Consider the following 72,089-nt stretch of genomic DNA (forward strand, 5'->3'; position numbering starts at 1 on the left):
AGATTATCTAAGGTAGTTATAGTCAACTGATTATGGACTTTAGACATATCTACATAATATCTTGAAACACCTAGATTGGTGTTTGATTGAATAACTGGGGCCTAGCCAAGTTGACATATAAAACATATATCACAGAGAATTAGCATTTTTTAGCCAGACTGTAGGCTTGTCGTGGTGCTGGTTGCTTTACTTACTTTTCCTCACCCAATCGTTACAGTATAACCCCAAGGTTAGCCTCGCCAGGGTGGATTTAAACTTAGGTCCCTGGGGCCGGCCCGGAGGCAAAAGTGGTTAAGTGCACGTGCTTCACTGCTGGGGCCCAGGGTTCGCCGGTTCGGATTCCGGGTGCGCACCACTGTACCGCTTGGCAAGCCATGCTGTGGCTGCGTCCCATATAAAGTGGAGGAAGATGGGCATGGATGTTAGCCCAGGGCCAGTCTTCCTCAGCAAAAAGAGGAGGATTGGCAGATGTTAGCTCAGGTCCGATCTTCCTCACAAAAAATAAAATAAAATAAACTTAGGTCCCTGTGACTCAGAATTCTGTACTTATCTTAGTGTAGCTCATCTAGTTGCAGGTAACAGAAACCAACTCAATTTACTCATAAAAAGGGGACTTATTTTATTAGCCACATGTAGACATTAACTGGAAAAGTGTCCAAAACAGATAGTTCTAGTGACTGGCTACTTTTTCCTGTGTCTTTTTCAGGGACCACGTGGCCTCTGCCTCTTAGCGTCTCCTTTTCTCCCTAAGAGTTCACCTCCCTTATTGTCTGACTCCCTCTACTTACTCAAAGTTTCTGCTCCATAATACCTTAACTTGCATACAACCCATCATGGATGCCTCTATCTTCTCTATTTTTTATGCTTAACCCTTATGGCTAATTCGCAAATTTTGTCAAATTTCTCAAAAAGGGACAATTTAAGTGCCCCAACTAACATGGGACATTCAAAATGTGTTACTACTTAGGTAGTACAAGTGGGAATTAGGAATGAGAGGCATGAAACAGTATGTAGAGGCTTAATTTGAATAGGTGGATGACTAGATAATGAAGGTTGCAAAGAGAAAGTGAATTAAAAGCAAATCGCTGGTTTCTCCACTGACTAGAGCTTTGCTCCTTGATGATAGTTGTGTTTGAGAGGAAGATACTGCGTCTGAGCCCCTGGTCTCACTCAGCCCCTTGTCTAGCTGACTGCATCTCCTATCCCTGGTCCCATAAACCAGTGTGACCCACACATGTACCTCACAGCACTTAAACTCTAAACTCAAAGCCCAAACACCAGCTTGCGCTTCTCACCATCACCCAGGACCCCTTTGGCTTATCTCTGTCCTGTCTGTGCTCTAAACTCTAGTCTCATTGAATTAACTACCTCAATTCCAGTCTTAGTGGTTCTAGGCTTTGAATCTATATGTCTATTCCTGGGGCCGGCCCCGTGGCTTAGCGGTTAAGGGCGTGCTCTCCGCTACTGGCGGCCCGGGTTGGGATCCTGGGCGCGCACAGACACACCGCTTCTCCGGCCATGCTGAGGCCGTGTCCCACATACAGCAACTAGAAGGATGTGCAGTGCAGCTATGACATACAACTATCTACTGGGCTTTGGGGGGGGAAAGAAATAAATCTTTAAAAAATATTTATATATATGTCTATTCCTGAAATTTGCTTCTTGGTTCTCCTCTATTCAGGCTTAGCTCAGCCCTTCAGTTTCTGATAAAAGTTGTTGATTTTGGTAGGAATAGAACCCCATGTCAAAACTCTGTGGAATCGAATTCCATTTTCTGGTGACTATGACTGGCCTGGCTGGCCATATTCCCCTCAAGCAGAGGGAGAGGAGTTATTTGTTTCTCTATCACATATCTTTTGAGCATCTACTGTTTTGTCAAACACTATAGTAGGTGCCGGTGCCACAAAGTCAATGAGAAACAGCATTTTTCCTTAAAAAGCTCCTAGAGGAGTCAGAGACTAACAATCCACAATTACACACAATTTGACACAAATACGCAGACATGTGCATGGAGGAGGTCATTTTAATGAGCCTGAAGGTTCAAAGAAGGCTTCCCAGGGCAGGATACCTATGAGCTTAATTTTTTTTAAGTTTTAAATAATTTCTTAATTAAAGTATAATGTACATAGAGAAAAGTGTATGAATCATAAGTGACAGTGAGAATTTTCATAAATGTATGACAAACACAAAGATCAAGAACTAGAACATTACTAGCATTCCAGAAGCTCCCTCCCCACCCCTCTGCCTCCTCCCAGTTCTGTTGCTTAAATTAAAAGAAGTTAGTAGTGAAAAGTGGTAAGGATGCGCTTGGCAGAGGGAACAGCATGTTTGTAGATGGAGAGGATAAAGTAACACAGAAGATTTACGGAGGTGTAACTAACTGTGGTGGGAGGAGAAGGGCGTGGGAGATAAAGCTGATCTCCATCAGCAAGGGCCTGATCACAAAAACCCCTGTAGGAAGTTGAGGAGTTTAATTTTTAAACTGAAGGCTATGGAGAATATCTGAAAGGATTTTTTGTGTGTGTGTGTGTGAGAAGATCCGCCCTGAGCTAACATCCGTGCCAATCCTCCTCTTTTTGCTGAGGAAGAACGGCCCTGAGCTAACATCCGTGCCCATCTTCCTCCACTTTATTTGGGACTCCGTCACAGCATGGCCTGACAAGCAGTGTATCTGTTCGAGCCCTGGATCCGTGCCCGGGATCCGAACCCGGGCCGCCAGCAGCGGAGCGAGCGCACTTAACCGCTACGGCTACGCTGCGGGGCCAGCCTCTGAAAGGATTTGTTTTTAAAGGGGGAATAACTTGATCCAATTTGCCATTTAGAAACATTCTGGCAGCAGCTGGAGGATGAATTAGAGAGGCTCAACCAGAGACTGGAAGATTTCTTAAAATAGTATTGCAGTTAGGATGTGAAAGGATAGAAGGAATGAAGGCTTTAAGGCAGGAATGAAGTCATGGAGAAGGGAAGGACTAGTGAACACTAGGGAGTAGCATGTACCTTTGGCTAATTAGTTGTGGAAAAGGTGGTAGGATAACTCCTAGGTTTCCACTTTGAAGAATGACTTGATGGTGATCCCATCACCAAGAGAGAAAATAGAGTGAAAAAAGGAATAGGATGATAAAGACAATGAGTTTATGTTGGGACATGTTAAAGCAGGTAAATGGTTGTATATAGAGGTCTGGGTTGGAAAAAATAGATTTGATACTCATCAGCCTTATATTTTATTAAATGAATCCATGCATGTATATGAGATACCCAAGAGGGAAAGTGCTTAGAATGAGAATGATGGAGAGCTGTGGAGCATAGGCATGGAATGTGCAGGAAGGGGAAGAAGAATCTACAATGAGTCTCAGAAGAGACATCCAGAGAAACAAGGGAAACCAAGGGAGTGGCATAAATGGAGACAAAGAAGTTGGGAGTTTTCAGAAAGAGGGAGTGGTCAGAGGGAGATAAGATAGTAAGTACTGACTGGATTTAACAATGAGATAAGTGATAAGGGCTTCTGTGGAATGGTGAATGCATTGCGTTGAAGAATGAACGGGCAGTAAAGAATTGAGGATCGATAGCAATGAAACCCAGCAAGAAGAGGTTATAAAATCTTCCCTGGACTAGAAGAAGAGAGCAAAAACTTTGAGATAAGCTTTGCTAACTGTAGCTGTGCATATTCAGCATAATCAACTGTTGTTTAAAATTAACCAGGTCTGTCCCTCCTTAGTATATGAGTGAGCTGTCTTTCCCAGGAAGTCAAGGTCCAGACATCAAGATTCAGCCTCACAAGGCCAAATGCAGGCTGAAGATGAAAACTTTCCCAGAAAAGTCCAGACAGTCAAGGGAAAGAAATTCAGTCTTCAAGGCCAAACGCAGGCTGGTGGGAAGGTGCCAGCTAGCATGTCCACATGCCCCGCCTCCCTTACCTAAAACCCCAGCACATGCTCCCCCTCGCAACCTTTAAAACCCCTTGCCTCTCATCGTTCGAGGAGACGGGACAAATTTGAGAGCTCTCGTCTCCCGGCTGACGTCACCCGAAAAAAAACTCTTTCCTTGCCATAAGCCTGGTGTTCTGGTTTTGTTTGGTTCCTCTTGTCTGGCGGGTAAAGGACCTGGGTGTGTATCTGGTAACAGCAACAAGCAGAAATTCTTCTTTCATGAAGTTTTACTGTGTATGGGAGAAAATTATAGGATTTGTACTGCTTTGTTTTGTCTATTATTGTCTTTCAGATTATCTGAAACATAATAGGCACTTCATATGTATGTTGTTCTGATTGATTGATTGAACATCAGAACATCTTAAACTGGGCTACAGGGCCGGCCCCGTGGCTTAGCGGTCAAGTGCGGGAGCTCCGCTACTGGCGGCCCGGGGTTCAGATCCCGGGCGTGCACCGACGCACCGCTTCTCCGGCCATGCTGAGGCCGGTCCCACATACAGCAACTAGAAAGATGTGTAACTATGACATACAGCTATCTACTGGGGCTTTGGGGAGAAAAAGGAGGAGGATTGGCAATAGATGTTAGCTCAGAGCCGGTCTTCCTCAGCAAAAAGAGGAGGATTAGCATGGATGTTAGCTCAGGGCTGATCTTCCTCACAAAAAAAACCTGGGCTACAGGTCAAGCTCATCAACAAATCATTGATTCTACTGAGATTGCTTGCAACCAGGCCATAATTTCTCTTGCCCAGGAGACCACAGATAGTAAATATCTGCTAGTTCCATGGAGGGCAGGGCAGCTTTATCTGTTCTGGGTGGATCAGATCAGTTGATGCCTGATATGAGAGAAGGTCAGGGGATGACATAGTCAAGGGAGAATTCGTCTGGTCTTACTGAGTGGAGAGGTGATAAGTGTCAACCTTCAAAAATGGAAATCAGTTTGATAGGCAAAACGTTAATTTGGGATCAAAGAATTTCGATTCAGGGAGCACAGATTTATGTAGAAATTCAAATAGTATCCCTATTACAGGAGCAGGGTCCAGGGTATTTATGGGAAAAAGGAGGAAGGTGAGACAAGATGTTTTTAAGAGAGTTCATTGGTGCTGACAGGCTAAATTACTCTTGGCTCTCTCCCTGACTGGTTACTGATTCTATCCTCAGATAGAGTCCATAATCATCAGTCATGGTGATCAGGATGTCCATTCTCCTGCTGACTTGTCAAACGATACTTTGTAAAACAATTGTGATTTGGCCCAGTGGAAAAGTTTTGCCCCTTGCAAAGGTTTGGAACAAGATGAGCAAGGCAGTTCCTCTGGAATGGCTACTCCAGCTCTATTTTAAAATGGCTCCACAGGGGCCAGACTGGTGGCATAGTGGCTAAGTTCACACGCTCCACTTCGGCGGCCTGGGGTTTGCGGGTTGAGATCCTGGGAGTGGACCCACACACTGCTCATCAAGCCAGGCTGTGGTGGCATCCACATATGAAAAAAAAAAAAATAGGGCTGGCCCCGTGGCTTGGTGGTTAAGTGCGCGAGCTCCGCTGCTGGGGGCCCGGGTTCGGATCCCAGGTGCGCACCAAGGCACTGCTTCTCCGGCCATGCTGAGGCCGCGTCCCACATACAGCAACTAGAAGGATGTGCAGCTATGACATACAACTATCTACTGGGGCTTTGGGGGAAAAAATAAATAAAATTAAAATAAATAAATAAAAAATAAATAAAGGACCTGGCTTTAAAAACAGGTTCCTAAAAAAAAAAAAAAAATAGAGGAAGATTGGCACAGATGTTACCTCAGGGACAATCTTCCTCAAGCAAAAAGAAGAAGATTGGCAACAGATGTCAGCTCAGGGTCAATCCTCCTCACAAAAAATAAAATAAAAATAAAACAAAATGGCTCCACATATGTCAATTTTCACATAAGATACTCATTGAAAGTTGAGGTTTGCCGCAACCCATCACTCCCGAAAAATGTGGCATCAGGCAATTTGACAGACTAGGCAATGGTCTGGAGTCTGAGCTACCCTCAGGCATATGAGTTTTTCAAGGGTCTAAAAACTTTTTAAGACCTAAAAGCAAACAAACACCCCTAAAATACCCAGGTTACCATTGCCAAATTCCTGCAAAATCAAAGTAAATAAATGATTAATTAAATGTCAACAAAACATAACATGTCAATTAGCCAATTGTAACTCAACTCTTATATGAATTTAATGTTACACATAAAAAGGCAATTGACATGTAGTAGCATCCCCTTTATTGTATATATTTTAAAAATTTTTTTGTATATTATGTTTTTTTTTTTTTTTTGGTGAGGAAGATTGGCCCTGAGCTAACGTCTGTGCCAACCTTCCTCTATTTTGCATGTGGGATGCTGCCACAGCATGGCTTGATGAGCAGTGTGTAGGTCCGTGCCCGGGATCCAAACCTGTGAACCCTAGGCCACCAAAGCAGAGCACGTGAACTTAACCACTATGCTACCAGGCCAGACCCCATCTTATGATATTTTGACATCTTTTTTTTTTTTTAACAATATTTATTTTATTTTTTGTGTGTGTGAGGAAGATTGGCCCTGAGCTAACATCTGCCAATCCTCCTCCTTTTGCTGAGGAAGACTGGCCCTCGGCTAACATCCATGCCCATCTTCCTCCACTTTATATGGGACGCCACCACAGCATGGCTTACTAAGCGGTGCGTCAGTGCACGCTCGGGATCTGAACCGGCGAACCCCAGGCAGTGCGGAGTGGAGCGTGTGCACTTGGCGGCTTTCACCACCGGGCCAGCCCCTGTTTTGACATCTTAAAAAACCTTTCTGGCTGGACAGAGGCTGACCCTTCTGGGGCTAGCCAATTCTTAGAGATAGCAAGGCCTCAGCATACCCTTGATATGCAAACTAATCATTCCAGAGCCCCGGCTCCGCTATGTGGCCCAGACACCCCCAGGAGGCAATATTCCTCTTCCTTAATGATCCCAGGGCCAGGTACCAGCCAATTAGAGACCACCCCTATAGGTTAGAGCCCAATGAAATTATTCAAACTAGCCAATCCTAAACAGTTTACCCTACCCTGCTCGGCCTTTCCCCCTGGAAATCCCAATAAAGGCTCTGGCTTAAACCTTCTGCACCCACCTGTCTTTTGCCTTATGACCACTCTGGTGTCCTTCCATGTGGCCCTGTGTGGTGTGCTGTGCCTCCCGTCTCTAGAACTTGTGAGTATAATAACTTCCTGAGTCTCTGTCTCCTCTTGTGGCTGCATTTACTGATCATCTCATAAAAGAGTATAAAACATCCCCCCAGGAAGGACTACCTCAAGCCTATAGGTCTTAAAATAGTCCCTAGCCATCTCCTTGATCCATCTCTTATGATTTTATCTTATACCTGCCTCTTTCCAAAGGCTATGAGTGCATCTAGTTAGTGAAGAATGCCTTCACCTATCACCCAGGTCATACAGTGCATTGGGTATTCTCTTAAACCCCTGACAGTGTCTCTCATTTTATCAAAGATAGATAATAGGGCCGGCCCTAGGCATAGCAGTTAAGTGTGTACGCTCTGCTGCTGGTGGCCCGGGTTCAGAGGGTAGAAGGCCTGGGTTCTAGGAGGGTAGAAGGCATCCTTATCACCAGAGATAGGGATTTAGTGCTGAGAAGGCTGTGTAAACCAACTTTGTTACTTCTTCACCAATTTACTACCCAAAGCCCAAATCCCTTTGTCTTGTCAATTCTTCACACACTTGTTTCTTTGTCTAAAAAGTATAAAAGCTTCCTATTTTGGTCACTTCTTTGAGTCATATATTTTTATGAGGCTCCCATATGTACGAAATTAAATTTGTTTTGGGGCCGGCCCCATGGCTTGGTGGTTGAGTGGGCGCGCTCTGCTGCTGGCGGCCCGGGTTCGGATTCTGGGCACGCACAGTCGCACCGCTTGTCCAGCCATGCTGAGGCGGCGTCCCACATACAGCAACTAGAAGGATGTGCAACTATGACATACAACTATCTGCTGGGGCCTTGGGGAGAAAAAGGGAAAAAAAGGAGGGGGATTGGCAATGGATGTTAGCTCAGGGCTGGTCTTCCTCAGCAAAAGGAGGAGGATTGGCATGGATGTTAGCTCATGGTTGATCATCCTTACAAAAAACAAAAACAAAAACAAAACAAAGAAAATAAATTTGTTTTTTTCCTGTTAATCTGTCATATGCCAATTTAATTATTAGACCAGCCAAAGAAACTAGAAGGGAAGAAGAAAAAATTATTTTACCCCCACATGGTTTTAGTCTTTACTTAAAAGATTAAATTTTTACGATATGCAATACTTTTTTTTTTAAATAATTTTATTTATTTATTTTTCCCCCAAAGCCCCAGTAGATAGTTGTATGTCATAGTTGCACATCCTTCTAGTTGCTGTATGTGGGACGCGGCCTCAGCATGGCTGGAGAAGCAGTGCGTCAGTGCAGGATCCGAACCCGAGCCACCAGCAGCGGAGCGCGTGCGCTTAACCACTAAGCCACGGGGCCGGCCCACGATATGCAATACTTTTTAATTTTGTTTGTGCATGAACTTTTAGGCTGGTGTAAAGGAAGCTGATAGCCTAGAATCTGTATTTCGGCATGGCCTTATTGTTCTTTATTCATCATACAGGGGGTAACTTCTGTATCTTTGTGGAAAAAAAAAGTTTTGAAGTGACATAAAACTTTATTGAAGGTTGAAGAGTTTATTACGCTGTGGGATAAGGATATTCATAGGAAGCATGTGACTCTCCATGGAAATGCGATTTGGGATACTGCTAGGAAATTGTACAAACATTTTCACATTCAGGGATTTGGGATTTAGGAAGATGTATGGTAATTTTCCTTACAATTTTGAGAATCTAGATTATCTCACCTCCACTGCTTACCTGGCTGTATAATCTCTCCTATAGCTCTCATTTTATAGCATCATTCTAGAAAGCACTGTTCAAGTTCTCTACTTGATGACCAGTCAGAACCTGGGAGAATCTTTCTGCCATTTATCTGTCAGAGAATTTGACTGGCACACCAACCTTGCTTTCATAGAAATTCCATAGAATAATTCACTCCTCTACCAAGGGTATACTGCATTCCAGAAGCTATGGCTTTATCCTAGCAACTTGCTCATACTACTGTGTGCTATCACAGGCCCAGGAAGAGCTGTAGGTCATCCTCCAGCTTTTCTAAGACACTTGACAAGTTGTAGCATAAAGTGAAAGCATCAAGTACCAAGAGACAATCCAGGCTAGACATACTGACTGGTTTGCTTCTTTTTTTTTTTAATAATTTTATTTATTTATTTTTTTGCCCCAAAGCCCCAGTAGATAGTTATATGTCATAGCTGCACATCCTTCTAGTTGCTGTATGTGGGATGCGGCCTCAGGATGGCCAGAGAAGCGGTGCGTTGGTGCGCGCCCGGGATCCGAACCCGGGCCACCAGCAGCAGAGCGCACGCACTTAACCGCTAAGCCACGGGGCCGGCCCTGGTGTGCTTCTTGATGTGTCTCTCCTACCTGCCGCCCAAACTGAAATACTGTCCCTTTTCTTTTTTCTTTTTTTCTTTTTTTAGTGAAGAAGATTGGCCCTGAGCTAACATCTGTGCCAATCTTCCCCTATTCTTTTCCCCCAAAGCCCCAGTAGATAGTCGTATGTCATAGTTGCACATCCTTCCAGTTGCTGCATGTGGGACGCGGCCTCAGCATGGGCAGAGAAGCAGTGCGTCAGTGCGCGCCCAGGATCCGAACCCGAGTCGCCAGTAGCAGAGTGCACGCACCCAACCGCTAAGCCACGGGGCCGGCCCTTTCTTCCTCTATTTTGTATGTGGGACACCACCACAGCATGGCTTGATGAGCTGTGTGTAGGTCACCCCAGGCGGCTGAAGTGGAGTGCACAAACTTAACCACTATGCCACCGGGACGGCCCTCCCTTTTTTTAAAGCTACTTGAGGTGATAGAATTAACAAACCCTTTAGATTCTTATCTCCAACAATCCCTCTCCTCAGATACTCCCTCCCTGGATCTTCTAGCTCACAAACAAGCATCCAGCCCCAGTAAAAATGAAAAAAAAGTAGATGCTAGGGGAAGTACTGGCCTTCCTCTGACTCCTTGACCATCTCTAATACTTGATGCAGTGGCCATGTGACCCAAAGACAGGTTCTGGGTACTTGCACTCCATGGTTGGGTATACAAGAGTTCTCCCAAGGTTCCAGACCATACGGGTGTCTAAGTTGAGGGGTGATGTCTGCTTTATTTCAGGATCTGTAAGCCATAACAATTCACTAATACACGCATCCATGTGCTGCTCCAAAAAAGACAATCACTAAATATTGGCAATGCCTACAAAATCTAGGAAAAGCAAGAATATATTTTCTATTGATTTCATAAAACAGAATGGTGACAGGAGCAGATGGCACACTTTGACTGTTTACAAGGTGAGGATAGGGTTTGAGGAAGCCAAAAAGAGACAGTGAAGTGTCCTGGGACTAGTAACAGCTCAGGAGCTATCCCATCTCTTGGCCGAGAGGCTGGGGGAAGGTGCCATCACCAAGATCTGGAGGGGTTAGCCGTAGTGAGGGCCACCTCCGGACAGGACAGAATGTGTCTGAAGTCACACGCCCTCGGGAAGATGGGCACAAAGGCTAGCTAGCTTGATGCATAACAAGCTGTTCTGATCTTTGGACCATGAAATCTGCACAGCACAAATAACCACCACTGAGTGTTAATCAAATAAAATCTGCCTCTAGGGTTTTAAAACTGTCATGGCCCATGAAATTTGGTTTCCTTTTCCTTCTAATTTAAATCCCACAGGGGCCTCATGTACTCTTTGTCATAGATGAGATCTGAATTCAAAATTAAGCTAAGAGGGATAAAGTATATTGAAATCAGTGAACTACGGAAGTTTGTGAAGTCCTTCATAATGATTGGTGAAGTTGTGTCTTAAAAAGATGAAATCAGTCAATGAGAGAATGATGAAATTAGAAGGAACCTGTGGTGATGATCCACTTGGAGTAAAAACTCCCACACTTCTTTTTCCTGACTAAAACGTTTTCATTGACTATTTATTCCTAATGAAATGTTTTCGCATTTGTTCATACAATGCGAAAGAGAAGATTTTTCATAAGTATGTACTAAAAAATAGATATGGCAATAACTTACATAGCAATGGAAACTTGAGCTTGGAATTCCGTTGTGTGTTCCAGGGTAGCTCAGCTGTCCCATAATTTTAATTTCAATTTCAAGTTACTGTGACTCTTTCTTTGGCACAGTGCCTGATGCTCTCATTCAGTCTTCTCTTGACATGGACAATTCTCAGTTATAAAACAGTTATTCTAGATGATCCAGGGTATTCTTATTGAAAGGTTGCCATTTATCTCTGATAATTAAAGAACCTCCGTTTGAGAAACACTGTGTGGCCAGTTGCAGAGGAGGCCAGTGCTCAGCAAGTATAGGATCTCAGTGAACCTAAGTGACTATCATTAACACTAGAAACACGAATAGTATCCTTCTTATCATATTGTGTAAAAATTACGTACTTGTCTGTGGGCAGGTCAAAATTCATCATCCAGGTCTGTACACAGGTGCGCACATCTGTGTGTTGACTTGCTCTGAGTCCTGGGACAAGGAGGTAGGTATTCAGGAAATGACTCGAGTTTATCAGTTTCTCCGTCTCCAGCTTTGTCTCTGGCTCCTATGGTGTTTGTCTTTTCTTTAGGAATTAGGCAATGAAGCAGGGCTGTCCAGGCACACAGAAACTGCCCTGTCTCAGAAAACTCTTTTTATACTTTAAAGTGAAGAATATATCTTTCATGATGAAGGATCAGATGTTTAAAAGTATTAGATCAGAAAACAAGTCACATTAGAGTGCTGATTCCAAGTATAATGGAAGGACATGTTGTTATAGTAACTAGGAGGACAAGGGGCCATAGGGTGTTTCCTCCAGGGGATGTTTTTGAATTGTAAAATCTGGAGGGAAATAGATATGGTATGTGAAAAAAGTTGTAAGAAATGCTCTTTTGTCACAAATGACTGCTTCCTCTTTAGTGAGGCAGTATCGTGGCATGCCAGGGAGCGTCAACTCTGGAGGCAGAGTGGTTTAAAACTTAGTAGCTATATGACTTTAGTCAAATCATTTGAACTTTCTGTGCCTCAGTTTTCTCATTTGTAAAGTGGAGATAATAATAGTACTTCCTGGGTGGGGAGGGGCATTTGTTAAGATCAGATGAGTTCATGTGTATGAGTCGCTTAGCACAGTACTGGGGACGTGGTAAGTACCATATATATTTTTGCTATTTTTATTATTTCTCCCCATTCAACCTACTAATATAATCATGTACATATAAAACATGATTGCCCCTATTTGTTTACAACACTACCTCTACTCATTACTCTGAACCGTGTAGATTTCCCAAGCACCCTTGGTATCGTTGGAGGAAAAGCCACTTAATCTATAACTTTAGAGTTCAGGGAAAAAACGTCAGGATTAGAGGCATAGTTCTGGAATCATGAATAATAATAGATCTCATTTATTGAGTGCTTATTATATTCCAAGCTGTTCTAGATGCTTTACATGTATTATCTCATTTGATTCTCATAACAGCCCTATGATATAGGTACTTTATTATCCCCATTTTATACAGGAGGGAACTGAAGCACAGACAGGTGAAGGAACTTGTCCCAGGTCACACAGCAGGAAGTAACAGAGCTAGAATTTGAGCAGTCTGGAGATTCCAGTCTGTTCTTCTAACTACCAGACATCATATTACCATGTAATATTTATATATTATTGGTTGGGCTGAATTTCAGCCAGTACAACAGAGTGTGGCCAGACTGGTTGTCTGATTGGTTGATGCCCTGTTTTGATTTAATTGATACTTAGATGACATCAGTTGTTAATATTTTATGACTATCACTCCTGATTATAGGTGGTAGTGGAAGCCATGGAAATGGATGAAATCTCTTGGGAAGTGTGTTTATACAGTTTGAGAAAATTAGTATTTGAGCACCATGAAAGCAAAGATGGGGTCTGTTTTATTCATTGCTATATTCCCAGATTGGTTTAGTCAATCTATTGAGTTAATGAATGACTGAGAGGTGATAATCTTGTAAAATACTGATATTTCAGGGGTAGACAGAGTAGAAAAAAGCCTAAGAAGAAAACTGAGAAGGGATCCAGGAGATAATATGTCATAGATGTCAAAGGGTTCCAAGAATAATCAGGTCAAACACATGAACACTGCAAATAGGTAAAGGAAGACGGAGATTGAAGAGAGTCCTTCAGCGTCCTTAGCAAAGCTTTTCCAAAGGGGTTGAGGAGCAGAAGACAAGGAAATAGAGCAATGAGTCTACACTATCATTTCCAGAAACTTGGCTGGGGAGAAACGGACACGGGGAGAGTAACACATAATTGGAGAGTAGAGGGAGGGTTACCTTTTTTATCTGGCACTTAGAGTTTCATTAATGACATTTTGAAAATTCTGATAGATCTTTAAGAACTCAACAAAATTATCCTAAAGTTCATATAGTAGAAGAAACATGTGAGAACACCAAGAAAATTCTGAGAAAGAAGACCAATGATGGGGCTTACCTCTTAGTTATTGACCTTCTCCTTCCTACTTTTCTGCTCTAACTCAGCCACAGACTTCCCTGGTCGCTCCCTGGGCAATGTTATCAATTATAGCTACTTTGCTTTTAAAATAACTAATCCATCCTGCTTCTGACTGTAACACTATTCTTCAAGCTTGATTGTTTAAATACACCCACTACACCTATTTAATGATGGTACAAGATTTCCAGTTCGTTGACCTTTCTAAGCTTTCCCAACCCATCAGCACTCTCCTTTCTTTATTTTCTTTCTTATCCAGCTCAGAGACTCAGACTCATCTGGAGCTTTTTCGCCCCTCAGTCTTTTTATTCCTCTCATCTGCCAAAACCCTCAACCTGGCTAACTCTAACCATCCAGACTTCTCCATGCCTGCACCTCGGCAGCTCAGTGTAGCTAAAGAATGCCACACAATGGTGCAGATTAAAGACTAGAAACTGATGACCGCCATCCCAAATGGGCCTGTATAACTGTACAACACAATGAGTCTACTCAACTCCTCTTGTCAACTCACTCTGGGGTGTGAGGAGCTGGAGATGAGTGAATGAATATATTTATACTCTGGTAGAGGGAAAAGTCTTTCTAAGCATTGTCAAATGACAATTTGACTAAAAAACAATTTAGTAACAAGTTTGATGCCCTTTACTCAAGGGAAAACAATCCATGGATCAGGGAGTACAGTGCCTCACAGTCAGTGGGGCTTTTCCCAAGGGATGTTTGGGCAAGAGCGAGTTTTATAGAGTGTTACAAGCCACAACTCGGAAACATGGCCTGATTAGCTGGGTCAAAGATTTCCTTACAATGCTAGCAGGTCCTGTTTTCTAGGGTAAGATGAGCTAAAGCTTTGTGGAAGGATCTTGACTGATGTATGTTAAGTTCTTTGGCAGTGAGACATTTCCCCTATGTGTGGGTTGACAGGTTTTGCCTTGTTTTGTGATGTAAGCCAGCCTCCATTTTGTGGGTCCCTAAATTAGTTTCTGGACCCAATTCCACTGTGGGGAGGAGGTTTCCCCTGTCAGCCCCATCCTGACTCATCGTGTCCTATGTCATTGTTGTCCGTGTCTCCCACCTACCCCCCACCCCCACGCCAATTGCAAGCCCAGGTTATTACCTGTGCTTCTGACTGGCTGGCTATGAACCAGAGGTTCCAATGACCCCCTCCAACTTAGGATGCCAATTCCAAGTCCGGATTGTCACCTATACATCTGACGACTGGCTATAAATAAGAGGTTCCCATGACCCCCTCTTTGGGTTCAATTAATTTGCTAGAGTGGCTCATAGAACTCAGAATCATTTTACTTACTAGGTTGCCAGTTTATTATAAAAGGGTATAGCTCAGGAACAGCCAGATGGAAGACATGCATAGGGCAAGGTGTGGGGAAAGGGCGAGGAGCTTCCATGACCTCTCCGAGCGATGATCTTGTAACCACAGGCCCTCCAGGACCAGTTCAACTGACCCCATCTCTTATCAAAGAGTGATTAAGAATTGCCTTTCAGAAAATCTGCAAAGTCATGTAGCCAGGCCATGTGCAAACGAAGAAATCGTGACCTGAAACAACCTCGGAACCAAAGATCCTCCTTCCCACAGAACCCAAGGACTGGGACACAACTGGAACTTAAAAATCAGACTCTTATCAGAAGTGAGGGTCCCTCATTCAGGGAGACCCAGTGTTCAAATTCCTTCCCCACTTCATCAAAAATATTTAGAACCCCATCATAAATATTTAGAACCCTGTCATAATGTTTAAAACCTTACCAAAAATGCTGTAGCCCACCAATCAAAACCTGTCCCACCAGTGTTTCCTCATGCCAGCCTGTTCTATCTAACCTCTTAAATTTTGTGCCAAATCCTGAATCAGGGAAACAGATCTGAGGGCAAACGCCCCCTGTTCTCCCTGCAGATTGATCTCGCAGAATAAAGCTGATCTCTTTTCCCAAAGGCTGATGCTGTAATTAATGGGTTTATTTATGTGCATCTGGCAAGTGAGCCCCAATTTTGTGTGGTAACACTCTCCCCAAATCTCCACATGTTCACCAACCCAGAAGCTCTCAGAACCCTGCCCTTTTGGACATTTACGGAGGCTTCATTACATAGGAACGATGGATTAAAAATCATTGGCCATTGGCAGTCAATTCGACCTCCAGCCCCTCTCCCTTCCTTGGAGGTGGAGGGGTGGGAATGAAAGTTCCAACCCTCCAATCACAGGGTTGGTTCCCCTGGCAACCAGCCCCCCTCTCCTTAGGTGAGCTAGCAGCATTCCAAAAGTTACCTCATTAACATAACAAAAGACACCTTTATCTCTCTCACCACTTAGGAAGTTCCAAGTGTTTTAGAAGCTCTGTGCTAGAAACAAGGAGGAAGACCAAATATATATTTCTTGTTATAATTCACAATATCAAAATCCCAATATATGAATTACTGATACAGAAACTAGAAATCATATATTAGACTACATTAAAATTTTAAATTTCTCTTTAAAAAAATCATAGAGTCAGGAGACTGGGAAAATACATATGACAGAAATGGGTATTTTCTCTAACATACAAAACTTTCTTACAAATTAGTAGAGGAGAGATAACAAACCAATAGAAAAATGGAAAAAGGATAATAATAGACAATTCTGAGCCGGCCCCCTGGCTTAGCGGTTAAGTGCGAGAGCTCCGCTGCTGGCGGCCCCGGTTCGGATCCCGGGCACGCACCGACACACCGCTTGTCCGGCCAGGCTGAGGCCACGTCCCACATACAGCAACTAGAATCTACTGGGGCTTTGGGGGAAAAATAAATAAATAAATAAAAATTTAAAAAAATAATAATAATAATAGAATATATTATTATTATATAATAATAATCCCAGAAGAGCTGTAGTCAATGAGTACACACACAAAATGCTGAATACCACAAATTAAAAAATTTGAAATTAAAATAAAGTACCACTGTTTATCCATCAGATTGTCAAAGATTTAAGAAATTGATCACACCCATTGTGATACTGTGACTTTGATTAAAAAACATGTATTGGATCTTCATCCCTGTTCCTGGCACAGAACTTCTAAAACCCTTGGAATTTCCTAAGTGAAAAGAGCTATAAAGGTGCCTTTGTCATGTTCGTGAGGTGACTTTTGGAATGTCAGTAGAAAAAGATGAAGGCTGGTTGCCATGGAACTCAACGTATTCAGAAGGTTGGAACTTTCAGTCCTAGCCCCCTGACCTGTGTAGGGATGAGCTGGAGAAGACTGAGTTCCATCACCACTCGCCAACGATTTAATCAACCATGCCTATGTAATGAAGCCTCCATAAAAACTCAAAAAAAGGGAGTTAGGAGAGCTTCCATGTTGGTGAACCAGAACGCATCCATGTCCTAGGAGGGTAACACACCCCAAACTCCACAAGGAAGGAAGCTCCTGTGTTTGCAACACTGGCTGTTCAACTGTGTCCTTTAATATCCCTTCTAATAAGCTGATAAGATAGTAAGTAAATTGGTTTCCTGAATTCTGTGAGCTGCTCTAGCAAATTAATCAAACTGTTACCAAGCCCTGTGGGACCAGTGACCCCCAAGTGGGTCCTTTTGCCCAATGCTGCTCATGCCAGTAGAAGGAGACCAGGTTCAAAACAGCAGAGCAGAACCTTTATTCATTGATCAATGAATGGAGAAGGCAGAGCTCATGCTCTAAAACACCTTCTCCCAAAGGGAAGGTAAGCAGGGTGCTTATGGGATATGAAGAGGGAGGGGTCTCCAAGTCATCAGTCGGGGTGGGGGCATTTGGGGCATGCGAAGATGTTCCCTTGCACACGGCACCTTTTGCACATATCACCTTTTACACACATTTCCCTTTGTGCATGGCACTTTATCGTCATCTTGGACATCTTTGGTTTGGATGAGTTCTGTGGTTTAGCCACCTAGCAATGTTCTGCCTTAGTTCCTATAGGCAAGTGTAATTGAGCAATGGGCTTACTCTGCTCACTGCAATCAGAGCAAATTAACAACGAGTTAGAGATCGAGAAACGAAGTTTTAATTCAATTAGCCGGCATAACCAGAAAGATGGTAGACTAATGTCTCAAAAAACCATCTTCAAAGATTACAGAATCTTGAGGTAGCTATATAGGGAAAATGGGCAGTAAGAAGGAGGTCCAGGGATGTTGGCCTCCAGGCATGACGGCCTCCAGGCACCACATTGTTCCATTCTTCTGTCAGCTGTGATGAATACCTTGTAGGTGTGTTTCCCACCTGTGGTCAGCCTGTTCCTGGAGAGAAACTCATAGAACAAAGTTTTAATTTATCAAGCTATCGGGGAGTACATATGTAAGTGGAGGCCATAAATCAGGAGAGCATGTGAATTTTTTAGAGTACACACAGAGCAGCGAGTAATCACACAGAGGAGGGGCTGGGGCCATTTAGTGTACCAAGATCGCCTCACTTACGTTCACTTACACAAGCACAACTTAAAAACAAAGCATTAGAGGTGGAAAATGTTTTAGGGACTTCTCTGGGTGACAAAATCCCAAGAGTGGGTCATGAGAACCTCCAATTTATAGCCAGTCGGTCAGAAACACAGGTAACAACCTGGACTTTCTATTGACATCTGAAGTGGGGGCAATCTTGTGGGACTCAGCCCTTAACCTGTGGAATCTGACAAAAGATACTGCCAGAATTGAGGTATGTTTGTGAGATGCCTGGTCAGTGTGCCCTGAGAATTGCAGAATTGCTTAATGTGTGGAAAATCCACACATCTGGTGTCTGAAGTGAAGAAGCATGGTAGAGCAGTGTGAGAGTAAAAGAGAGTCACATAGGAGTGTGTTTTTGCACCATCCAGTGGTGGTAAGGATGTGAGGAAACGAAGTTTACTTTTTTTCTTAGATGCATACTTTCTGATTCTCTTTACCTTCTCACCCTGAACTAGATAATTACCTACTGGGTCTACTATTATCCTGGGATCTCCATTTGTTGTCATCCTGGGGGTTCTCTTCTCTCCTCTTCTCTTCTGTGTTGAATTACTTGTGTCCTGAATTCCAAGCATTTCTCCTTTGTTGGTTTAGTCCCTCATTTGGGTGTAGCAAACCCTCCAGTGGCTTCCAGAGAAAGCATGAGAAATACTTTTATTTTGATATTTTGCATGTTGAAGATGTCTCTTCCCCACTCACACTAGATAGTTTGGCTGAGTATAGAAGTCGGCTGAGAAACATTGTACCTTCAGAATTTTAAAGGCGTGGGTCAAATGTCTTCTTTTTTTATGTATATGTAATTTTTTTTCCTCTTTTTTCTTTTCCCCTTTGTGAGGAAGATTAGCCCTGAGCCAACGTCCAATGCCAATCTTCCTCTTCCTACTGAGGAAGACCAGCCCTGGGCCAACATCTGTGCCCATCTTCCTCTGCTTTACATGGGATGCCGCCACAGCATGGCCCGACAAGTGGCACATCGGTGTACGCCCAGGATCTGAACCTGTGAACCCCGGCCGCCAAAGTGGAGTGCAAGCACCCAACTGCTTCACCACCCAACCGCCCCTCACATGTCTTCTATATTTCAACGGTGATCTTGAGAAGTCTGACAGTGATCTTTTGATCTTTGGTATGTAACCTTTTTTTTCCTCTCAGGAAGCTTTTAGGATTCTATTTTAAACCTGTGTTTGAAATTTCATGTAGATGATGTGCATCGGTGTGAGTCTTTTTTTCATCTAGTGAGCTGGACACTAGGCATATACATTCATTCTGTAAAAATCACGTGTTTTGCTTCTAAATTCTATGAAAGTCAATGAAAGAAAATAAAGCAGAAAATCTACAAGATACTGAAAAAACTATAAGAGGTAAGTAAGACCATTTTGGAGTTAGATTTTAAGAATGGAGTTAAGATTTTGACTGTCATGGTGGGTAACAAATTGTATCTTTTACCGTAGGACAGTTGTAATCTCAGTTTTCCCCTTATCTCAGGTGGCTATGCATTCCATTTCGTTCAGTGGGACTTTACTTTTCTGGGTGCTGGAATTACCTCAAAGTTTCCCTAGCCCAGTTGATGACAGATGGATAACTGTCATAACGAGAGGGAGCATGATAGAATGAGAGTGTTGTCTATTAAAGAAACAAAGTTTATGCTAGCCATTAAAAAGGTTGGCGGGCCGGCCCCGTGGCTTAGTGGTTAAGTGTGCATGCTCTGCTGCTGGTGGCCCGGGTTTGGATCCCAGGCGCACACCGACGCACCGCTTCTCCGGCCGTGCTGAGGCTGCGTCCCACATACAGCAACTAGAAGGCTGTGCAACTATGACATACAACTATCTACTGGGGCTTTGGGGGGAAAAAATAAATAAATAAAAAGGTTGGCTAATTTCCTGATTCTCATAAAACATGGATAATGAGTAAAGATTTCTAGTTCAGCCTTCTCTAGCTTAGCCTGATTTTTGAAAGTTTGCTTAGGCTGAAGTTCAGGACTTGACTCCAGAACTTTGGCACCTACAATATACCTGCCATCTGTCAAACATTTGCAGCTTTTGTTAATATTTTAATTCTGCATAATTTCTGCAGGAAGTGAGTTTCCTTCCTAGGTTTTTAAATTTTCTTACAGATGTTCTCCACTTCTCAAACTATTTCATGGAACTCTATTTCTTTGCTTTTTTAATATCTGTGTATTTTTAAAGTATCCTTAATTCTTAAGAAGTTGAGAAATTCTACACAAAATCTCCGAAAAGTGCTTTTTTTTTTTTGTGAGGAAGATCAGCCCTGAGCTAACATCTGATGCCAATCCTCCACTTTTTTCTGAGGAAGACTGGCCCTGAGCTAACATCCGTGCCCATCTTCCTCTACTTTATATGGGACGCCGCCACAGCATGGCTCAACAAGCAGGGCGTCAGTGCGCACCCGGGATCTGAACCGGCGACACCGGGACAAGCAGGGCGTCAGTGCGCACCCGGGATCTGAACCGGCGAACACCGGGCCGCTGCAGCAGGGCACGCACACTTAACCGCTTGCGCCACCGGGCCAGCCCTCCCCTGAAAGGTTCTTAATGTGTGTTTTAAAAACTAATGCACAGGGGCCGGCCTTGTGGCGTATCAGTTGGGTTCACACGTTCCGCTTCAGCAGCCCAGGGTTCCAGGATTGGATCCTGGGCAAGGACCTGCTCACTGCTCTTCAGGCCATGCTGAGGCAGAGTCCCACATAGAAGAGCTACAACTCTACAACTATGATACATAACTATGTACTGGGTCTTTGGAGAGAAAAAAAAGAAAAAGGAAGATTGGCAACAGATGTTAGCTCAGGGCCAATCTTCCTCAAAAAAAAAAAAAAAAACTAATGCCCAGGATGAATCTTTAAGAGAGTCTAGGCACCATAGAACGCAATTTAGCAATTGCAGGCTTAGAAATTACTTTTTGACATTGATATTTATTTGATGAGAATATCAAATAAATATTCACCTATATTCACCATGTGCCTTGTGTCAGTGAACAACACTGTGATTGCACTAATATTTTAATTGCAGAATATAAGAGTTGTCTTGGATACCTCCTTCTCCTGCAACCTGCATGTTCAACCCATCACCCTCCTTAGTTTTACATCTTAATAACTTTTGATTCCATCCATTTCTCTCTATATCTACCACCTTAGCCTGCTATCATCTCTTAATTGTCCTACAGTGGAAGGAAGGTAGAACATGAGGAGAGAGAAATTTCTAGACATCTCAGTTTTTTGTTTGGATTGACCAAGTAGATAGTGGAGCTATTTTACAGAATCAGGAATATTTACTTTTTAGAAATTGAGTTTGCGTTGCTTGTGCCTGTATGAGTGCAGAAGTTTTGCAGGGAATTGGATATAATTGTCTCAGGAGAGAAGCCTAACTAAAGACGTAGATTTAGAGATGTCAACATAAAGATGGTCGTGAAATATAGAGATGTAGATGAGAATTCATAGTCAAAATATATATAATGAGTTAAGAAAAAGCCCACAGATACAATCCAGAGAATACCATCATTTAAGGGACAAGCAGAAGAAGAGGAAGCTCAAAGAAACCAAGAAAAAATAGTCAGTGTTAAGTCTGCACTCTCTCTAGCCACCCAGTTGCCCTTCCCACAAGAAACCAATATTGTGTATCATTGTTTTTGAAAAACATGAGTATATTCTTTTAGTTTTCATGAACATATAAGCAAACATCTGATATCTGTACTGCAATTCGCTACCACATTAGGATGACACATAGGCAACCTATGAAGAGGCCTACATGGCAAGGAACTGAGTCCTCCTGCCAACAGCCATGTGAGGGAGCTATCTTGAAAGCAGACCCTTCAGCCCCATTCTAGCCTTCAGATGAACACAGCCCCCCTGAAGCCCCTCATGTGACTGAAGCCACATGAGAGACCTGGAGCAAGAACCACCCAGCTAAGCCACTCACACATTCCTGGCATGAAACTGTGAGATAATAAACATGTCTTGACTAAGCCACTAGGTTTTGGGGCAATTTGTTATATAGCAAGAGATAACTAATATAATAGAAATAGAAGTTTCTGGCTTCGATTTTCCCTTCCCCTAATCCATATATCATCTTAGTCTTTTCCCTTAAGCCATAATCATCAAAATTTTATAGATGAATAAATTAAGGTCTAGACAAGTTAATGTACTTGTTCAAGGTTACAGTATTTAAGTGACAGAGTTGTGAACATTTTTAGGTTTTCTGACATCAGAACAGTGATCCTTGTACCCTCTCATGTTGCCTTTAATAATTCTAAATAATTTATTTTTTCATAATTAAGCTACTACTATATACAGGCAGGTCCTATATTAGCCACTAACCTAGGTACTGGGGATATAAGGATGAATGAGACAAATCAAGTGGATTTAGTGTAAAGCAGAACTGTGAGTTGATGGAATACTAGAGGAATAAGTTTGATGAGAGCAGTAGATGTGAGAAGGTTCAGATACAAACCAACAGAAAGCAAAAGCATCAGAATGAGTGTATTTTGGCAAGAGGAAAGTTTCAAGATTGAGAAAAATTATATCTACCTCAGATATTAGTCAAGAGTCAATCCAGACTTATCCTTCTTGTAGAAATATGCTGATTGTAGGCATATAAGTATTTGATATGTTATCTGTTTATTTAAATTTTTAGGTCCTTCCTATATTGTTCTTAACTTTATCACATAGTTCCTATATTGCTTATCATTCACATTTTTATGACTTATCCGTGCTAACTTCCCAAATCATAAATTTAATATTCAAATTAGCAAAAATTTTTAAAGCAAGAATAAAATGACAGGAGGTAAGTAATATGGGTGTGGAGTGTGGAGGAATATGTTCAATATACAAGACAAAGCAACAGATGTATATAAATAAACTTAGCTCTTGGCTTCCTGACAAGCAAAACAAATGAGACTTTAAAAAATTAGTGGTTTACACTATTCTTGTATATTAAAAGGAAATATATCAGTTCATGTGAGAAACTGTCTCCTATTGTTTTGTTTTGTTTTGTTTTGTTTTTGTGAGGAAGATCAGCCCTGAGCTAACATCCATGCCAATCCTCCTCTTTTTGCTGAGAAAGACCAGCCCTGAGCTAACATGTATTGCCTTTTTTTTTCCCCTTTTTCTCCCCAAAGCCCCAGTAGATAGTTGTATGTCATAGCTGCACATCCTTCTAGTTGCTGTATGTCAGACGCCGCCTCAGCATGGCCGGACAAGCGGTGCGTCGGTGTGCGCCCAGGATCCGAACCCGGGCTGCCAGTAGCAGAGCGCGTGCACTTAACCGCTAAGCCACAGGGCTGGCCCCCTCTCCTATTGTTGAGAGGGTTTTTTTCCTAATATAAGTCTTTTTATAAGAACAATTATTTTTTTTTTTTAATTTATTTATTTTTCCCCTAAAGCCCCAAGCGATAGTTGTAAGTCATAGTTGCACATTCTTCTAGTTGTTGTATGTGGGACGCGGCCTCAGCATGGCCGGAGAAGCAGTGCGTCTGTGTGCGCCCGGGATCCGAACCCGGGCAGCCTGCATCGCAGCGCACGCACTTAACCGCTAAGCCACGGGGCCGGCCCAAGAACAATTATTAAATGTTATCTTTCACAGCAGTTATAAAATGCATAGATAGTCTTCATATGGACATCTAAGTTCCCAGTCCCTATTTATACCCCAGAAAGAGATTGCCCTATCCCCATGCCAACCTAGGAAGGCAAAACAGTCAAATGTCTGAGCCAGTCTGACTCCATCATGAAAGTTGGTGGCACGTTGGTTACTGGCATATCTTGAATGCCTCTGGAAAAAAACAAAAAAACACACTGATTTTTAGTCCCATTGTTGCCGTGGTCTTCCCTATTTGACCCTGGCCAAATTTTATAATGTTTTAGTTTTCTATTTTCCTCATTGTGACAGGCACTTTGTGTGTTCACCAAACCCCATTTTCTTTTCTTCCTGGGCACACAGCTGGATGTATTTCCCAGCCTCACTTAGAGTTCAGTGGGGCCACATAACCGATTTTTGATTAGTGGAATTGGGTCAGCAGTGGTGTTTGCCATTTCCAGTCCTTAATTCTAAAAACACTCACGCTACTTAATGCTTACTCTCTCCGTCCGCCTCTGTCTCTCTCTCTTCTCCTGTGAGCTGGTGAAGACACAGAATTCAGTAGAGGACTCCAAGGCCGTAGGAGATGGTGGAGTCACAAGATGAAAGGAATTTAGGTCCCTGAAGAAGTGCATGGAGCAATGACATTCCCACCCAACTTATGTTAGACTGCAGTGTGAGCAAGAAATAGCCCCGTTTTGGGGTTTAGCCACTCAAATTTAGGGTTTTTTTTAATTTTTTGTGTGAGGAAAAGATCAGCCCTGAGCTAACATCCATGCCAGTCTTCCTCTTTTTGCTGAGGAAGACTGGCCCTGGGCTAACGTCTGTACATATCTCCCTCCACTTTATATGTGACGCCGCCACAGCATGGCCTGAGAAGCAGTGCATCGGTGTGCGACCGGGAGCCGAACCTAGGCCACCAGCAGCAGAGTGTGCGCACTTAACCGCTACTCCACCCCCGGGGTGTTGTTAGTTACAATAAATCATCCTATAAATTCTGACCAATAAATCATCTATTAAATCTTAAGATGTTCTGATTCAGAAACAAATAGAAATAGATGCTACTTTGTCCTTTGCTTCCCTTTAGCATCTTCTTAGAAATTGGCTTCATGTAATTATTTGTCCTGAAAACACAGCAAAAGCCCCTATAGGTAAAACCCAAGATGGCCTCCAATGATTCTCATCTCCTGGGATTCAAGTCCTTGTGTAGTCCCCTCCTAGACTGAATCATGGCTGCCTGTTGTGGCCAACGGAATTCTGCAGAAGAAATGGTGTGTGATTCCAAGACTAAGTCATTAAAGACATGGCAATTTCCACCTTGGTCTCTCTTAGACCACTTGCTCTGGAGGAAGCCAGCTGCCATGTCATGAGGACAGTTAAGCAGCCCTGGGGAGAGGCCTACGTGGTGAGAAACTGAGACCCCCCACCAACCACTAGCACCCACTTGCCAGCCATGTGAGTGTGCGACCTGGGAAGCACATTCTCTAGCCTGAGTCAAGCCTTGAGCTGACTGCAGCCCTGGCTGACAGCTTGACTGCCACCTCCTGGGAGACCCTGAGCCACAAACACACTGGCAAATTGCCCCTGAATCCTGACCCAGAGAAACTGTGGCGTCGTAAATATTTATCGTTGTTTTAAGCCATGAAGTATTGAGGTAATTTGTGATACAACAGTAGATAACTCAATCTGTGATACTGCTGTTTGTGAAAATTTCTAGATTCTTTTTTTTTAATCTCTTTTCCCCCCAGCTTTATTGAGACATAATTGACACATAAAACTGTGTAAGTTGAAGGTGTATAATGTAATGATTTGATATATGTATGCATTGTAAAATGATTACCACAATAAAGTGAGTTAACACATTCATCACCTCACATAGTTACAAATTTTGGGGTGTGTGGTAAGAATGTTTAAGATCTACTCTCTTAGCAAATGCCAAATATACAATACAGTATTAACTATAATCACTATGCTGTCCATCACATCCCCAGAGCATATTCATATTAAAACTGAAAGTTTGTACCCTCTGACCACCTTCACCCCTGCCCCTGATGACGACTAATCTGCTCTCTGTTTCTATGAGTTAGTTTTTTTTAGATTCCACATATAAGTGAGATCATACAGTATTTGTTTTTCTCTGTCTGACTTATTTCACTTAGGATGATGCCCTCAGGATTCATCCATGTTGTTGCAAATGGCATGATTTTCTTCTTTTTTATAGCTATGTAATATTCCATTGTGTGTGTGTGTATATACGTGTGTGTGTATATATATATATTACATCTTCTTTAGCCATTCATGTGTTGATGGACACTTGGGTTGTTTTCATGTCTTGGCTATTGTAAATAATGCTGCAATGAACATGGGGGTGCAGACATCTCTTCAAGATAGTGATTTCATTTCCTTCAGATATATACCCAGGAGTAAGATTGCTGAATCATATGGTAGTTCTATTTTTAATTTTTTGAAGGATCTCCATACTATTTTCCATAGTGGCTGTACCAATTTACATTTCCACCAACAGTGTACAGGGTTCCCTTTTCTCCACATCCTCACCAACACTTATCTCTTATCTTTTTAACGATAGAAATTTCAACAGATGTGAGGTGATATCTCACTGTAGTTTTGATTTCCCTGATGATTAGTGATGTTGAGCAACTTTTCATGTAGCTGTTGGCCATTTAAATATCTTCTTTGGAAAAATGTCTATTCAGGTCATTTGCCCATTTTCAAATTGGATTATTTGTTTTTTGCTATTGAGTTGTATGAGTTCATTATATATTTTGGATATTCGCTCCTTATCAGATACGTAGTTTGCAAATATTTTCTCCCATTTCGTAGGTTGCCTTTTCATTTTTTTGATTGTTTCTTTTGCTGTGCAGAAACTTTTTAACTTGATGTAGTCCCACTTCTTTGTTTTTGCTTTTGTGGCTTGTGCTTTTGGTGTCATATTCATAAAATCATTGCCAAGACTAATGTCAAGGAGGTTTTTCCCTATGTTTTCTTCTATGAGTTTTATGTTCTCAGGTTTTACATTCAAGTCTTTGGGCGGCCCCGTGGCTTAGCGGTTAAGTGCGCACGCTCTGATATTGGCGGCCCGGGCCCGGATCCCAGCGCGCACCGACGCACCACTTTTCTGGCCATGCTGAGGCCGGGTCCCACGTACAGCAACTAGAAGGATGTGCAGCTATAACGTACAACTATCTACTGGGGCTTTGGGGGGAAAAATAAATAAATAAAATTTAAAAATTAAGTCTTTAATTGATTTTGAATTAATTTCTGTGAGTGGTATAAGGTAGGGGTCCTTTTTCATTCTTTTGCATGTGAATATCAGTTTTCCCAGCACCATTTATTGAAGACAGTGTTTTCCCCCCATTGAGTATTCTTGGCTTCCTTGCCAAATATTAGTTGACCATATATGCATGAGTTTATTTCTGGGCTCTCAGTTCTAGTCCATTGGTTTATGTGTCTATTTTTATGCCAGTACTATACAGGTTTGATTACTATAGCTTTGTAATATAGTTTGAAATCAGGAAGTGTGATGCCTTCAGCTTTGTTCTTCTTTCTCAGGATTGCTTTTGCTTTTCTGGATCTTTTGTGGTTCCATACAAAATTTAGGATTGTTTTTCATATTTCTGTAAAAAATGCCATTGGAAACTTGATAGGGATTACATTGAATCTATAGATGGTTTGGGAAGTGTGAACATTTTAATGATATTAATTCTTCCAACCTATGAACACAGGATATCTTTCCATTTATTTGTGTCTTCAATTTCTTTCATCAATGGCTTATCGTTTTCAGTGTACAGATCTTTCACTTCCTTCGTTAAATTTATGCCTAAGTATTTTATTGTTTTTGATGTTTATTGTAAATGAGACTGTTTTCTTTATTTCTTTTTCAGGTAATTTGTTGTTAGTGTATAGAAACGCAAACTGAAAATTTTTGGATTCTAATGGTGCTCATTCTTTAGTGGGTCATCATTGCCTGTTCTTGAAATAGTATGTACAAGGAATCATTCTATTCATCTCCAAGTCACAGGAAGTTGTACCAGCTCTGTAGCTAAAAGGATATGGGGCGGAATCATTTGGTAATGGCAATTTTGAGGAGTGAGTCTGAAAAATGTAAGCTGATTCTGACATCTTCTTGAAATTGTTAAACAGGGAGGGAGGCTCTGGAATAAAAAAGAAGTTAGGATAATATTTTTCTTAACACCATTATTATCACAAATATTTTAAAACGTCAGTTGGAAGACCATTAAACTACTTTCAAGAGAGTACAAATGGGACCACCTACATTCCTTCAATCGGATGACACATACCAATATGGGAAGGGAGAATATCTGCAATCTGCACAGCCAGCATGTGTTGTAATAACAACAATAACAGTAATAATAAAATTTAGTTAATATGGAGTCCACATATATCTTAGACCAGTTTATCCATTCCCTTCTCCCATTTATTTCCCACAAAGATATTTTCTTATTCTCACATTTTCTTTTTCTTTTTCTTTTTTTTTTGTGAGGAAGACTAGCCCTGAGCTAACATCCAATGCTAATCCTCCCCTTTTTTCTTGAGGAAGAGTGGCCCTTAGCTAACATCCGTGCCCATCTTCTCTACTTTATATGGGATGCCACCATGGCATGGCTTACCAAGCGGTGCGTCAGTGCGCGCCCGGGATCCGAACCTGCGACTCCCCCACCCCCCCACCCCAGGCCGCTGAAGCGGAGCGTGCGCACTTAACTGCTTGCACCACAGGGCCGGCCCCTCTCACATTTTCTTAAGATAGGTCAAGAAGTTAATAAACTACATCTCAATATACGTGACAATGAGATGGTGAGGAGAGTACGTGTCAAAATTATCAGGAAAGAAGTTTGAAGAAAGATGCTTCTTTTTGCATCAGGGTCTTTGTCCCTTAAAGTAACTTACTAGAATTATGCAGTGGAGTTCCAGTGCATACAGCTTCGTCCACAGAAGTGGGTATCTTGGCCAGTGACCTTCTTCCCCAGGTGGGTAGTTGACAAAATTCCTCCAACAGTGCTCATACTCTAAGGAAACACAAATCTTGGTTCATTCAACAAATACAACAGAGGGGGCCGGCCCAGTGGCACAGCGGTTAAGCTCGTGCTCTCCACTTCAGCAGCCCAGGTTTCACTGGTTTGGATCCTGGGCACGGACCTATGCACCACTCATCAAGCCATGCTGAGGAAGCGTCCCACATACAGCAACCAGAAGGATATACAACTGTGACATGCAACTGTCTACTGGGGCTTTGGGGAGAAAAAAGGAAAAAAGGAGGAAGATTGGCAACAGATGTTAGCTCAGAGCCAATCTTCCTCAAAAACAAAACAAAACAAAAAATACAACAGAAAGGTACTTAAAGAGATCCCAACTTAAAAATATACCACGTATAAAGCCCTCTGGTCTACTTGCCGCTGGACATGGGCTAGACTCCCCTAGAATCCCCAAAAAGAACAAAGCAGTTCATTGAAGATGGTTGAGAGGCCATAGTGGCCAGAATGGAGAAACGAGTCATATTTTTTTTTTTTAAGGTAGAACCTAGCATTTTATTTCAATCTTCATTAAACTGTTGGAATTGAGAACCACACATACTAATAAACCTCCAAAAATAGATCCTGACAGGTATTTTCTGCTTAGGGCAAGCAGTCATGGAATAAGCATGTAAATAAACTGGCTTCTCTGTGGCACCCCAGCCAAGTCAGCTTTCTCCATGGCCAGCCACACCAGTTCTGCCTCCCCTCTCCTTTTTTTTTTTTTTTTTGAGGAAGATTGGCCCTGAGCTAACAGATGTTGCCCATCTTCCTCTGTTTTCTTTCCTTTTTTTCTCCCCACGGCCCCAGTATGTAGTTGTGTATCCTTATTGTAGGTCCTTCTAGTTCTATGTGGGACGCCGCCTCAGCATGGCCTCACGAGCAGTGTGTAGGCCCATGCCCAGGATCCAAACTGGGGAACCCCGGGCCCAAAGCGGAGCACGTGAACTTAACTGCTACACCACCAGGCCGGCCCCTGCCCTCCCTTCTGTTAACACCAACCAGACCCCCTGTAAGTCTAAGCCAAGGTTTTTCTGTAGGACACCCTGGCCGACCTGGGAACGCCGGAAACATGTTGTTAAAGGAATCGTGGTGTTGACGGAAAAAAAGAAAAATCTTTTAAAAGCTGCCATCTGAGGTCATGGCTTCTCTGTACTTAATGCCATATCCCAGAATACAATAAATAAGCAATTAGAAAATGTTCAAGTATGAAGGGATTTCTTCCTCCCCACCAAAAGCACCGCTTTCTGAAGGAAGCTGGCTTCTCTGTAGCTATACCAGCTGTTCAGAAAGTTCATTGGACCTGGTTTTGAAAGTAAAAGTTAAAACCCTGGCACGAGTTATTGCACAGTGTGGAATACTCAGTCTTTCTTATAAGGAAAAAAAAAGTTATCTAGTACCAAAGTGTGCAACCTACAGACCCTCAGGTACCGCCCTGTGACTTCTCCGTATGACATCACAAGGGTGCCAAGTGCCTGCTTATCTAGAGCTAGGAGTTGGTGGTTTGGCTAGTGCTGAACCCATGCATAGAACTGGTTTACTAAATAAAAGCCTTGTCATGTACGTCCTCCAAACACAGATGAAAAGTAGAGAGATTTTGATGTGGTGCTGTTTAGGAGATGGCAATGAAGAGCATAAGCACCAGGGAGGAAAGGAGTCATGTTTGTGTGTGTGTGTGTGTGTGTATGTGAGAGGAAGACCAGCCCTGGGCTTACATCCATACCCATCTTCCTCTACTTTATATGGGACGCCGCCACAGGGTGCGTTGTCAGTCTGCATCCGGGATCCGAACCCACGAACACTGGGCCGGAGAAGCAGAGCACGCACACTTAACCGCCTTGCCACTGGGCAGGATTCAGGAGTTGTATTTTTGATACTTTCCTTGCTTTGACTTTCAGACCTCGTTCTTTCTGATATTACTTTGGACTTGCACTTCTGAGACTTCCAGTCTGGAGAATCAATCTTCCGGCCTAGAAACATACTCCCACAGTATCTCATAAACACTTAAGATTCTTTATTGATTGTTTTTACCTGAGAGTCTCATGATCTGGATAGTCACGCCACTGTTAATGAGATCCCTGAGCCCGTGACGGTTCTGTTGATCCATGTGGTGAAAAAGTCTTGCTACGTAAATAACTAGAGTCACAGCAGGGTGTTGACTCAAAAACTCTCTAACAGCCCGGGCGCATTCCCAGCAGGGACTCCAGGACAAGAACCAGGTGATGGAGCAGCTGACGGGGGGGCTAAAATGTCTTTCTGAAGTAAATTTTTCTATAAAATTGATTTCAACGTGCTTGGTGGTGTTTTTGCCTGAGTATCGCCAGGTCTTATGGCTCCTGCCCCACTTGACCTCATAGAGGAGACATGCCTCCTTACGGAGCTCTCCGGGGTTAAAGAAGGCTTCGAATTCCCAGGGTTCAATTCTTCTGCTGAAACATAAAAAGAACTCACATGTTGTCAGACAATCTTTAGAGGGAACTTAGAAAGGATTTCATGCTCCCCTCTTCTATCAGGCAGACCTACAACATGACATCTCAGGAAACATTTTTTTTCCGGTCTATTCAAAGTTATCTGAAGACATCCATTTGAATGATCAGTGTTTCTCACAAACATGAAGAGATTTTTCTCAACTCATGTTATTTAGTTCTACACTCTCTATGCCATTGCTTGGTAGCCTTGAATTCAAGAATAAATGTGTCCCTGTCTCTCTTTTAAAGGTTTCTAATTTTTCTATCTCACACTTAGAGGTGCCATGTTCCAATTGTTATTTCTCAATGGACTCTAACTAGATTTTCTCAGGTGTAGAAGCCTCAAATTGCCAACAAGATTCTCCTGCCAAGTCTGAGAAGAGAGTAATTTAGCCTCAGGATTCTTCCACATTAACTTCTTTTTTTTTTTTAATAATTTTACTTATTTTTTTTTTCCCCTAAAGCCCCAGTAGATAGTTGTATGTCATAGCTGCACATCCTTCTAGTTGCTGTTTGTGGGACACGGCCTCAGCATGGCCGGAGACGTGGTGCGTCGGTGCGCGCCCGGGATCCGAACCCCGGCCGCCAGCAGCGGAGCACGCACACTTAACCGCTAAGCCACAGGGCCGGCCCCCACGTTAACTTCTGTATACCAATTCCTCATAACAAAGAAATTCAAATTGCTCTCAATGGCATCTTTAAATTTAACACTCTCTGTGTATCAAAGCTGTGACTCAGGGAAACTCGGGATTGTGCTAATGACTCTTCTTGGCAATATGGTTGAGTCACAAGCTTAATACATCCTCATATTTCCCACTCATCCCTAAAGTACCACATTCATTTATTACATAGCTCAATCCTTCCACCCATCATGAGATAATATATTTGCTGACAAAAGTCTTCTTGTTATAATGATATGTATGGAAAATGGGCATATGGTATAAAACAGGAAGATGAAATTACAGTGACAGGTGAGTGCCCTGGACCTTTCACTAATGGCTATAAAAACGTGTGATTTAAAGAGAGAAGAGCAATAGTAAAACAATAATAGAACAAAGCTGGAAGATAATTTATTTAAACAGAAAACAAAAGACACAGGAGCAAAGATATAGAAAGCAACAATCACAGAGAATGAAGTTGGAAAAGGAAAAAAGATAGAATGGGAGCCTGGTGAAAGAGGAAAGGAACAATAAGGAAAGCTATAGTCCTCCAGCTCTTAAATACCTGTTTATTCTCGGTTGAATTAAATGCGAGCTATGATAGGAAAATTCTTACCTCAAGGTGGCATCTGCAGTTGAAGGACCTGTTGACCAAGAGATGATTATGTCAAGTAACACCCATATGCAAATCGAGCTGCTAAGAAAAAATTCTCTATTCTCTAAACCTGCAAACCATTTCAGAAAATGGAGTTAAAAGATTCTCTCCTGGATTAATCGAATCGGACCAGCTCATTGCATCAAGAAAAGCAAGATTTTAAGGGCTCTGCTGAAATCTATTTGCCCAGTTCTAAACCAGGGAATCCTCTTTAAGGCTCCAACAAGAATGATTAACTACATTGGGAAAGTCACTCCGCAGAGGCTCCTAGGTGTAATTTCTATGTGCCCCCATGGCATCCTGCATTTCCTTCATCATAGCAAGTATCATGCCATATTATGATGGCCTATTTCCATGCCTATAATAGCACTGAATTATGAATTATGTGGATATGGATTATGTATATCTTGCTCCAAACCCCATTACACTACTTGAAAGATGTTGGTTAGCAATACATATTTATTGAATAAATGATTGAATACACTTTACTACTAACCGCTGCAGAATAACAATACTATGCAGGAAAACTGGATCTCTCATACATTGCTGCTGGGAATGTAAATTGGTACAGCCACCCTGGGAAACAGTTTGGCAGTTTCTTAGGAAAAAAAAACAAACTAAAAATTCAACTACCATACAATCCAGCAGCTGCACTCCTGGCCATTTATCTCAGAGACAGGAAAACTTAGGTTCACACAAAAGCCTTTACACAAATGTTCATATCAGCTTTATTTGTAATATCTAAAAACTGGAATCATCCCAGATGTCCTTCAATAGGTGAATGGTTAAACAATCTGTGGTTCATCTATACCGTGGAATACCACTCAGCAATCAAAAGGAGCAAACTATTGATACATGCACCAACTTGGAGGAATCTCCAGAGAATTATGCTGAGTGGAAAAAAAAGCCAATCTCAAGAGTTTGTGTACTGTATGATTCCATTTATAATTTTATTTATTTATTTATTTTTCCACCAAAGCCCCAGTAGATAGCTGTATGTCATAGCTGCACATCCTTCTAGTTGCTGTGTGTGGGATGCGGCCTCAGTATGGCCAGAGAAGCAGTGCGTCGGTGCGCGCCGGGGATCCGAACCTGGGCCGCCAGCAGCGGAGCGTGCGCACTTAACCACTAAGCCACAGGGCCGGCCCTGTATGATTCCATTTAAATAACATTTTGCAATGACAAAATTTTAGAAATGAGGATAGATCAGTAGTTGTCAAGGGTTAGGGACGGGGTGGGGCAGGAGGGAGTCCAGTTTGGTTATAAAAGAGCAATAAAAGATATCTGTAATGTTGGAACTGTTCAGATCTGACTGTGGTGGTAGATATACAAAGCTATACGGGTGACAAAATTGCATAAAACTAAATACACTACACACACACATACACAAATGAGTACCAGTGAAACTGGGGGAATCTGAATAAAATTGGTGGATTGTGTCAGTGTCAATAACCTGGTTGTGATATTAGTCTATAGTTTTACAAAATGTAACCACTGAGGGGAACTCAGCAAAGTGTATAAGGAATCTCTCTATACTATTTCTTAAAGCTATGTGTTTTAAAGTATGATTACCTCAATTAAAATTACAATATAATGAAAAAGTATTTGGTAGTGTGGAGAGAAGATGGGACACCATTGGCTTAATATATATATGCCTTTTAAACCACAAATCAAGAGGGAGGAGAAAAGATATCTGCATAAGTGATAAGAGTAAAAAAAAAACATTTGCAAAGAACATATGGAAAGAGGTTAATGATCCAGCAAAAGAGAACCAGGCTTAAGTGGAGCCCAGTGGTTACTAAAGGCATTGACAGCAAAACACAGCTGCATAGAGGATCTCAAGGGTGGAAAAATCCTCCCATTGAACTACGTTAACTTGGAAGTAGGAAGAGAAAGAAGCAACAATCACTACCCTTAGGTAAAGAACTGAACAGTAGGGTTGCAGCAGAATTGGGAGCTGAGAAGTAAAAGTTGTTGTGGGTATGACTGTCACCTGAGTTCCCAAGATTTCAGGGAATGGGGATAATTCTGATCCCTCCTTCAGTCAAAAGACTCCCTGGAAAAGCCAAGAGCACTGGTTGGTCCCTGTGCCCCTCAATTTGCTGTCACATGGGGCATAACACCAAGAACAGCCAAAAACAGGTACCAGGAACCAGCATATAAGTCACCCCTGGAATTTGGCAAACTATATTCTATATGGGGCAGAAGGGGAGGTTCACTTTTTTATTTCCGACAATTCTTAACTGAGCCTACTAAATGTTGGCACTCTTCTAAGTACAGGAACAGGGAAAAAACAATCTTTATCTTCATGTTCATGGAGCTTGTATTCTAAAGGGGGAGATAGAAAATAAGAAAACCAATACATGTGTAAAGTCAGCAGTGACAAGTGCTATGGAAAGTACTGTAAGGGATAAAAGGCGATGACGGGACGAGGCTTCCTTGGAGGGGTTGGTCAAGTAAGGCCTCTTTGAAGAGGATATTTAAGCAGAGGCCTGAATGTAAAGTGAAGCAAGACATGTGACCATCAAGGGAGAGCATTCTGAGAAGAGAGAACAGCAAGTGCAAAGGACTTAAAGTGCAAAGATCGTGACGTGTTCAAAGAGCAAGGAGTAGGCTACTAGGTGGGAGAGATCAAGACATACAACGGTAGGAGATGAGCCTAATCATACAGGGCCTTCTAAGCTGTGGATTTAATTCTACGGGTAATGGGAAGCCATTAGAGAGTGCAAGGATGATTTAAATAAAAGTACTGGATTTTAGACTCAGAGCCTTGAGGATGAAATGAGCACTGACCTGTGCTGAATACAGAATATTTATGGCGCAGAATTCCAAAACTTGGAGAGCAGAAATGCAGCTCATTTGTTTTATTTTGGTGAACATAGGCATTTATCTTGGCAACAAGAACTTACGTTAAGGATTTACCTCTTGTTATTTGGAAGCTAAAGTTTGTTTGGGGAGGCAGGAGAAAAGGATCATAAATCAGAAGCCTCGATTACCATCATCAGTCTCTATTTTCCGAGAAAGCAGTGATCCATGAGATTTGAGACACACAGCAGAAGGTTCCCCTACATGATAACCCTTCTCAGAGAGTCAGAGAGAGATACAAGAGTCCCTCCTACCTCCGAGGGTAAAGTGGCTGTGGGGAGATGGAGACAGGAGATTCAGTCCACCCTGCCAGCCAAACCTTAACTCTGAGGTGCTATTTTTTAACTAAAAAGAGTCACCAGATCTGGGAGACACTCCTCCAAAACAGGAGGCACTCTGCCCAAGGCTTTGTGTGTGTGTCCACATCTGTGTTGAAGGGGTCCAGAATGTGCCACTGGGCATAAAACTTATTTTGAGCTGACTACATTTGAGAATAGACTTTTTCCCCCCGAAATCCCTTACTTTCCTAAAAGCAGAGCCTCACAAAATAAATCAGTTGTTATAGGGCCGGCCCTGTGGCTTAGCGGTTAAGTGGGTGCGCTCCGCTGCTGGTGGCCCGGGTTCGGATCCCGGGCGTGCACCGACGCACCGCTTGTCCAGCCGTGCTGAGGCCGCGTCCCACATACAGCAACTAGAAGGATGTGCAACTGTGACATACAACTATCTACTGGGGCTTTGGGGAGAAAAGGGGAGAAAAAAAAAAGACAATATCTTTATTAAATAAATAAATAAATAAATAAATAAATAAATAAATAAGTTGTTATAAATCCCATCCCCTAGAGCAACCAGGAAAGATCGACTCTTACTACAGGCAACACCTACGCAAACAGACACTGTCACAAAACTGTTACTGTGTCTCCCATCTGTTCTCCTAAGAGCCCATCTGTCTTTCCTCAAAGTCATTTGTTTTTCCCTAAGTGCCCTTTCTCTTCTCCCCTCCCCTATTAAGAAATCATTTGTGGGGCCGGCCCATGGTGTAGTGGTTAAGTGCGCCCGCTCCGCTGTTGGCGGCCGGGGGTTCAGATCCCGGGCGAAGCACCGACGCTGGCTTGTCAGGCCATGCTGTGGCGGCGTCCCACATAAAGTGGAGGAAGATGGGCACAGATGTTAGCTCAGGGCCAGTCTTCCTCAGCACAAAGAGGATTGGCAGATGTCAGCTCAGGGCTGATCTTCCTCACAAAAAAAAAAAAAAAGAAATCATTTGTTTTCCCATAAGTGTTCTTCTCCTTTCATTTGCTTTCCCATAAGTGTTCTTCTCCTACTAAGATGGTATGTAAGCCCCAAATTCTAATCACCTTCTTGAGTCAGTTTTTGCAAACTCCTGTATGTAATTTTGTCTTTTCTCTTGCTAATCTGTCTTTTATCAATTTAATACACAGGACCCCAAAAGCAGGATCTAACAGAGTAGAAGAAAAGTTTTTCCTCCTCAGCAGCGTGTGTGTGTGTGTGTGTGTGTGTGTGTGAGATCTGTGCTTGTGTACTAGGTGGTAGACAGATGACAGGGAGTGGAGCTGTGCGTGGCACAGTTTCCTGTAGAAGGAAAATGGTTCTAGCTGGGGGGAGGGACTAAAAACAGAAATTAGCCAGATTTCTAGGAAAGAGGACACAGTCGGGAAATACAATCCTAAGTGTGACCTGAAAAATAAACCTCTCACCCTTAAAAGAAGGAACGGGGTAGCGAGGCCGGCCCCTTGGTGTAGCGGTTAAGTGCTCACGCTCCGCTGCTGGTGGCCTGGGTTCGCCCCAGGTGTGCACTGATGCACCACTTGTCAGGCCATGCTGTGGTGGCGTCCCATATAAAGTGGAAGAAGATGGGCACGGATGTTAGCCCAGGGCCAGTCTTCCTCACAAAAAAAAAAGGAAGGAACAGGGACCTTGAGTACTGAGATGGAGGAGGAAGGGGATAGCTGACACCTTGGTATGGGCACTGCTCAGACCATAATCCAGATTGGGGCCCTTGAACCAGCTGATCCACTCAAGGGGCCTTACAGAAGCAGAGGCATGCCTATAGGAGAAGGTCAAGTTGATGACGGGAGGACAGTTCCTCTGCAGGAGATGAAGCCGCAGTGAGAACTTCAGAAAGAGTGAGATATATTCTCAGTATCTACCCTTGGGATTCAAGGCCAGGATACAAGCCATAGGAGTTGAGATGGTTTAAAGGATAAAACACACCTCCCTCAGAGAAAAGTCTGGGGAAATTACCCAGATACTTCAACTAAATAATGTCTTTAGTCTTTCCACCAACATGCCACCCTCAAGATATATATATATATATATATATATATATATATATATATATATATATATATTTTTTTTTTTGGTGAGGAAGATCGGCCCTGAGCTAACATCCATTGCCAATCTTCCTCTTTTTGTATGTGGGACGCCGCCACAGCATGGCTTGCCACGCGGTGTGCAGGTCCATGCCTGGGATCCGAACCCATGAACCCCAGGCTGCTGAAGCAGAGTGCACAAACTTAGCCACTATGCCACCAGGCCGGCCCCCACTAGACAATGTTAAGAGATAGAAAATATAATGGAGAAAGAAATATTGTTTCTTAAAACCCAAGACTGACACATCTACTATCTCCTAGCACATCTTGCCCACACTCTTACAATCATCTTCTAACTGATCTCCTTGCTTCCAGTTTTTTCTGCTTCTGGTCCAAAAGGCACCAAATGCCAGGTAAATGTGTCTAAAGCCCTATTTTAGTCATCTCCACGCTATTCACAAATTCTCCAAAGATTTTGTCCTGTCAAAAAGATTAACCTCAGTTTCCTTAGCCTGATATTCAAGGCCCTCTACAATATCACTTCAAATTTGCTCTCTATTCTTACTGCAGATTATTTCCATAAACTCTTCTTTAGCCTTACTGGTTTACAGATTTATTCCAAACACGATCTCTGTAAATTCTCTCCAACTCTTTGTGTCAATCAACCTGGAATCTCCTTCTCCTCTTTGCCAATCCTAATTCTACCCTTCTTTTAGGATCAGGCTCAAATCCCACCTCATCTGAACGTCATTTCCTTCCACAGCCTGACGTGTTCTCACTATTTCATGAATTTTTCTAACATTAAGTAACTGAACCTTAAATTATCAATGAATGTGCCCTGTGCTGTCATCTCTGTTGCTATCTTTTTGTGTGTGTGTGTGAGGAAGATCAGCCCTGAGCTAACATCTGCCAATCCTCCTCTTTTTGCTGAGGAAGACTGGCCCTGGGCTAACATCTTTGCCCATCTTCCTCCACTTTATATGGGACTCCGCCACAGCATGGCTTGACAAGTGGTGTGTCGGAGGGCACCCGGGATCCGAACCGGCGAACCCCGGGCCACCGCAGGGGAGCGCGTGCACTTAACCGCTTGCGCCACCGGGCCGGCTCCACATGTGTTGCTATCTTAAACTGTTATTTAACAGTTGTATTTTTTTTTTTTTTTTTGTGAGGAGATCAGCCCTGTGCTAACATCTGCCAATCCTCCTCTTTTTTTGCCGAGGAAGACGGCCCTGGGCTAACATCCGTGCCCATCCTCCTCCACTTTATATGGGACGCCGCCACAGCATGGCTTGCCAAAGCAGTGCGTCGGTGCGCGCCCGGGATCCGAACCAGCGAACCCTGGGCCGCCGCAGCGGAGTGTGCGCACCCAACCGCTTGCACCACCGGGCCGGCCCCAACAGTTGTATTTTTTACTTAATTTTTTATTATGGTGGAACAAGCACTAATTTAGTGTCATTCGATCAAAATCATTTGTGAATATGAATAGTTAATAATAATAATATATCTTGTTTAAGAATAATATTAACATATTAATAAATAGGAAAGTTGGAAATTGCCTGAGAACACAAGCACAAGCAGGACACACACACACACACACAGTTTTTGCACTTTTCAAGAATATGGAGCTTGCCACCTCCTTCCCCCCAGTTTACTTTACCTTTGTCAGAAGCCATGGCGTTCTGTCGCTGGACTTTTTCCCCTGGAGCTATATATTGTGCTGATTGCTCCTGCCAGCAGCATGCCTGAGCATTGTTTCTTCAGGTGTGACCACCTCCACCTGCTTGGGCAGAAGATGATTCATTCCTGAGTCTCAGGCAGTCACTGCCTGTCCAGACTGTACAAACAGGTAGCAGATTAAGAGGGAAACTGGTGTGGGGATTTGCATCAACGGTTGATAAGAAAGCTTAGGATGCAAATGACATTAATCCTGTAGCGTAGATCACAGGATATCTGAAATCCAAAGCTCTTCCCTGGTAACATCTGAATTTAGTAACCTTTCCCTTTCCTTTAAATTAAAGTGAAGGCAAAACTGATTTCTCATTCTTTATTGGAGAGGAGAGAGGAAGAACAAAGGGAAGAGAGAATTAACCTGTTTCTATAACCTGAGGTTTTCATGTTACCGGTAAAAACTCTGTGGCCTTGCCCTTTAAGTGTTATTCACTTATTTCTAACTTCCTCTTATGTTGCTCTTTGCCCCAAATTCTGTTGGAAAGGGGAGGGGCACTGTTAAATGGAAAATCAGAAGGACTTTGGCCTCTGAGTTAGATAATGAGTGTACAAGTCTTTTTTTGCATGTGTGAGGAAGATTAGCCCTGAGCTAACATCTGTTGCCAATCTTCCTCTTTTTGCCTGAGGAAGATGGTCCCTGAGCTAACATCTGTTGCCAATCTTCCTCTTTTTGCCTGAGGAAGATGGTCCCTGAGCTAACATCTGTGCCCATCTTCCTCTATTTTTTGTATGTGGGACGCTGCCTCAGCATGGCTTGATGAGTGGTGTGTAGGTCTGTGCCTGGGATCCAAACCCAAAAACCCTGGGCTGCCGAAGCAGAGCACACAAACTTAACCACTATGCCACTGGGCCAGCCCCAGAATGCACAAATCTTGATTGATCTCTCTTCCTTCTTGAAGCTAAGGTTAAGTGTATGGTCAAGTCCATTTCTGCTTTTTTATCCTTCTTGAGAAAGTGAATGCTATCCTCCCTATTGCCTCCCTATGCCTCTCTATGGCCTGAACCCTCTAAGTATCAGCACACACTCCCAGAATTGAGGTCACTCTCAAGACCTAAGGCTTCCTCTAAGATCTCAATTCTAGAGCCCCTGAACTTTGGATCTCAAACCCCATGAAAGCAAAGCCTGAGCCCTAAAGGTGCGACTTGACTTAATTATGAAAATCAAGCTGGAGACTCCACAAAATGAAGCAGTTGTTTGGAGTGTCAGGTGAGAATTTCATAGAAGAGGCCAAAGTCCCACATCATAAATGAAGATCCTTCAGAAGCCAGGAGTTTCAAAGTTACCCATGTGTGGGAGGTAGAATGATGGCCCCCGCAAAGGTGTCCATCCCCTAATCCCCAGAATCTATGTTATTTACAATGGCAAAAAGGACTTTGCAGACGTGATTAAGGTAAGGATCTTGAGGTAGGGAGATTATCCTGGATCATCTGGGTGGTCCCAATCTAATCACAACAGTCCTTATAAGAGGGAGGCAGAAGAGTCAGAGTCACAGAAGGACCTGTGAAGACAGGAAGCAGAGATCTGAGTGATGTGATTACTGTCTGGAAGGGGCCAGGATTCAAGGAATGACAGCAGCCTCTTAGAAGCTGGAAAAGGCAAGGAAATGGACTATCTCCTAGAGCCTCTTAAAGAAATGCTGCCCTGATGACACCTTGACTTTAGCACAGGGAGACCCTATTTTGTACTTCTGACCTGCAGAGCTGTAAGATAGTTTATGTTGTTTTACACCACTACATTTGTGGTAATTTGTTACAGCAGCAATAGGAAACGAGTACAGTGAGACATACCCACGAGAGGCACATATGCAATATTTAGGGCAGTGTATAATTTAAATTTGTTTCCACTAGAATTCCTATTTTATACTTGATTCATCTTCTGTTTTGTTGTAGAAAACTCAGAACTGTCACATATGATAGACTATCATGACATTAATTATTTGTAAGAGATGTAGAAGATAATCAACTACAAAATATAACTATTCAGTTTAGGTCAATGTCTTGCTCCTGGAAATTTATGAGTCTTGAAAAATGTATACGTATACTTATACAACCACTCAATATAATCAAGATACTTGAGATTCTTATCACCCAAAAAAGTTCTCTGTGTCTATTTGCAGTCAATCCTCCTACTCCCAGTCCCAGGCAACTACTGATATTTTTGTCACTATAGATTAGTTTGGACTGTTGTATAATTTCATACAAATGGAATCATACATCGGGGCCAACCCGGTGGTGCAAGCAGTTAAGTGCGCGCACTCTGCTGCGGCGGCCCGGGGTTCGCCGGTTCAGATCCTGGGCGCGCACCGGCGCACTACTTGGCAAGCCATGCTGTGGCGGCGTCCCATATAAAGTGGAGGAAGATGGGCACAGATGTTAGCCCAGGGCCAGTCTTCCTCAGCAAAAAGAAAAGAGGAGGACTGGCAGATGTTATCAAAGGGCTGATCTCCTCACAAAAAAAAAAAATGGAATTATACAATGTGTAAACTTTTATTTTGCTTTTTTTTGCTTAGTTTCTCTGTAAAATTGATGTATATGATTAGGTGTGTCAGTGGTTCATTTCTTTTTATTGCTGGGTAGTATTCCATTATATGAGTATACTACTACTACAATTTGTTTATTCATTCACCCATTGATTCACCCATTGATCACCCATAGATCAATGGAATGAAAGAGATTTCAGAAATGATTTCACACGTTGATGGACTTTGGGTTATTTTCTTGCTTTTTTTTTAAACTCTTTTTTTTCTTTAAATTTTTTTTTCCCCCAAAGCCCCAGTAGATAGTTGTATGTCATAGCTGCACATCCTTCTAGTTGCTGTATGTGGGACGCGGCCTCAGCATGGCCGGAGAAGCGGTGCGTCAGTGTGCACCCAGGATCTGAACCTGGGCCGCCAGTAGCGGAGCCTGAGCACTTAATTGCTAAGCCAAAGGGCCGGCCCTGGGTTATTTTCAATTTTAGGCTTTTATGAGTACAGATGATATGAACATTTGTGTACAATTCAGTGTTTAAACTTATGTTTCTTTTTCCTTCTCTTGGGTAAAGAATCTAGGAGTGGAATTACTGGACTAAAAAGGTGTGTATTTATTAAAAGCATATAACTTTTAAGAAAATGTTGAGTTGTTGTACCAGTTTATATTCCACCAGGAGTATGTGAGAGTTCTAGTTGCTCCACATCCTCTCCAGCACTTGGTAATATCAGCCTTTTTAGTTCCAGTCACCTTTGTGGGTGTCTGGTAGTTTCTTTCTTTCTTTCTTTTTTTTTTTTTTGGTGAGGAAGATTAGCCCTGAGCTAACATCTGATGCCAATCCTCCTCTTTCTGCTAAGGAAGACTGGCCCTGGGCTAACATCTGTGCCCATCATCCTCTGTTTTATATGGGACACTGCCACAGCATGGCTTGACAAGCAGTGCAGCTGTGCGTGCCCGGGATCCGAACCTGTGAACCACGGGCCGCTGAAGCGGAGCGAGCGCACTTAACCACTATGCCACTGGGCCTGACCCCTCAATTTGATTTTTTTATGGTCAGTGCTTTTAGGATCTCATCTATAAAATCATTACCTATTCAAAGGACAGGAAGATCTTCTCCCATATTTTCTTCTGGTACTCAAGTTTTAGTTTTAGCCTTTACATTAGGTCTACAAATCCATTTTTTGAGTTAATTTTTGTATATTGTGTGATATAAGGGTCACGGTTGATTTTTGTTCATATGGATACTATATTAGTCAGCTAGGGCTGCTGTAACAAAATGCCTCAGACTGGGTGGCTTAAACAATAAAAATTTATTTTCTCACAGTTCTGGAGGCTAGAAGTCCAAGATCAAGTTTCCAATCAATCTGGTTCTGGTGAAAACTCACTTCCTGGCTTGTAGGCACTGCCTTTTTGCTACGTCCTCATGTGGCAACCACTGATATTGCAGTCCCTTGCGTGTGTACCCTCAGGGACTGGAGAGCTCTCTCAAGTCTCTTCTTACAAGGACACTGATCCTATCAGGTCAAGGCTCCACCTTTATGGGCTCACTTAATCTGAATTACTTCCTTAGAAGCTCCCACCTCCAAATACAGCCACACTGGGGGTTAGGGCTTCAACATATGAATTTTGGGGGGACACAAACATTCAGTCCACAACAGATATCTATAGCATTTCCCCCCAGGTGGATACCTGGCTTTTGTAGCACCATTTGTTGAAAGGATTATACTTTTCCCATTGAATTACCTTGGCATCTTTATTGGAAATCAGTTAATCATATACGTGTGAAATTATTTCTGAAATCTCTTTCATTCCATTGATCTATATGTCTGTCATTATGCTTATATCACACTGTTATGATTAGTATAGAATCAGGTAGTATAAATTCTGATTTTCCCAATTTTTCAAAATTGCTATGGCTATATAAGCTTTAATTTGTCAATTCTTACAATATGCCTGCTGGGATTTTGATTGGCATTGTGTTGAATTTGTAGATCAACTTGAATAGAATTGAAACATTAAAAGACTGAGTATTCCTGGGGCCAGCCCCATGGTGTAGTGGTTAAGGGCATGTGCTCCACTGTTGGCCGCCTGGGTTCAGATCCTGGGCTCGCACCGATGCACCGCTTGTCAAGCCATGCTGTGGCGGCGTCCCACATAAAGTGGAGGAAGATGGGCACAGATGTTAGCCCAGGGCCAGTCTTCTTCAGCAAAAAGAGGAGGATTGGCATGGATGTTAGCTCAGGGCTGATCTTCCTCACAAAATAAAAAATAAATAAATAAAAGACTGAGTATTCCAAATCACAAACACGACATATTTTTTCAGTTATTTAGTTATTAATTTCACTCAGCAATATTTTGTAATATTCAGCATGTATCTCATACAGTTTATTAAATTTTCCCTTAATGTTTAATGTTTTTAATTTGGTCGTAAGTGGTATTGGTTTTTAAATTTTATTTTCTAACTCTTCATTGATAGTATAAAGAAATAGAATTGATTTTTGTATATTGACCTTGTAACTGACATGTGAACTGCTAAATTCATTTATTTCCAATAGATTTTTTTGTAGATTCCTTAGGATTTTCCAGGCACATGATCACATTGTCAGCAAATAAAGACGTTTTACTTCTCCCTTTACAACATGTGTGCCTTTTTATTTCTTCCTGTTGCCTTGTTGTGCTGGCTAAGGACTCCAATAAAATGTTCAATAGAGAAGGTAAGAGTGCATATCCTTGCCTTGATCACAATCTTAGGGGGAAAGCAGTCAGTTATTCATCCTTAAGTATGATGTTAGCTGTGAGTTTTCACAGAAGCCCTTTATCAGGCTAAAGAATTTCCTATTTTGGGGGCCGGCCCCATGACTTAGCGGTTAAGCGCACGCACTCCGCTGCTGGCGGCCCAGGTTCGGATCCCAGGCGTGCACCGGCGACACTGCTTGTCGGGCCATGCTGAGGCGGTGTCCCACATACAGCAACTAGAAGGATGTGCAACTATGACATACAACTATCTACTGGGGCTTTGGGGAGAAAAAGGAAAAAGAGGAGGATTGGCAATAGATGTTAGCTCAGGGCCAGTCTTCCTCAGCAAAAAGAGGAGGATTGGCATGGATGTTAGCAAATATATATATACTGTCTCTTAGCTCAATTGTACCAGGTGCCTGAAAGGGTGAAGCTGTAAGTTTGCTGAGACCACTTCTGCTTTTGGATCCTGATAAGATCTGCAATGGACGCCTGCAAACCTGAGTGGCCTCACCCTGGGAGACATTTTCATATGATGTGATAATAGACTGGGCTAATTATTAAGGACTAAATGGAATTCTAGTAATGTGCCAGTAGTTTTTGATTTTTGACTGTTTTGCTGTAAGGAATCCATGCAGGGGTGGATATTGTGATATTGTGATTTATAATAAGAAATATATTGGTGTTCTTCTTCCCTGTTCCTGACACAAGAGCTAAACCCTTGGAATATTCTAAGTGATGAGAGCTATAAAGGTGTCTTTTGTTATGTTAATGAGGTTACTTTTGGAAAGTCACCAGGTAACCTAGCGCTGGGGGCTGGTTGCCAGGGGAATAAACCACGTCTTTAGAGGTTGTAACTTTTAGTCCCACCCCATTACCCGCCTCCAGGGAGGGGAAAGGGGCTGAAGATTGAATCAATCACCAAAGGCCAACGATTTAACCAACCATGCCTACATAATGAAGCCTCCATAAAACCCCAAAAGGATTGGGTTCAGACAGCCTTTGGGCTGGTGGACAAGAATGCATCCATATGCCCAGAGGGTGGCACACTCCAAACTCCAAGGAACAGAAGCTCCTGTACTCAGGACTCTTCCAGGCCTCACCCTATGTACTTTTTCATTTAGCTGTTCATTTGTATCCTTTATATCCTTTGTAATAAACTGGTAATCTATTAAGTAAATTGTTTTCCTGGGCCGGCCCCCTGGCGTAGCGGTTAAGTGCGCACACTCCGCTGCTGGCAGCCCGGTTCTGATCCTGGGCGCACACCGATGCAGGCTTGTCAGGCCATGCTGTGGCGGCGTCCCACATAAAGTGGAGGAAGACGGGCTCGGATGTTAGCTCAGAGCCGGTCTTCCTCAGCAAAAAGAGGAGGATTGGCATGCATGTTAGCTCAGGGCTGATCTTCCTCACAAAATAATAAATAAATAAATAAATAGTTTTCCTGAGTTCTGTGAGCTGCTCTAGCAAATTAATCAAACAAAAGGAGGAGGTCCTGGGAACCCTGGATTTATAGCCAGTTGGTGAGAAGCACAGATAACAACCTGGACTTCCTTTTTTGTGTGTGTGTGTGAGGAAGCTCAGCCCTGAGCTAACATCCAGACCAATCCTCCTCTTTTTGCTGAGGAAGACTGGCTCTGAGCTAACATCCGTGCCCACCTTCCTCCACTTTAGGTGGGACGCCACCACAGCACGGCCTGACAAGCAGTGCATCTGTGCGCACCCGGATCCGAACCAGGACCACCAGCAGGGGAGCTAGTGCACTTAACCGCTATGCCCCGGGGCCAGCCCCCAACCTGGATGTCCTATTGGCATCTGAAGGTAGGGAGCAGTCTTGTGGGACTGAGCCCTTAACCTGTGGGATCTGATGTTAACTCAAGGCAGATAGTGTCAGAACTGAATTGAATTGTCGGACACCCAACTGATGTCTGCAGAGAACTAGAGTGGTGCTTGGTGTGGGAAAACCTCTACACATCTGGTCAAAGAAGCATTCACTGTGAAACACTGAAACACAAGAGTGTTTTTCCTTTACATCATCTTAACCGTTTTTAAGTGTACAGTTCAGTAGTGTTAAGTGTATTCACATTGTTGTGCAACAAATCTACAGAAATTTTTCATCTTGCAAAACTAATACTCTACACCCATTAAACAATGACTCCCCATTTTCTTCTCCTTCAGCTCCTGGCAACTATCATTCTACTTTCTCTTTCTATGTATTTGACTACTTTTGATATCTCATATAAGTAGAATTATAAAGTATTTCGTCTTTTTGTGACTGGCTTACTTCACTTAGCATAATGTCCTCAAGGTTCACTCAAGTTGTAGCATGTGACAGGAGTTCCTTCCTTTTTTAGGGCTGAATAATATTCTATTGTATGTATCTACTATGTTTTGCTTATCCATTGGTCCACTGATGAACAAGTGGATTGCTTCCACATTTTGGCTATTGTGAATAGTGCTGCCATGAACACAGATGTACAAAAATCTCCTTCAATGCCACTCCTGCTTTCAATTCTTTTGCATATATACCCAGAAATGGGATTGCTGGATTATATGATAATTCTATTTTAAATTTTTTGAGGAACCTCCATACTGTTTCCCATAGCAGCTGCCCCATCCATGTGTTCCAATTTCTCCACAAACTTGCCCACACTTACTTTCTGTTTTGTTTTTTTAATAGTAGCCCTCCCAATGGTTATGTTGTCAACTGATTTTAAGAGGGGTGCCAAGACCATTTAATGGGAAAAGAATAGTCTTTTTAATAAATGGTGCTGGGATAACTAGATATCCACACACAAAAGAATGGATTTGGACCCCTATCTCAAACCATATACAAAAATTAACTTAACATGGATCAAAGATCTAAATGGAAATGCTAAAACTATCAAACTCTTAAAAGAACACATGGGTATAAATCTTCATGGCTTTAGATTAGGTAATGGTTTCTTAAATATGATACCTAAAGCACAAACAACAACAACAAATAGATAAATTGGACTTCATCAAAATTAAAAACTTTTGTGCTACAAAGAACACTATCAAGAAAGTGAAAAAACAACTCATAGAGTGGGAGAAAATGTTTGCAAGTTGTATATCTGATAAGGGTCTAGTATCACAATTATATAAAGAACTATTACAATGCAACAATTAAAGACATCTCCATTAAAATGGGCAAAAAATTTAAATAGGCATTTCTCCAAAGAAGACATACAAATAGCCAACAAGCACATGAAAAGATACTCAGCATCACTAATCATTAGGAAAGTACAAGTCAAAACCACAATGAGATACTACTTCATAACCACTAGGATGGCTATATTCAAAAAATTTGACAATAACAAGTGTTGGTGAGAATATGGAAAAATTGGGACTCTCATGCATTGCCGTTAAGTAACGTAAAATGGTGCAGCCACTCTGGAAGACAGTTTGACAGTTCCTCAAAACATAAAACACAGAGCAACCAAATGATTTAGCAATTCTAAGAGAATTGAAAACATATCTTCACACGAAAATTTGTACATGAATGTTCATAGTAGCATTATTCATAATAGCCAAAAGGTGGAAACAACTCAAATGTCTATTAACTGATGAACAGATAAATAAGTTGTCATATATCTACACGATGGACTATTATGGAGCTGTAAAAAGGAATGAAGTACTGATACATGCTACAACATAGATGAAACTGAAAACATTATCCTTAGTCAAAGAACCCAGTCACAAAAGACCACATATTTTATGATTATATTATATGAAATTTCCAGAATAGGCAAATCCATACAGACAGAAAGTAAATTAGTGGTTGCCAGAGAACGGAGGTTAGAGTGGGGGTGAATGCTTGGGGAGTGTCTACCAATGGGTGTGGGGTTTATTTTGGGGCAATAAAAATGTTTTGGAGTTAGTGGTGATGATTGTACACCTTGTATATATAATTTTAAAAACCACTGAATTTTATGCTTTCAAATGGTGAATTTTATGGTATGTGAATTTTATCTCAATTTTTTTTAAAGACAGAAAAAAAGTTAATTGGAGTAAGGCAAACAAAAGTAAAAGTGTTCCACGAAAAGTCAAGGGATTGTCTTGCTCGAGGCAAGAGAGAATTCAGTACCACAGGAAGTAACATGAACAGAATTGGATTTTAGAAGTACTCCTGAGCTGTAGTCTGGAAAAGAGGGGCAGTTGTGATAATAAACCTGCCATAGAGATACGAGGCTGGAAAGAGATAGAGGATGCGAGAAATAGGTCCCTTAATGGGAATAATTATTACAAAAGTGTTCATGTGTACTCGCATACACCAGGTCATAAACAGGGCCAAAAAAAAGGAAAAATACCTGATTCAAGAGGAATATATTCTTTTTTTTTTTTCTTTTTAGGTGGGGAAGATTGGTCCTGAGCTATCTGTTGCCAATCTTCCTCTGTTTTTTGTATGTGCGAAGCTGCCACAGCATGGTTTGATGAGCGGTGTGTAGGTCCGTGCCCACAAGCCGAACCCTTGAACCCCGGGCTGCTGAAGTGGAGCACGCGAACCTAACCACTACACCATTGGGCCAGCCCCAAGACGGATGTGTTCTTCACAAGCCCATAGTTTAGACTAAAGGGATCCCATGAAAAACTGAAGTTATATGCAAAATATTGTGTGTTTATGTGTATTTATTTTCTGGGGGAGAGTCTATAGGTTTTCTCAGGTTCTCGAAAGGACCCTTGATCCTCCAGATATAAGGAACCATGTTTTAATAAGTTGGCTCTTCCCTGTTTTGATCAGCAGAGGGCGGAAAAGCAATACAATTAGCAGAGCCAAACGCCAATAAATAAATTTCTAAAACTCAAGTCCTTCTCACTTTCTGCCATCTATTTCTTGCCTTTCCTACAGCTTTTCTCTAAGCTAAAATTCCCTGACTGCAAGCCCCCTTCTTCATCTGGCAAATTCCTGCTCTCTCTATTTATATCAAAAGCAGCCCTTCTTCTTCAATTTAGACGAAGTCGCTCCTTCCTTTCATTTTCTGTTTGCATTCTGTTTTTGTTTTTTTTGGTTTGTTTTTTTTTTTTTGGTGAGGAAGAGTAGCCCTGACCTAACATCTGTTGCCAATCTTCCTCTTTTTGCTGAGGAGGATTGGCCCTGAGCTAACATCTGCCCCCATCTTCCTCTCTTTTATACGTGGGACACCACCACAGCCAGGCTTGATGAGCAGCGCGTAGGACCGCACCAGAGATGCAAACCCACAAACCCCGGGCCTCTGAAGCAGAGCACGTGAACTTAACCACTACACCACTGGGCCGGCCCCTGCATTCTGTTTATACCTGTGGTAGTTATATTCTTCCTTTCAAAATAGCTATTGATTTAATTATTATTGTTCTGGAGACCTTGGGCAATTACACCTTTAGGAGTGTAAAGCCCCCATATCAATCACCGTATAATTATTATCATTTTGGGGAGGGGGGTTATGGATGAAAATAATAGATTGTGGCTAAAACAATCATTTTCAAGTAAGTTTCTCTGAGGTCTGTATGCATCTTTCTCAGAAAGATAAATTTTACATTATTGCAACTTGGCAAAGGTAAAGTTTGCCAAGTTTGTGATAAATTTTTGTTCAAAAATGATTGTACCAGCTTGCTGTTTAGTGTGGCTAAGCAAACAATTAAACAAACAAACCAACGGACGGAGAGAATACTCTATCTGCCCATTAAGCCCTCTTACACTCAGGGAATGTATGATTGCACATAATCACTGCCCATCATTTCTGCCCAAAAAAGGTGAAAAAAGCAACAGATCCTTGCCCTTTCCTATTAAAACAGATGTATATTTTTGGTCAAACTCTCCTCAAAAATCAGCTGATTCAGATGTTAGGTGCTCCAGGCCTTCCACTCACAAGCAAAGTACTGGAGGCTTTGTGATAGTAGTTGAAGTGCTTTATGTTGTTTTGAGTAGAAAATAAAGTGGTGAGAAAACAGCCCTGAACAACTCTTGTGTGTCCCCATATTTATGCCTCATTTCTTTTTTTTTTTTTTTGTGAGGAAGATCAGCCCTGAGCTAACATCCATGCTAATCCTCCTCTTTTTGCTGAGGAAGACTGGCTCTGAGCTAACATCTATTGCCAATCATCCTCCTTTTTTTCCCCAAAGCCCCAGTAGATAGTTGTATGTCATAGTTGCACATCCTTCTAGTTGCTGTATGTGGGACGCCGCCTCAGCATGGTCAGAGAAGCGGTGAGTCGGTGCGCACCCGGGATCTGAACCCCCGGGCCGCCAGTAGCGGAGCGCGTGCACTTAACCGCTAAGCCATGGGGCCAGCCCTATGCTTCATTTCTTACGTAAAAAGAAACAAAATTTAGGCCTGACCTGATTTGGGGATGCATCATTGTATGACAAACTACCCTGAGGATCTAGGCCTTTCTTTCTGCCTTTCAAGGCACTCAATAAATGTCAAATTGAATTGAAATGAATTAAATTGATGGTGAAACTTCAAACCAAACTGGCCCATAAATTATTTGGCTATATAAGTGAGTAAGTGGTTGGGGCTGCCATTAGTAAATAAGATCAAGAGTCTTGAAATGCTCTGAAATATACGTGTGCATAATTTATTTATATTTTGGAACACAGAATCCCACCCTGTGCCATCCTGCCCAAATCACAGCATAAAAATTGATTTACAGGGCACATGCCTATTTACAGATTGATCTAAGAGACATTTAAGATTCTAATAGAGAAAAAAAATTTTTGAAAAAAGATTCTAATAGAGAAATAGGATAATGTGGGTCCCAAAGCCAGGAAGCCAGTAATGCATGTTTCTCTCTAGCTTCAGGCTTGATAATGACCTCAGGAGATAACTTGATTAACTCAGGAGTGAACAGACCTGCCAACAACAGAACTATTAGCAGAAGGAAATAGCCACTATTCTTTTAATAACTTTTTAGAAATACCATGAATGTATTAAACACAGACCCAAAATAAAAATCTGTTTATTAGTCTAAGAAGAACTGTCAGTTACAATTCAGTTCAATTCAGAAGTAAACAACAATGCAGCCTCAGGAGTTGTGATACATTGGGATTTTGATACATACTTGCAATGTCAGTAATTAGCCCAAAGACTCCAGGTTTAAGGTAAGAAAGGCCGTGAAAGAAAGGTTGGTCATTATCAGGCTGGTTTCAGGAGACCCAGATCATTCAAGTCAACGTGGGACTCAGTAAACAGGAGCAAAGTCAGGTCTCTGACAAAGCAGGGTCTCCAAAGTGAGGTGCGGCCAGCTGAGGGGATACGCACCTTGAAATAGCTGGGTGGGGGAAAGAAAATTAGAGGGCCGACCCCGTGGCTTAGTGGTTGAGTGCGCGCGCTCCGCTGCTGGCGGCCGGGGTTCGGATCCCAGGTGTGCACCGACGCACCGCTTCTCCGGCCATGCTGAGGCCGCGTCCCACGTACAGCAACTAGAAGGATGTGCAGCTATGACATACAACTATCTTCTGGGGCTTTGGGGGGAAAAAATAAATAAATAAATAAAAATTAATAAAAAAAGAAAATATTAGAACTTCTCTCCCTGAAACACTGAGGTGAGAGAAGAAAGCACTAGAACTTCTGTTTATTTTATTAAAAGTAAAGCTTCAATATGAGCATTTTCAAATATGCACAAAATAGTAATACAGTAGTTAATACATACAATTTTGAATCAAATATTATGAAATGTGTTACTTTTTTTCTCTTATACATATTCAAATAATTTATAGCCAAAGCTGCTAGATTTTAGGTTCTACAATGAAAGTGACCATCTACCCGTATTTCCCAGGATCTAGCAGAGTAATTGGCGTATAATAGATACTCAATAAATATCAATTGGATGAAATAAAAGTGAAACTGTGTAGATAATTTACTTCAGAAATAATCTGCCCTACAAGATGATTTGTAATGTTTGGCCAACATGATGTGCAATCACCCGATCAATATGAGCAGCTTATGTATTCAAGAAAGCCGGCTTGGCATGTAATATTATAAATAAGAAAGCCAGACTCCAATCAAGCATATTGTAGCCTGATTGAAGAATATTAATAGGAGTGGTATGGTCTGAAATGACTAGAAGAATTCCTCTAGTATCTAGACCTGGAGGTTAATAATTCTTGCTATTTAGATGATTTAACTAATTCCCTTTCTCTGATTTCCCAACACTCAAATGATCACTTGGTTTCTGTGTGCACTTTTTAATCAAACATAGTAAGCTGGCTGGTGTTCTTTCCTTGGCATTTTATTGTAAACTCATGTATTGATAACTGGTTCACAGATGAAATTTTATGAATTTTGTTTATGCTAATCAAACTCCCTTGTTCAAGTCTCACAAATCCTAGGCCCACAAAACAGAGCCCCACCAAAGCTCTGCCACCTTTACCAAAACAATCATCTATCTTTCTTCTATTACATTGATTTCTTAGCTCTTTCAAAAAATATAATCTGAAAGTGCTTTGTAAACACGTTGATGTGGGTTATTATGGTTCACATCATCCTGATTGTTCCACAAACTTGTTCTAAATGACAATTTGCCCAAAAGTCAGTCTCCCACTGATATCTGTCAGAACGGTGTTTCTCGTTCAAATGTTGCTTTTGACAAGGTGCTTTTTAAAGATCAGCTTTGTTTGTGTTCAAAGACGTGCATTCAGAGTTGCTGCCAGCTCTGTAGCCTCTTCTCCAGTCTCCTTACAAATTACCCGTATTCACTGCTGCCCTACACTGAAGCCCTAGCTAGAGAAATAGATTGCTGAGACACTTTGTGTCTATTCCCTAGAAATGATTGCAGCAGGTTGTTTGAATGTCCTCAGTGTCCAATAACAGCATAATGGATAAATCAATTGGGTAATATGCATGTAATGGACTACCATTCAGCAGTGAAAAAAAATCAGTGCTATCTATGCGTGTTTCAACCTGTAAGAATCTCTGAAATAACAAATTGAGAGAAAAAAAAAGTGGTAGAAAAATATACTCTGATATTGTTTCTATAAAGTTTACATATTTGTGAAGCAATGCTTTATACTGTTTATGGATCCAAACATATGTAGTAAAATTATAAAGAAATGAATGGGAAAGGTGGACACCAAATTCAAGATGGTGGTTTCACTAGGAGGATGGGAAAACAGACTAGGAGGGTTATGCAGGTGTCTTCAAGTGTATTTGTAATAGGGTTAAATTATAATAATCTACATTTTTAAAAACCCAAAAATAAAAACAAAGGATCAGGTTAAAAGTTGTAGCAATAATCCAGGTGAGAATAGTGAGGTTGATTTAACGTAGTGACGATTGGAATTAGAGAAAGGATTAAATAAAGCAGTCATCACAGATGTTTCCACTCTAGTTCTCCTGACAAGAGAGGTGAATGACCTCATACTTCCTGATATAACCACTTCTACCAAGTCTCGAGTTCTATATTTGAAGTCCGTGTGAATTTTGCATTTTGCCCTGTAATATAAGCATGTTTGTTTTAATATCAATATATTTTATATTAATTATACCTTATACCTTTGACTTTATTATAACTTATACCTTTGACTGTAATTCATATCTGAAATTTTTCTAAGGAGATGGGGACAAAATATGGACAATGATGTGTTAACAAAGAGTTATAACACAATTCCATCATGAAAACTGCAAACAACACAATGCCTGATGATAAACATTCTCATAAGTAAAATATGCATCCAAATATTCAGATATAATACAGCCATTAAATTAACTATGTTGATGTTGGTGATTTGGAAAAAAATTACTAGCATATAATGTTAAGCAAGTACAGGAAGATACAAAAATATAACTACAGTGTGATATGAGCTATAGGAATCATATATAACAATCCATAGAAGACCAGAAGGAAATGCAGATATTGGGTACTCTTTTGGTATATTTTTCTACATTATTTTGTATTTTCTCAAAATAATTTTTTTTGGCATATGAGATCTGCCAGGGAAAGTTGACAACCTTAGGAAAATTTGTTATTTAGCTGCTGTAAATCTCAGCTTTTTTATCTATCAATCAGCATAAATAATAATGCCTACCTCAAAGTACAGTGAAATATTTATAAGTAACACACAGAATAGTTCCTGCCCATAACAGGCTATCAGTAAATGCCGGTTTCCTTCTACCTAGAGTCTAACATACTGTCATGAGTATAATGACTATATTAGAGCAAAAATTAGCTAAGCTCATTAATTGTGCATGTGTGCGTGTGTGTGTGTGTGTAATTAGGGACATTGTTAATCATGATGGATTTCCCAGGAAGATAAATTGTAAACATGAATATACTGATATTTCAGATCCAACAGGTCACAAACCAGATAGGTAGGTTTATTAGAAGATTTACCCTAAGAACACTCCTTCTGTTCTGATTTCTGACAGCCTACCCACACCCACATTCATCAACTACCATGTCTTCATAATGTCGTAGAATGACATTGTCATCATTGTCCTGATAGAGCATGGAAATGGGGGACAGCTTGGTGGGGATACAGACAGCCTGGGGAATCTCTGGGTCAACTGCATGCATCAGTGCTTGCATGAAGGCATAGTTGGAGCTGTTGAGGGAGGTGGTCAGTGAGAAAGGACACTCTCCATGGCAGTAATTTGCCATGAACCCCTTGGGGGCAATGATCCACTTGTGCCAACCCAGGTCCCGGAAGTTGATGAACAGCTGGTGACGATGGCAGAGGTTCTTGCAGGAAGCCTTATTGGCAGGGATGGCTGATCTCCTTTGTCGGGAAGAAGGGTGGCACTGCTCAGAGTTGAGGGTCACCACCAGCAGGGAAGCATGAAGAGAATGTCTCAGTCTGGCACAGGTGTCCTCAAGCTGAAAATTCACCCCAGACTCTCTGTCTCCTTTGACCAGTATCTCTAGGAACAAACCTAAGTTCTTCTGGGGGTTATTATTCCAATCCTTAGCCACATCCAGCAGGTTGAAGTGAAGGACACCTTGAGGCCATGGTACAGACTTCAGTACAAACAGTTTACCCGGCTTAGGGATGGAGTGGCCCACACGAGGCTCCTGAACCAGAAACAGAGCCAGTTCCAGTTCCGGCCCCAGGTTATAGTAAGTGTTGGGCCCCAAGTCCAGGCCCAGCTGGGCCATTGTTAACCGCTCCTTGTCTTTAATGGCAGGCAGGTTAAAGTAGAGGAGCTTCTGCAGGCAAGAGGAGGCGTGGGAAAGGTTCTTGGAGTAAAGATAGAAACCTAGATGGAAATAGAGATGTGCGAGTCACATAATGTATTTAATTCATATCCACCTATATGATATAAATGTCAAATGTTATATGCATATCCACGTGTACAAAATAAGGGCAGGAAATTATCAGTTATACTCAAACCCTACCATTGGGGAGGGTTTGTTTCTCTCACTCCTCATTTAAGGCCAGAGGTTCTTTTTTGTGTGTGTGTGTGAGGAAGATCAGCCCTGAGCTAACATCTGCCAATCCTCCTCTTTTTGCTGAGGAAGACTGGCCCTGGGCTAACATCCACGCCCATCTTCCTCCACTTTATATGGGATGCTGCCACAGCATGACTTGACAGGCGGTGCGTCGGTGCACACCCAGGATCTGAACCAGCGAACCCCGGGCCGCCCCGGGCCACCGCAGCGGAGCACACGCACTTAACCGCTTGCAACACGGGGCCAGTCCAGTTATTTTCCTACTCTTTATACTTACTACTCAACTGAGACATCTTTCTTAAAGGTTGGCTAACTGTCGAGTGCAGGGATGTTTTCACAGTACTTATTCTTCTCAACCTCTCTGGAAAGTTGATCTCTCCTGCTCAAGGCTCTTATTCTAATATTTTCGTCTCCCTTTTCACTCCTATCACTAAATCACATTCCTAGGCATGAATGAAAACCCAAAAGCCAGAATGGAAATTGGAGATTTGAGAGCATGAAAATGAAAAACTTCTATATTCAAAAGACAGCATTAACAAAATTAAAAACACAAAGAACCATCAAGAATTCTGATGGGCCGGCCCTGTGGCTTAGCGGTTAAGTGCGAGCGCTCCACTACTGGCAGCCCGGGTTTGGATCCCCGGTGCACACCGCACGCACTGCTTCTCCGGCCATGCTAAGGCCGCGTCCCACATACAGCAACTAGAAGGATGTGCAACTATGACATACAACTATCTACTGGGGCTTTGGGGGAAAAAAAAGGAGGAGGATTGGCAATAGATGTTAGCTCAGAGCCGGTCTTCCTCAGCAAAAAGAGGAGGATTAGCATGGATGTTAGCTCAGGGCTGATCTCCCTCACCAAAAAAAAAAAAAAAAAAAAGGAATTCTTATAACATATGAGTTAAAACCCATGATTATAAAGAGCTCTTACAAATGATTAAGAGGCCTTACAAATCATTAAGAAAAAGAAGAATCCTCAATAGAAAAATAGTCAGAATGTATAAATAGGCAATTATTGAAAAATAAAAATGAATGATTCATGACTCATTTGATAATGCATTCCACCTTATTTTTTTTTTATTTATTTTTTTAGGTGGCAGAGCTGTTGGTGATGGGGGGAGGGTGGCAGGGCAGTGGCCCATTCCACCTTATTAAAAAAATAAAAATTACAGGCTGGCCTGGTGGCATAGTGGTTAAGTTCATGTGTTCTGCTTCAGCGGCCGGGGGTTCACGGGTTCCAGATCCTGGGTGTGGACCTACACACTGCTCAGCAGGACATGCTGTGGTGGCGTCCCACATACAAAATAGAGGAAGACTGGCACAGATGTTAGCTCAGGGACAATCTTCCTCACCAAAAAAAGAGAAAAGAAATAAAAAACTAAAACAATGAGATCATGTTTTGCTACCAGATTCACAAAAATTAAAAGTGAAAAGAGTGCTGTTACCCAATGGCCATCCAATGTAGCATGGATAAATACATTGTCATATATTATAAAATTAAATACTTGGGCCAGCCCCGTGGCTTAGCGGTTAAGTGCACGCACTCTGCTACTGGCGGCCCGGGGTTCGGATCCCGGGGGAGCACCAACGCACCGCTTCTCCGGCCATGCTGAGGCCGAGTCCCACATACAGCAATTAGAAGGATGTGCAACTATGACATACAACTATCTGCTGGGGCTTTGGGGAGAAAAAGGAGGAGGACTGGCAATAGATGTTAGCTCAGAGCCGGTCTTCCTCAGCAAAAAGAGGAGGATTAGCACGGATGTTAGCTCAGGGCTGATCTTCCTCACACACACACAAAAAAATTAAATTAAATACTATACAGCAGGGCCCGGCCCCGTGGCTTAGCGGTTAAGTGGGCGCACTCCGCTGCTGGCGGCCCAGGTTAGGATCCTGGGCGCGCCCCGACGCACTGCTTCTCCGGCCATGCTGAGGCCGCATCCCACATACAGCAACTAGAAGGATGTGCAGCTATGACATACAACTATCTACTGGGGCTCTGGGGGAAAAATAAATTTAAAAAAAATAAAAACAAACAAATAAATACTATACAGCAATGAGAAGGAACTACAAATACACACAACATGGATGAATCTCACAAATATAACGTTGAGTGAAAAAAGCCAAACACAAAAAAAGGATACATTCCACATTTCCGTTTATATGAAGTTCAAAAACAGGCAAAACTAATATGTAATGTTGGATGTCAGAATAGACGTTACCCTTGCAGGGGAGTCGTCATTAACCAGAAGGGGCATGAAGGACCCTCTGGAGTGCTGGTCAGGTTCTGCTTCTTGATCTGGGTGCTGGTTATCCTGTGAAAATTCACTGAGCTCTTCTCTATGATCTATGCACTTTTCTGAATGTACGTTATACTTTAATAATTTCTATTTTTAAAAAGATTGCTGTCAAATTGTGGTGAAGTAAGAATTCTCACACACTCAGGGTAGGGTATAAATTTTGGAGGACATTAGCTACATATAAAAAGCATAAATGTGCTTGCTCTTTGATCCAACAATCCCCTTCTTTTTTGTGTGTGTGTGAGGAAGATCAGCCCTTAACTAACATCCATGCCAATCCTCCTCTTTTTGCTGAGGAAGACCGGCCCTGAGCTAACATCCGTGCCCACCTTCCTCCACTTTATGTGGGACGCGGCCACAGCATGGCCTGACAAGCGGCGCGTCGGTGCGCGCCCGGGATCCGAACCCCGGGCCGCCAGCAGCAGAGCGCACACACTTAACCGCTAAGCCACGGGGCCGGCCCCTAACAATCCCCTTCTAACAATTTATCCTGGGGAAATAATAAAAAAGTGCACACACACAAAATGGATGTAAAGCTGCACTATTTATAGTATGTCCACGCCCATCAACAGGGCATCAGTTACATAAATTATAGCACGTCTATACAATGGAATATCATGCAATCACTGAAATGAGGTTAATGTGACTTTTTGTTCTTACTTGTACGAGATGTTCATAATACTGGAGAAATGTATAGTATGATCCCATTTATAAAAAAAATTACAAGTTTCTTTTATATATATGCAAAGAAGAAAAGTCTAGAGGAATATGTATCAACTATGAATGGCAGTTTTCTCTAGGGGGAGGATTAGGGAGGGATGATGGTGACATTGTCCTTTTCCTGTATCATTTGATAAGATTCCTCCTCATTTGATAAATTCCTCCAGGAATTTTCCCTGAACTCCCACCCCCAAGGCCCTGAGCCACCAACATAAAACTTGGGACAATGTATGGAAGTCATCTGTTTGGCTATCTCCTCTCTATAAACTTTTAAAGGGCAGACTTTATCTCTAATCTCTGTATTCTTATGGCCATGCATAGTTCCCGGCACACAGTAGGTATCCAATAAATGCTTCTTGGGCAAATAAGTATTCAAGTTTTATCTCCAGTTGCTGTAAAACTAACTAACCAGGGCTCTCAATTCCTCATCTGAACTACCTGGGAGGCTATATAGAAATGCAGATTACCACACCATCTCCGACTTTGAATAAGAATTGGGTGGGAGAGTGAGGGGCAGGAACTGGGCTGGTGAATCAACTTTTAACAGCTGACCTGGGTAATTTTGGTGGGTGGTCAGTTTGGCAAATTACTGAATGGCTCTCACTCAGATCCTATATAAAGGGTATGACATTGGAACATATTATTGCTTTGTATTCATAAATCAAGAATAGCCTTTTCAACCCAGCAAAAGTAGTGGGTAAGTATGGAGAAGGGAAGAAAGACTCATGGGCAAACTGGGCTCAAAATTTTCGCCCCCTGCTTACCATACCAAAGGCACCAGGATGCGTCAATTGTGGGCTGAAGAGGGAGAGACTGAGCCCTAATTCCACCCTCACCCCTCCCACCTAAACTGCAGCACAAAGCTGTGGATTCAGAAAAAAACTATTTTGAATCCTGACTTTGTGCAGGCACTAGCTGCATGATCCTGACTAGGTTACAGGTTACCTACTGTCTGAGCCTCCATTTCCTTATTGTTAAAAAGGTGGTAAGAATGCCTGCCTTCCAAATCTCGGGATGTGGTTGGGATTAAATGAGATAAAATATGTAAAATACCAGCACAAGGGCTTCTACGAATCCCTCAGTAATTGTTACTTCCCCTTCTTTCCTTTCTTCACACCACCCGCTGCCAGATTTTTCCCCAGGAAACACTCCAATTTCCTTACCTTGATCAGGGAGAAGTCGGAGCACGTTCCCACGGACACCCAGATCCTTTATGGAGCATAAGTCTTGGGAGCCCCCAGTGATTGCTGCTGCCTCTCGATCCTGGAAAATTTTCTTCAGGATATAAGGTACAGGTTGGAACTTCTGTGGTGAAGGCACCTTGTCTAAGCCCAGAAATTGGAGAAAGACATATTCTTGAAATTGTAATGTCTGGCTCAAAGCCAGAGTTAACAGGAGGCCGAGAGCCAAGACTGGCAGGGAAGGAATCATGGCCTCTGAGCTGAGACAAAGCTGTCTAGTCAGGCTGGAGAGGGCTCTAGCTCCCGACTGCCCAGCGATTCAGGTGCTGCTAATTTATCTGATGTAAGATAATCAAGTGTGAATTGCTCTCTTCCCAGCTCCTCAAAGGCAATTGGATGTGAAAAGACATAGAATTTTCTCTTCTTTTGTTCTACTCTTCCAGAAAAAAGTTCACAAAACAAAGATTACCAATGCATGAATTTAGCTACAAAAATCTGAAATTTGTCAGCACTAGAGAGTGGAAAGGAGACATGCATTTATTCATTTAACAAACATTTATTAAGCATCTATTATGTTCAAGGCTCTGAGATAGGTGCTAGGAACACAGTAGTGAATAATTCAAAGTCATGTCATTCATAGTCTAATTAGGCAAACATACAGGTAGCTTTCTATTAGACTATATCCCCAGCAATGTGGGAAACCAAACCAGGGAGAGAGAACACCTCCAAAGGAAGTTGATTTATACTCCCCATCTGTTTTCTAAGAGGGACTGAATTTTGTTCATCTAACTTTGCCCTTTCTGAGTAAAAGTCAAAAGTCAGAGTGACTGGGTTAATTCTGGTTCCATTACTTATTAGCTCTATGACATTGGACATGTCACTTAACTTTCCTAAGTTTTTGTTTTCTCAACTGAAAATAAAAACTGACCTTCTAATTTGCCATAGGAATACGATAAGAGGATGTGTTTAGAGCACTCGGCACAATGCCTGCCAAGTGGTAAGCACACACAAGTGTTCAAGGAGAAGATAGCTCCAAAGTTTAAGTAGAGATTTTTCGGTAAGACAATCTGGCATTCAAGGCTGAAGGAACTACCTGTGGAAAGGCATGGAAGTTATTGAGAAGTTTAAGTATGGCAGCATACATCAATGTCTGCTTTTGCTTTGTTTTGCCAAACTACTGCGAGATTTTCAAATGCTATAGAAGAATTAGCCCGTTGCCAAAATAATTTTCAACCTTTTTGAGAACAGGACTTCATCATTTTACATTATTTTATAACACGTATTATAAAAACTTGTTTCCCCTAAAGAAAAAACAAAATAGTGTACCTAATATATAATAGTTTCCCATCATCTCCAGGATAAAATCTAAACTCATTAGTTTGGCACTTAAGGACTTTCCTGGTCTGGCACCCATATCTCTAGGCAGCCTCATTTCCTACCACCCACTATCATCAGTGTTAACCCTCTAATGATACTGACCTATTTGTAGTTCTATGAGCTCATTTCATCTGAGAGCCTTTGCACAGATCAAGTTCAAAGGTCACTTCTACGGCAAAGACTTCCTTGACTCACCAAAATAGATTTAGATACTTCTTCTTTCTCCCACTGAGCCTTGAGTGGACATCCATTATGGCACTTATCACAGTGCATGTCACTGTGTTGTGCCTATGTCTCTCACAGACAATACACTCGTTGGGGATTGGAATCATATCTTTCCCTCTAAGTATCCCCACTGCCGAGGAAAGTGTCTGGCAGGTAGTAGACATTCAATAAATATCTGTGCAATAAATAAATGACCGAATGAATTGGTGCTATTTCCAGAGGTCTTACTCTTCTAGATAGCCAAGTTTCCTCCATTCCCATTTCTCCTATCTCCTTCTAGTGCATCCTAGTTAACACTTTTAAATTAATCTACAGTCCCCATCTGTTTTCAACAATAAGCATGGGTTGCATTTTGATTTTCTTTATTTAACTTTTCTGACCTGAAGTCAGAAATCAGACCAACTGGTTTAAACTCTGGTTCCACCACCTATTAGTTGTGTGATCATGGGCAATTCACTCAACTGTAAAGTGAGAAAAAAGCATTCTTTGCTAAGGTGCCGGGAGAGCTGATGAGATAATGCATAGGCAATGCTCAGGACAATGTCTGTCAAATGGTAAACACTCAATAAAAGTTAGCTGATATTAATTATTCTTATCATTATTATTTATTAAAGTGGAGTTTGATCAAGGGAAAGAGAACACTAATTGAGGGAGTGCAGCTACCTAATATAGCAGAAAAAGCACCAAACCAGGAGTTGGGAGATCTGAGTTGATTACGGCTCGTCCAGTGACTATGTAATCATGGGCAATTCACTCAGGCTCTTATGATACATATCTAGGCATGGAAATTTTTTTTTTTTGTAAGGACATCAGCCCTGTGCTAATATCTGCCAATCCTCCTCTTTTTTTGCTGAGGAAAACAGGCCCTGAGCTAACATCCGTGCCCATCTTCCTCCACTTTATGTGGGACGCCGCCACAGCATGGCTTGCCAAGCAGTGCGTTGGTGCGCAGCCGGGATGCGAACCGGCGAACCCCGGGCCGCCGCAGCAGAGCGCGCACACTTAACCGCTGCGCCACCGGCCCTGGAAATTTTTTAAGTAGAAGGATTTGAATGGTCCGAGATGTCATAAAGGTCTAACCTATTTGGACCTCACTTTCTTTACCTATAAAATCACAGGGTTGAATTTGATCTTCTTTAAGAGTTCTACAAACAAAAACATTGTAATTCTGGTCTTTAAGCCCAAATAGAAAATCAAAAGCGAGGCAATGTGGCTAAACAGTATACAACTTGTTCTGAAGTCATGGACTTAGGTTAAAATCCCAGCTCTGTCACTTACTGGCTCTGGAGTCCTGGGTAAGATTGTTTCTCTGGCTTTTGATTTTCTAATCAATAAAGTGAGAAATATATCAGTTTTGGGGCTGGCACCATGGCTTAGCGGTTAAGTGCACGCGCTCTGCTGCTGGCGGCCTGGGTTCGGATCCTGGGCTGGCACTGACGCACCGCTTCTCCGGCCATGCTGAGGCCGCGTCCCACATACAGCAACTAGAGGGATGTGCAGCTATGACATACAACTATCTACTGGGGCTTTGGGGATAAAAATATAAATAAATAAAAAATTAAAAAAAAAAAAAAAAGAAATATATCAGTTTAGCAGAATTGCTGTCATCATAAGCATGAAAAATATTCAACTTCAATAGTAAAAAACAAACAAACAAACAAAACACAGCAAATTAAAGCAATGAAATGTCTTTGTCTATCCAATTAGCAAAAAGAAAAAAAGACAATAGCTTGCTCAGGGCCTGGCCCGGTGGCGCAAGTGGTTAAGTGCACGAGCGCGGCCGCCCAGGGTTCGCTGGTTTGGATCCCGGGTGCGCACCGACGCACTGCTTATCAAGCCATGCTGTGGCGGGTCCCATATAAAGTGGAGGAAGATGGGCACGGATGTTAGCCCAGGGCCAGTCTTCCCCAGCAAAAAAAGAGGAGGATTGGCAGATGTTAGCACAGGGCTGATCTCCTCACAAAAAAAAAAAAAGACAATAGCTTGCTCAGATGAGGAAGCAAGGAAAGAAGCATTATTATACTCAGCTCTGGGGTACACATTAGTATAACTTATCTGGAGGAAAAGTTGCAATATATATTAAAAGTTTTTAAACTATTCATGTCCTTCTCATATGAGGTACCTGGAGTAGTCAAATTCATAGTGACAGAAAGGAGAATGGTTGTTGCCAGGGGTTGGGGGAGGAGAGAATGGGGAATGGGAGTTTGGTTTAATGGATACAGAGTTTCTGTTTTGCAAGTTGAAAACAGTTCTGGAGATGGATGATGGTGATGGTAGCACAATGCGAATGTACTTAATGCCACTTAAGAATGAGTAAGATGGGCCAGCCCCGTGGCTTAGTGGTTAAGTGCGGGCGCTCCACAGCTGGCGGCCCAGGTTTGGATCCCAGGCGCGCACCCACGCACCTCGGTGCGCGCCCCGCTTCTCCGGCCATGCTGGGGCTGCGTCCCACATACAGCAACTAGAACGATGTGCAGCTATGACATACAACTATCTACTGGGGCTTTTGGGGAAAAAAAAGGAGGAGGATTGGCAATAGATGTTAGCTCAGAGCTCGTCTTCTTCAGCAAAAAAGAGGAGGATTAGCACGGATGTTAACTCAGGGCTGATCTTCCTCACAAAAAATAAATAAAAAAGAATGAGTAAGATGATAAATTTCATTATATGCATTTTGCCACAATTTTTAAAAATAAATTTAAAAAATACTCATATCCTTTGATCAGCAATTCCACTTCTAGATTATTCTAAGGCACTAATAAGCTACAAAAGGGCAGGGACAGTTGATGGGCATTTGATAAATATTTGTTGAGTGAGTTAAGTAATGAGAGTGGACAAAGAATTACATATTTATTCATTTTAGTATTATTTATTATAGAGAAAACTTGAAAACAACCTAACTGTACAATAGTAAATACATTATAGAACATCCATAAATTAGATTACTACTCAGCCATAAACCACGTTGTAAAAGAAGATTTAATGGTATGGAAACTTATCCATGAATTTTTTTTTTCAGCCCTGAGCTAACATCCATGCCAATCCTCCTCTTTTTGCTGAGGAAGACCAGCCCTGGGCCGACATCTGTGCCCATCTTCCTCTACTTTATATGGGATGCCACCACAGCATGGCCCCGGGTGCGCACTGAGGCACCACTACTCCGGCCATGGTGAGGCCGCGTCCCACATACAGCAACTAGAAGGATGTGCAGCTATGACATACAACTATCTACTGGGCCTTTGGGGAAGAAAAAAAAAAAAAAAAAAGAATACCCTACTTCAAAGTATTAGGCATTTGTAAAAACTAATCCAGAAATAAAAAGAAATATAAGCATATCGCAACAATTATATATCCTAGACAGGGTAAATATAATTATAAAATAAAAAATATTTAACACAGAGTTGAATAACTTTGTAATTAAAATTAGGTGAAAGACAAAATAATATTACATTATAAAACTTTAATATTTTGTGTATTATGATTAAGAAACACGTTCTTAAATGGCAATTTCAAATTTAAATAAATGTTTGTGAACAATTTCTCTTCTGGATAACAGATTTGCAAATCTTTTTGGTTTCTCCAAAAGCAAGGATAATAAAATCTTAATGAGGGGCCGGCCTGGTGGTGCAAGCAGTTAAGTGCGCACACTCTGCTTTAGCGTCCTGGCAGCCAGGTGTTCACAGGGTTGGATCCTGGGCGCGCACAACACACTGCTTGTTAAGCCATGCTGTGGCTGCGTCCCATATAAAGTGGAGAAAGATGGGCACAGATGTTCGCCCAGGGCCAACTTTCCTCAGCAAAAAAAAAAAAAAAAAAAAACAGAGGAAGATTAGCATCAGATGTTAGCTCAGGGCTGATCTTCCTCACAAAAAAAGAAAAATAAATAAAATCTTAATGCTTAAATGTCTAAATTGTCTATCTAAAAGATTACCCTTAATCTCTGGCCCTAGAGCAAAGATAACAAACAAACAAAAAACAGTCTTCCTTTCCTCCGAGGGTATAAATTTGCAGTTGATAAGGATTGGTGGGGTCATGCTTATGCCTTGGATAACAATGTTTTGCAAATCTTGCATTCTTAGATAACAGATTCTTAAAAGTATTCCTAAGAGGGTCAGAAGACAATAGAAAAGACGTTGTTGATGATCTTTACTCTTAGGATTAATCTCTTTGACCTCTTTTGAGATTTAGGAACTCCAAGTTTATCTTTGCCTTTCAAAACTACTGGCAGAATTTATAAGTTTTGAGGGAGAGGAAAAAAGAACAAAGTGAAGCCAAGTGAACGTTTTGAGAAAGACTTTTTGAACAAGGTCAAATATTTCTGAGAATAAAAGCCTGAACAGTGTCCACTGGGTTTTGAGAGGACTTTGATAAACATGGACAGAGCAGCTCCAGGTGGACCACAGGTTAAGGGGTGAAAGACCAGAAAAGAATCAGAATGGGCAGATACTGAGAAATCAGCATTGAATGAAAAATGAAAGAGAAAGTAGAAGATGGAAAGAAAGAGGTTTTTTTTGTAGGTAGGGTAAGCGTGTTTAAATGTTCATGGGAAGGAACCAAAGTTGAAGACACAAGGGAAAAAAAAAAAAGCCAGTCTCCTGAGAAAGAAAGAAGGGCTGAAATACAGAATATAGGTGGAAGTATTCTCATTACACCTAGAGTAGAGACATTTCCCTTAGAGCAGGGAGAGAGATTGCATGCCAGATTCCCAAGCACTTATGTATATGTCAGGTACAGTTTCATCAACATCCGTGAATGGGTCTCCCTCTGATGCCACGGGGAACTATTGATGGGAAACAGACTCTTGAGTCATCATGACCTTATCTTTCATCTGCCACTGTTTTGTGATCATAACTTAAAAGTTATTCCATTTCTTCTAAGCTTGTAAGACCTATGCTGCTCTAGAGTCTTAAAATGTTTTACTCGCTTACATCAAAATCTCTCCAAAATTGAAATCTGGGGACATTATAACATCCATCTCAGTTTTATTTTCCATCCCTGACAATTGCCCTAACATAATCTGTACTTTATAGCAATGTCTTACAAATAAGCTCAGTTTATTTTTATTTTTTCAAAGAAATTTTACTGTGGTAAATATACATAACAAAATTCATAATTTTAATCATTTTAAAATGTATAATTCACAATGTTGTACAACCATTACCACTATCTGTTTCCAAAAACACTTTCATCACCCCAAATAGAAACTCTATAACCATTAAGCAATAACTCCCCATTCTCCCCTCCCCAGCCTCTGGTACCCTCTTATCTACTTTTCTGTCTCTGTGAATTTGCCTACTCCTATACGTAGAACCCTACAACATTTATCCTTTTGTGTCTGGTTTATTTCACAGCTTAATGTGTTCAAGGCTCACCCATGTTGTAGCTTGTGGCAGGACTTCATTCCTTTCTATGGATGAGTAATATTGCATTGTACATACATACTACCTCTTGTACATACACATGCCACGTTCATCTGTTGATGGACACTTGGATTGTTTCCTCCTTTTGGCTATTGTGAATAACGCTGCAATGAACATTGGCATAGAAGTATCTTTTTGAGTTCCTGTTTTCAATTCTTTTGGGTAGGAGTGGAACTGTTGTGTTACATAGTAATTCCACAGTTAGCTTTTTGAAGAACACTGTCAGTTTATTTTCATGCTGATTCCTGTAACTCTTCACCCAAAGCTATTTGTATATTCTCACTAAGTTTGGTAAATAACAAGATTGACTTGTCTCATCCTTACATTTCCCCTGGATAAGCTGCAGAGATACTGACCCTTAGTATGATGGGGGGAAACATTCTACTTCCATATGCACGATTTGTGTTTCCCCTGCTATACACTTTATGTACCTACATATTTACTATAGTCGTCATTCCTTATCTGCAGTTTCGCTTTCCATGGTTTCAGTAATCCACGTCAAACTCGGTCCAAAAATATTAAATGAAAAATTCTAGAAACAAACAATTCGTATGTTTTAAATTGTGGGCCATTCTGAGTAGCATGATGAAATCTTGCGCCATGCCACTCTGTTCTGTTCAGGACATGAATCACCCCTTTGTCCAGGGTATTTCTTTCTTTCTTTTTTTTTTGTGAGGAAGATCAGCCCTGAGCTAACATCCATGCCAATCCTCCTCTTTTTGCTGAGGAAGACTGGCCCTGGGCTAATATCTGTGCCCATCTTCCTCCACTTTATATGGGAGGCCGCCACAGCATGGCCTGACAAGCGGTGCATCAGTGCGCGCCTGGGATCCAAACCTGGGGCCACCAGCAGCAGAGCGCGCACACTTAACCGCTACGCCACGGGGCCAGCCCCGTCCAGTGTATTTCTTGTTCTCAAGTCACCACTGACATCATCCAACCACAGACATTGTCACGGCTCCATGATCCTCCCTCTGACGTAACATTAAATGCTATGTCACAATGCCTATGTCATTCACCTCACTTCATCTCCTCATGCAGGCATTGTATCATCTCACACCATCACAAGAAAAAGAAAGGTGAGTATAGTACAATAAGATATTTCAAGAGAGACAGAAACCACATTCACATAACTTTTATTATTGTATAGTGCTATAATTGTTCTATTTTATTATTACTTATCATTATAAATCTCTTACTGTGCCTAATTTATAAATTAAACTTTACCATAGGTATGTATGTATAGGAAAAAACATAGTATATGTAGGGTTTGGTACTATCCAAGGTTTCAGGCATCCACTGGGGGTCTTAGAATTCATCCCCCTCAGATAAGGGGGGACTACTCTATATGGAATATCTTAGCACTAGAATGCAGAACCAAATAAAAAACAAATATTTGAGCCCAAGAAAACATGCATCAGTAGGGTTTTTATTAAGAATGTTTCAGGGGCTGGCCTGGTGGCATAGTGGTTAAGTTCGAGTGCTCCGCTTTGGTGGCCCAGGGTTCATGGGTTCGGATCCTAGCCTCAGATCTGCGCACCGCTTATCAAGCCATGCTGTGGCAGGTGTCCCACATATAAAATAGAGGAAGATGGGCACAGATGTTAGCTCAGGGCTGATCTTTTCTTGTGTGTGTGAGGAAGATCAGCCCTGAGCTAACATCCATGCCAATCCTCCTCTTTTTTTTGCTGAGGAAGACTGACTCTGAGCAAACATCTATTGCCAATCCTCCTCCTTTTTTTCCCCCAAAGCCCCAGTAGATAGTTGCATGTCATAGTTGCACATCCTTCTAGTTGCTGTATGTGGGACGCTACCTCAGCATGGCTGGACAAGCAGTGTGTTGGTGCATGCCCAGGATCCGAACCCGGGATGCCAGTAGTGGGCGCCCCCAACTGCTAAGCCAGGGGGCCGGCACCCAGGGCTAATCTTCCCCAGCAAAAAGAGGATTGGCAATGGATGTTAGCTCAGGGCTAATTTTCCTCACCAAAAAAAAAAAAAAAAAGTTTCAAGCCTCTGTAATGTCTTTGTTTTATTAAGGTACCCTTCATTCGGGGGAAGGAGGGTAAGGATTTTTGTCTGTTTTGTTTCACTGATTTAATCCTTTTGCCAGGATAGATCCTAGTAGGTGCTTAGTAGATATTTATTGAATGAGTGAATAACTGAATACAACTCTCATTATGTTATCTCAGTCATTGTTGTCAAGCCTAGATAGCACTAGGAAGAGCTTTTTATTCTGTGATCACTGGCACTTTGGCAACAAAGGCCACTTCTTTTCATTGATGGTTTGTTCCCTTGGGGTTCATATGCACCTCAAGGTATTTTATAGCTAGGGATGCGGAGCTATAGCACCTTACCTCAAGCTACATATATATATCTTAAATGACATATAACATTATAATAGTTTCAGGTGTACAACTTGATGATTTGATATTTATATATATTGCAAAATGATCAAGCTATATATTTTAAGCAATTTTCCCCCAATTCTTAAGTTCAACATTGGTATTTTTCCCAATCTGAAATTCATCCACATTCTAGCAAAATCTCTATAATACATGACATCCCTATAGTACATGACATCCCTATAATACATGACTTCCCTCATTAGTGAACTTCCATTGGCTGAATGGAAAATGAAAGCTGTAACAATAAATCCCATAGGATTCTGAGTCATATTATGTATATATCAGGGTACCCAAGACTAGCAAGCCACATATGCTAGATGGGGGACCCTGTCTTCAGGAAAGGCAACCACTCTAGGGGCTCCTTTCTGAAGTTAGTTTGTGGTGTGTGTGTGTGTGTGTGTGTGTGTGTGTATGTGTGTGTGAGTGAGTGAGGAAGATTAGCCCTGAAGTAACATTTGATGCCAATCCTCCTCTTTTTGCTGAGGAAGACTGGCCCTGGGCTAACATCTGTGCCCATCTTCCTCTACTTTATATGGGACGCCGCGACAGCATGGCTTGACAAGCAGTGCGTTGGTGTACACCCAGGATCCAAACCTGCAAACCCCGGGCCACCAAAGCGGAGCGCTCGCACTTAACCGCTACGCCACCTGGCTGGTAGGTTCTCCTTTCTATTCTCTCGTATTAGTCTCCTGTGGTCCATAACATTTGGCTTCTCAGAAAGCAAGCCTAGAATGGTACATGACCTTGGGTATTAGAGACCATTTAAATTATTTCCTTAAAAGAGGGTTTTGCTTGCATGGTATCCTTACAAATCCCTATATATATTGTTAACTAGTTCTTGTAATCCATTTAAACTAAAGTCATAATACAACTGTACCATGAGTATGATTTTCTAATAAGGTCTTAGATCAATATTTCCCCCAAAATGTTTCTGTCATAACAGGGTATAAGATGTATTAGTTTCCTTTTGCTGCTGTAACAAATTACCACAAACGTGGTAGTAATTTATTATCTTACAGTTCTGGAGATCAGAAGTCCAAAATGCGTCTCACTGGGCTAAAATCAAGTGTCAAATAGGCAGTGCTCTCTCTGGAGCCTCTAGAGGAGAATCTATTTCCTCACCTTTTCCAGCTTCTGGAGGTTGTTGGCTCATGGCTCCTCGTCACTTTGCTTATTCTCCCTCTGCTTCTTTTGTCACATAGCCTTTTCTCTGTCTGACCCTCCAGTTTCCCTCTTATAAGGCCCCGATAATCCAGAATAATCTCCTATATCAGGATTCTTACTCACATCTACAAAGTCTCTTTGGCCACCTAAGGTAACATATTCATAGTTTTCTGGGATGAGGATGTGGACATCTTTGGAGAGCTGTTCTTGAGCCTACCACATATGACTTCTGAAAAAACCTCATGTTCTGCAGAATGACATGTGTGCTCATGCCCACAGACAGACACACGCGCACACAATCATTATGCAGAATATAGGGCTAAGAGGCAGAAAGCACTCAAAATCTATGCAACTACGCACAACAGTAACAATACTAGTACAAACATTCTAGCACTGTTAGAAAGCTACACAAAATTCCTAATAAAGGTGAAGGTAGCTGCTGACTTTATACAGAGGACAAAACGCAAAGGTCAGACTGCCAAGAGCCGGAGCCTGGAGACAATAGGCATTACTGACTTTGCTGTCTATCAGATGCTGTTACTTGGTGGTGCATGACATTACTGTGTTGGAAAAAAATGCATGTGAAGCAACTTGATTTATATTTTATTCTGACACCACTCCCTTATTATTTGCATATGAGCTATCTTCCTTTTTTTTTTTTTTGGCTGTTTTCTACTTTTTTTTTTTTTGAGGAACAGTGGCCCTGTGCTAACATCTGTTGCCAATCTTCCTCTTTTTTCTTTTTTCCCCCCAAAGCCCCAGTACATAGTTGTGTATCATAGTTGCAGAGTTGTAGCTCTTCTATATGGGACGCCGCCTCAAGCATTGCTTGATGAGGGGTGAGTAGGTCCGTGCCCAGGATCCAAACCCGCAAACTCCGGGCCGCCAAAGCAGAATGCATGAACTTAACCGCTTGTGGCTATGCCACAAGGCCAGCCCCTCTATCTTTTCTTTTTTGTGTGTGTGTGTGAGGAAGATCAGCCCTGAGCTAACATCCAATGCCAGTCTTCCTCATTTTGCTGAGGAAGACTGGCCCTGAGCTAACGTCTGTGCCCATCTTCCTCTACTTTATATGGGACGCTGCCACAGCATGGCTTGATAAGCAGTGCATTGCTGCGCACCCGGGATCCGAGCCTGTGAACCCCAGGCCACTGAAGGCAAGCGCGTGCACTTAACCTACACCACCAGGCTGGCCCCCACCACCACCTTTTTAACAGAATTTACTTTTTTGTGTGTGTGTGAGGAAAATCAGCCCTAAGCTAACATTTGCCAATCCTCCTCTCTTTGCTGAGGAAGACTTGCCCTGGGCTAACATCCATGCCCATCTTCCTCTACTTTATATGGGATGCCGCCACAGCATGGCTTGCCAAGCAGTGTGTCGGTGCGCGCCCGGGATCCAAACTGGTGAACCCTGGGCCGCCGCAGC

General features: G+C 42.0%; 2 protein-coding genes across 2 annotated transcripts; both read right to left on the reverse strand.

Annotated features, from left to right (window-relative positions):
• Positions 1-26,617: 26,617 nt before the first annotated feature.
• On the reverse strand, positions 26,618-39,233 carry APOBEC1 (apolipoprotein B mRNA editing enzyme catalytic subunit 1). Its single transcript, XM_004438657.3, has 5 exons — positions 39,218-39,233; positions 32,327-32,354; positions 30,615-31,012; positions 28,462-28,580; positions 26,618-27,707 (listed from the first exon to the last, which is right to left on the reverse strand). The coding sequence occupies exons 1-5, from the start codon at positions 39,231-39,233 to the stop codon at positions 27,558-27,560; spliced, it is 711 nt and encodes a 236-aa protein (XP_004438714.1). The 3' UTR covers positions 26,618-27,557.
• A 15,548-nt stretch (positions 39,234-54,781) lies between these two features.
• On the reverse strand, positions 54,782-60,386 carry GDF3 (growth differentiation factor 3). Its single transcript, XM_004438658.2, has 2 exons — positions 60,058-60,386; positions 54,782-55,681 (listed from the first exon to the last, which is right to left on the reverse strand). The coding sequence occupies exons 1-2, from the start codon at positions 60,323-60,325 to the stop codon at positions 54,855-54,857; spliced, it is 1,095 nt and encodes a 364-aa protein (XP_004438715.1). The 5' UTR covers positions 60,326-60,386; the 3' UTR covers positions 54,782-54,854.
• Positions 60,387-72,089: the final 11,703 nt, after the last annotated feature.

The sequence above is a fragment of the Ceratotherium simum genome, chromosome 17 (assembly GCF_057802395.1).
Source record: "Ceratotherium simum simum isolate JZ-2026a chromosome 17, ASM5780239v1, whole genome shotgun sequence".
Taxonomy (NCBI): Eukaryota; Metazoa; Chordata; class Mammalia; order Perissodactyla; family Rhinocerotidae; genus Ceratotherium; species Ceratotherium simum.

What these genes read in the sequence shown, in the direction of transcription:
- GDF3 (XM_004438658.2), bottom strand. Translation starts at nt 60,325, where the DNA reads ATGATTCCTTCCCTGCCAGTCTTGGCTCTCGGCCTCCTGTTAACTCTG. An exon ending in CCGACTTCTCCCTGATCAAG is followed by an intron (nt 55,682 to 60,057) that starts GTAAGGAAATTG and finishes ATTTCCATCTAG; the next exon opens with GTTTCTATCTTTACTCCAAG.
- APOBEC1 (XM_004438657.3), bottom strand. An exon ending in ACTGCAGATGCCACCTTGAG is followed by an intron (nt 31,013 to 32,326) that starts GTAAGAATTTTC and finishes TTTATGTTTCAG; the next exon opens with CAGAAGAATTGAACCCTGGG. An exon ending in AACTCCACTGCATAATTCTA is followed by an intron (nt 27,708 to 28,461) that starts GTAAGTTACTTT and finishes TTTTTATTCCAG; the next exon opens with AGCCTCCCTCCCTGTTTAAC.